Source organism: Amblyraja radiata, chromosome 4 (assembly GCF_010909765.2).
Source record: "Amblyraja radiata isolate CabotCenter1 chromosome 4, sAmbRad1.1.pri, whole genome shotgun sequence".
NCBI lineage: Eukaryota > Metazoa > Chordata > Chondrichthyes > Rajiformes > Rajidae > Amblyraja > Amblyraja radiata.
Window position 1 is genome coordinate 92,752,585 of NC_045959.1, and position 72,089 is coordinate 92,824,673.

Sequence of the window (72,089 nt, forward strand, 5' to 3'; positions counted from 1 at the left end):
ATGGCTTGATTGCAATCATGTTGACTGGATAGCATGTAACATAAAGCTATTCACTGTACCTTGGTGCACATCTTATAGAATTTTTCGAGGATGTAACTAGTAGAGTGGATAAGGGAGAACCAGTGGATGTGTTATATCTGGACTTTCAGAAGGCTTTCGACAAGGTCCCACATAAGAGATTAGTATACAAACTTAAAGCACACGGTATTGGATTTTCAGTATTGATGTGGATAGAGAACTGGCTGGCAGACAGGAAGCAAAGAGTAGGAGTAAACGGGTCCTTTTCACAATGGCAGGCAGTGACTGGTGGGGTACCGCAAGGCTCAGTGCTGGGACCCCAGCTATTTACAATATATATTAATGATTTGGACGAGGGAATTGAATGCAACATCTCCAAGTGTGCAGATGACACGAAGCTGGGGGGCAGTGTTAGCTGTGAGGAGGATGCTAGGAGGCTGCAAGGTGACTTGGATAGGCTGGGTGAGTGGGCAAATGCATGGCAGATGCAGTATAATGTGGATAAATGTGAGGTTATCCACTTTGGTGGCAAAAACAGGAATGTAGACTTTTATCTGAATGGTGGCCGATTAGGAAAAAGGGAGATGCAACGAGACCTGGGTGTCATGGTACACCAGTCATTGAAAGTAGGCATGCAGGTGCAGCAGGCAGTGAAGAAAGCGAATGGTATGATAGCATTCATAGCAAAAGGCTTTGAGTATAGGAGCAGGGAGGTTCTACTGCAGTTGTACAGGGTCTTGGTGAGACCACACCTGGAGTATTGTGTACAGTTTTGGTCCCCTAATCTGAGGAAAGACATTCTTGCCATAGAGGGAGAACAGAGAAGGTTCACCAGACTGATTCCTGGGATGTCAGGACTTTCATATGAAGAAAGACTGGATAGACTCGGCTTGTACTCGCTAGAATTTAGAAGATTGAGGGGGGATCTTTTAGAAACTTACAACATTCTTAAGGGGTTGGACAGGCTAGATGCAGGAAGATTGTTCCCGATGTTGGGGAAGTCCAGAACAAGGGGTCACAGTTTAAGGATAAGGGGGAAATCTTTTAGGACCGAGATGAGAAAAACATTTTTCACGCAGAGAGTGGTGAATCTCTGGAATTCTCTGCCACATAAGGTAGTTGAGGCCAGTTCATTGGCTATATTTAAGAGGGAGTTAGATGTGGCCCTTGTCACTAAAGGGATTAGGGGGTATGGAGAGAAGGCAGGTACAGGATACTGAGTTGGATGATCAGCCATGATCATATTGAATGGCGGTGCAGGCTCGAAGGGCCGAATGGCCTACTCCTGCACCTATTTTCTATGTTTCTATGTTTCTATGTCTATGACAATAATAAACTAAACTAAACAAAACTACATGTTGGAATGAAACACTCTACCACGGTTCAGTTATAATTGCTGGGATTGTGGGATTGTGGGGATGGCTGAGGCTTTGTACCATAAGGTAGAGGGTCAAAGAGTTTGGGATGAAGCTCTTGAAGAAGAGCTGGTAAGAACTGTGTTCCCAACACTGAGGCTTGTTCATGAGATCCCAATTAAATTCCACAAAATGTGAGAAAGCAGTTGGAAAACATGGATGGATGGTAAGTGATCAAAAAGTTGTTCTAGATCTCCCGTATATCTCCCAGCAATGCTCTAATCAAGCATTGCACTAAGAATGTCAATATTACCTCTGCATCTAATGCTAAAAGTAGTTCATCTGCACAGTCATGATTCACCGTGGTAAATCAAATTTCGGAGAGAATTATGAAAACCGCCTATTTGACTGATGAAAATATTGACTTTCGTATATTTTGCACTGATGCAGACCATGGGGTGCACACCCAGATTTTTGGATTACTATTTCCTGGTGGAAAGAAAGAAGCTTTGGAACAGCATTCATTATGTATTTCAAGTGGCACAACTATATTTTCCTCATTGCAATAATGCACATAAATTAAACTTGATAAACAGATGAAATCTTTGGAACAGTATAAAGGCCTTTGAGACAAATGAATATGTCCTTTCATAATCAACTCTATCTAGATGTAATGAAGAAGTGTTCATTTAGACATAGAAGCGCATTATCCCACAGAATTCCTAACATATTCATGTGCAATTGGGATGAGGATATTCCTGAATCATTGGAGATTGAATTGAGTTCCAGTTACACAAGTCCCTACCCAACAGATTTATAGCGGGTCATTTTCTTAGGAATCTGATATAGGCAAAAGTTTCTTTCAAGTCATCAAATGAGATATGGTTTTGGGGGTTGGACACCATGCTCTGAAATGCTCCCTTTAAATCTCTCTCTTTCATTTTCAATCTTTTAGCTCCTTTTCTAAACTCACCTCTTCATTTAACTGTTCATCACAGTGGAAAATGGAGGAATCATGCACCTATCTTCATTGGGAGGGTCAATGATGGAGAGGGTCAACAGCTCTAAGTTCTATCAAATCTCCACAGGTTTGCGGTTGAGAACAGAGCATACTTAATAGGTTGCTTCACAGCCTGGTTCAGAAATCTGAATGCTTAAGAATGAAGAAGGTTGCAGAAATTGGTGGATATTACCCAGTCCATCACGTGTACTCAACTCTCCACTATTGACGGGATCTAAAGAAGGGTTGCCTCAGGAAGGTAACTAATATAATTGAAGACCTACACCACCCTGATCACGTTCTCTGCTCACTGCCACCACCAGGAAAAATATACTGTGGCCTGAAACCTGTTACTGCCGGGTTCAAAAACAGGTACTTCCCATCAGACATCAAGTTCTTGACCCAACTTCACAACACTACCTGAGCACCAAACCACTGCAGACTTTGCACTACTACGGATAGCCTATATATTTTAGATTTGCACTATCAAGATCCAGTTTAGGTAGAATAACTAATATTGATGGTATATGTACTTTTGTTGTTGTTACATTCAATGTGCCTGTAAAAAGGTAACAAGTAAGACTTTCATTGTTCCGGTTCATATCTGGTGCAAGTGAAAAATAAGCACCCTATTGATTTCATTTTAACATTTTATGCTTGCATTGAATTCTATGTAAATACACTTTTAGTAGAGACATGAGACGTTTATCACATTCGAAGATGTCATATAATGCAAGACGTTGTTGTCATGTTGCTATTGACATTCACTTCTTTCTTTCATACAATGAGGCTGAGGTCAGTTTGTAGAGAAGTCACTGAAGCAATTCTGGATTTGTGTTGTGTAATGAACCCGATTTGATAAGGGAACTCAAGGTGAAGGAGCCATTAGGAAGTAGTGACCTTAATATAAGTTTTAATCCACAATTTGAGAGGGATAATCGGAAGTGTCAGTATTACAGTTGAGCAAAGGGAGGACTGAGGGAGGAGCTGGCCAAAGTTGACTGGAAAGAGAACCTAGCAAGGATGATGGTGGAACAACAATGGCAGGTATTTCTGGGAATTATACAGAAGGTGTAGGATCAATTCATTCCAAAGAGGAAGAAAGATTCTAAGCGGAGTACGAGGCGACCGTGGCTGACCAGGGAAGTCAAGGACAGTATAAAAATAAAAGAAAAGTAGTATAACATAGCAAAGATAAGCGGCAAGCCAGAGGATTGGGAAACTTTAAAGAGCAACAGAAGATAAATAAAAAGGCAACATGGGGAGACAAGATGAGATACGAAGGTAAGCTAGCCAAGAATATAAAGGAGGATATTAAAAGCTTCATTAGGTATGTGAGGAGGAAAAAATTAGTTAAGACAAATGTGGGTCTCTTGAAGATAGAAACAGGTGAATTTGTTATGGGGACAAGGAAATGGCAGATGAGGTGAACAGGTACTTTGGATCTGTCTTCACTAAAGAAGACACAAACAATCTCCCAGATGAACTAGTGGCCAGAGGACCTAGGGTGACTAAGGAACTGAAGGAAATTCACGTTAGGCAGGAAATGCTGTTGGGTAGACTGATGGGACTGAAGGTTGATAAATCCCCAGGGTCTGATTGTCTGTATTCCAGAGTACTTAAGGAGGTGGCTCTGGAAATAGTGGATGCATTGGTGATCATTTTCCAATGGTCTATAGATTCAGGATCAGTTCCTGTGGATTGGAGAGTAGCTAATGTTATCCCACTTTTTAAGAAAGGAGGGAGAGAGAAACCAGGGAATTATAGACCAGTTAGCCTTACATCTGTGGTGGGGAAGATGCTGGAGTCATTTAAAAAAAGATGAAATAGCAGCACATTGGATAGCGGTAACCAGATAAACCCGAGTCATCATGTATTTACGAAGGGGAAAACATGCTTGACTAATCTTAGATAGATAGACAATAGTAGGGATCAATGGGTCCCTTTCAGAATGGCATGCAGTGACTAGTGGGGTACCACAAGGCTCGGTGCTGGGACCGCAGCTATTTACAATATACATTAATGGTTTAGATGGAGGGATTAAAAGTAACATTAGCTAATTTGCAGATGACAGAATGCTGGGTGGCAGTGTGAACAGTGAGGATGCTATGAGGTAATTTTTTAGTTGAAGCCGGTTGCCATGCTAGTTGAAGGTGGTTGCCGGAGGTTGCAGGTAGTGGAAGGTAAGACCTGCAACCTCCGGCAACCACCTTCAACTAGCATCCGCCGCACGGAAACCTTGGGTGGGGCGGAAAGTCTCCAGAGGTTTCCGTTCAGGTTTCCTAAGTGGGACAGGGGCATTACTCTCACACATTCTTGACCCCAGTACCTGTTGGTTGCATTAATTATTATCAAAAGTTAAACAAGAAATTACCAACTATTTAGTTTATTGCATAGAACAAAAATGTTATTTTTGATCATCTAAGATGTTTAATAAGAGCAGACTATTTAATGCTAGCCTTCAAAATCCATGTCTCAAGAATGAATATTAAACTTTAATTTATGAGGTGAAGAAAAGCAAAGCACGAAGAACCCAGATTCCTTACATTGAATTGAAATTGAAATAATTGAAATAATTTAATTGCCACACAATCAAGGTCGGTGGTATTTGGGTTGCCAGCAGCGGTACAATAATAAAGAACACAACCACAATAAAAATGTTACACAAACATCCACCACAGCATTCATCACTGTGGTGGAAGGCACAGAGCTTGGCCAGTCCTCCTCCATTTTCCCCCGTGGTCGGGACCACCACCCTCCACAGCCGTTGCTGCGGGCGTCCAGATGGTAAGGGACAAAGTCAAAGTCAAGGTGAGTCCAGGATCGGCTCTTCCCAACCAGAGACCGCGGCTTCAGGCTGGTGTAGGCCGCAGGCCGGCGGTCAAAGTTTTAAAGTACCTGCCGTGCCGCAGCCGGAAGCACCGCAGTCTGCAGGGCCGGCGGTCGAAGCTTCCCTCCAGGGGAGATGATAAGTCCATGCCGCGCCCGCGGTAGAAGATGGCCGCGGGCCGGCAGTGAAAGCTTCTTCCCCCCGGGTCCTCCACGTGAGATCCCGGGCTGTAGACGCCGCACCAGCTGGAGTTCTGCAGATCGCTGCTTCAGGCTGCCGGCTTCCGCGGGCCAGCGTAACGGAGCGCTCCCCTCCAGCGAGGTCTCACCTGCTCCGCGCCGAGAGTCCACGCTGCGCCCGCCGCTGAAGCTCCGGGCGCGTCTCCGGGAAAGTCCGCGCCGATCCTGCTGTTAGGCCACGGGGGAGGCGACCTGAAAAAGTCGCCTCTCCATGGAAGAGGCGGCCGAAACGGTTTCCCCCTTACCCCCCCACACATAACACACAAAGAAACATTAAAAACAGACTTTTAAACATACTAAAAAAATTTAAAAAGTTGAAAAAAAGACGGACACGCTGCCGACAGGCTGCTGTCAGTGCAGCGCCCCCTACCGATTGCTGTGTTATTTTGCCTTCCACTAAAATTTGGTGTCTTTGACAGGAAACAAGAATGATGCATTGCATTGCAGTGCAGGGGGTATTGTGAAGAAACTCAATACTGACACTTTCGTGTTTGTTTTCTAGGTCTGCACAAAAACTTGAGAGTCTTCAAGGTACAACAGAAGTCTTTATTATATTGCTCAATGCAAGACAACTCAAAATGGCTGCACCCACACAGACACACACTACAGACAGGAGAGAACTATGTACACAACATCTCCCTTTGTCCTGTGCAGTGCCACCTGCTGCACGGGAGGAGCAATGGGTCCTCCCACCCCACACAGTCCACCAAACATCACATTCCCCTTTTCCAGTTTGAACGTCTCCATTCAGCTGGACCTCGCTTCATTGAAATATTTGTATATTTGTCTATCTATATTGTGTTTGAAATGTGTATTGAACATGAAAAGAATTTGCATATTTGTCTATCTATTGAACATGAAATGCATTTGTATATTTGTCTATCTATATTGTGTTTGAAATGTATATTGAAAATAAAAAGCATTTGTTATTGTTATAAAGCGTTTGCAAATTTGTTTCTCTTGGGTTTTAAAATTGTTGCACCCGTTTTAAGGTGGCTAAAGCATGATGTCTTTGAAATGTTCATGTAAATTGAAATGCATTTATTGCAACGTTTTCAGGCGAGTAATGCACGAATAAAGCTTTATATTTGGACCAGAACTGTGTTTAAATTTAAAATTGGCGCTCATTTTGTGATTTTGGCGGTTGCAAGATGGCGGCGATGACGTCATTTCCGGTGATCAGTAAGCCGACGGCGATGACATTATTTCCGGTGATCGGTAACCCAGTGGCGATGAAATCATTTCCGGTCGGAGGCAAGATGGCGGCGATGACGTTATTTCCGGTCGGAGGGAAGATGGCGCTTCCCGCAGAGTGCACGAGGTATTGTAAAATTCTACAGAACTGGTAAGTGTTTGTTTGTTGCAGCCACAGCGGCAATTGTGTTTCAGCAAAAGCTGCAATTGTGTATGTGTGTGTGTGTGTGTGCGTGTGTGTGTGTGTATGTGTGTGTCTGTGTGTCTGTGTGTGTGTGAATATGTGTGTGTGTGTGTGTGAATATATGTGTGAGTGTGTGTGTGTGTGTGTGTGTGTGAATATATGTGTGTGTGTGTGAATATGTATGTGTGTGTGTGTGTGTGTGAATATATGTGTGTGTCTGTGTGTGTGTGTGTCTGTGTGTGTGTGTGTGTGAATATATGTGCGTGTGTGTGAATATATGTGTGTGTGTGTGAATATGTGTGTGTGTGTGTGAATATATGTGTGTGTGTGTGTGTGTGAATATATGTGTGTATGTGTGTGTGCGTGAATATATGTGAATGTGTGTGTGTATATGTGTGTGTGAATATGTGCGTGTGTATAGGTGTGTGTGTGTGAATATATGTTTGTGTGTGTGAATATATATGTGCGTGTGAGAAATAATATAGTGTTTTGTAGTTCAGATCTTATTTGTTATGGTTAGTAGCGTGGTGGCTGTCAGGAAGAAGCTGTTCCTCAATGTATATGTTACAGTTTTCAGTTTACATAAATTGGATGTGACTCCAGAAGTCGGGCATCAGCCAGCCCACAAGCCGTGAGAGTCAGTCTAAAGGGCATGAGTTAATCCCAAGGCAGTGAGTGAGTCCACAGGTCATGAGTAAATCGCTCACTGCCCCCTCTCCTCCACTGACATGCCACACTTCCGCCTGGCTATAGGATGCACCCCCTACTGAAGCCGCCCTCATCCCCTGCATGAGCCCCCGCCCCCCATTTCTCATCAGTTCACGAGAACCCCCACCTGAAGCTGTGCCCCTCCCTTGGCTGTGTGTGAATATATGTGTGTGTGTGTGTATCTGTGTCTGTGTGTGTGTGTGAATATATGTGTGTATGTGTGTGTGCGTGAATATATGTGAATGTGTGTGTGTGTGTGTGTGTGTGTGTGTGGGAATATATATGTGTGTGTGTGTGTGCGTGTGAATATATGTGTGTGTGTGTGTGAATATATATGTGTGTGTGTGTGTGTGTGAGAATATATGTGTGTATGTATGTGTGTGTGTGCGTGAATATATGTGAATGTGTGTGTGTGAATGTGTGTGCGTGAATATATGTGAATGTGTGTGTGTGAATATGTGTGCGTGTGTGTGTGTGTGTGAATATATGTGTGTGTGTGTGTGTGTGTGTGTGTGTGTGAATATATGTGTGTGTGAATTTATGTGAATGTGTGTGTGAATATGTGTGTGTGTGAATGTGTGTGTGTGTGTGGCCTATCTGTGTGTGTGTGTGCCTCTCTGTGTGTGTGTGTTCCTATCTGTGTGTATGTGTATCTGTGTGTGGTGTGTGTGGTGCCTACTCTGTGTGTGTATGTATGTGTGTGTGAATGTGTGTGTGTGCGTGAATATATGTGAATGTGTGTGTGTGTGTGTGAATATATATGTGTGTGTGTGTGTGTGAGAATATATGTGTGTGTGTGTGTGTGTGAATATGTGTGTGTGTGTGTGTGTGTGTGAATATGTGTGTGTGTGTATATATGTGTGTGTGAATATGTGTGTGTGTGTGTGTGTGTGAATATATGTGAGTGTGTGAATGTGTGTGTGTGAATATATGTGAGTGTGAATGTGTGTGTGTGAATATGTGCGTGTGTATATGTGTGTGTGTGTGAATATATGTTTGTGTGTGTGAATATATATGTGCGTGTGAGAAATAATATAGTGTTTTGTAGTTCAGAGCTTATTTGTTATGTTTAGTAGCGTGGTGGTTGTCAGGAAGAAGCTGTTCCTCAATGTATATGTTAGTTTTCAGTTTACATAAATTGGATGTGACTCCAGAAGTCGGGCATCAGCCAGCCCACAAGCCGTGAGAGTCAGTCTAAAGGGCATGAGTTAATCCCAAGGCAGTGAGTGAGTCCACAGGTCATGAGTAAATCACTCACTGCCCCCTCTCCTCCACTGACATGCCACACTTCCGCCTGGCTATAGGATGCACCCCCTACTGAAGCCGCCCTCATCCCCTACATGAGCCCCCGCCCCCCCATTCCTCATCAGTTCACGAGAACCCCCACCTGAAGCTGTGCCCCTCCCTTGGCTGCACAATGTTTACCACCCCCACCGCACCCTGACAGCCCCCACCTCAAAAAAATGTTTTGCACAAAATCTTCAGTGTTCATTAACAACTGAAATTGTCTTTAGGCTGCTTTTTCAACATCATGTCAGGAAATGTTAGAGGTCAAGGTGATGTGGCTATTGCTGTAGTATCCTCTAGGATAGCAGCTACATTTCTGCCTGGTGGAAGAACTACACATTCTCGATTCAAGATACCCATCCAAGTGGCCGAGGATACATTGTGCAACATCGAGAAGAACTCTAACATGGCACATTTCACGAGGCAAGTGAAAGTCATTATTTGGGATGAATGTCCAATGATTAGGAGAGAATGCCTTGAAGTTGTGGACAGAACTCTTCCAGATGTCTTCAGCAACACTAAGCATTTTGGTGCCCCCCTGCCAGTACAGGCCTCAGTGACTGAGCTGCCAGCCCTCAGTGACTGAGCTGCCAGCCCAAAAATCCATTCCGCCCACAAACTCCTTACTAGCCCTCTGGAAACCAGTACCTTTGGCCCAACATACTAGCTCAACAGAAATTTGAAGGGAAATGTCAAAGGTTTCCTGAAGGATGGAACATCGCCCAAGAATGTTGTCATTAATAGCGTGCTTCGTTGAATGATGACTTCTGAGATAAATTCTCAGAATTTCCTTCTTATAATTTGACCGCTGACTTTCTCTATATTAAAATTGTCTCTTTTTATCAACAGGAAATAGTCATCAAGAGGCAGCGAGCAGCAGAACACAACAAGACGCAACAAGACACAACAAGTAAAAACTTAATAAATCTCATCTTTAAAATTTAAATTGTTCTTATATTTTAAGAGTCATTCACATTTTAAACTTTAATAAAACCTTTTTGCACTTTTAATGCTGTGTGTTCTTCATCACAATAGAACCTAATAGGCAGGAATGGCTGCTCTGTGGGAGAGCCACTAAGAGTGCATGGGGGGGAGGTTGTTTGGATATGCACTGAATGTGTGGGTGGGAGGGTAATGGCAAGGAGCTGAGTGGGGGGGGGGGGTGAAGGTAGGTGGGGTGACTGAGTGAACTGCCAGCGTACCAGGCGTGAGTGACTGCACTGCCAGCCCACGAGCCGTGAGTTAGTGAACTGCCAGTCCACCAGCTGTAAGTGAATGAACTGCCAGCCCAATAGTCCATTCAGTCCACCCTCTTCCCCCTTCTCTCTTACAGTCTCACCTGTTTTGGGCAGAATTTCTGGCAGTTTCTCAGCCGCCAGCCTGCCAGGTCCGAGTGATTGTACTGCCAGGCCTCAGTGACTGAGCTGCCAGCCCAAAAATCCATTTGGCCCACAAATTCCATACTAGCCCTCTGGAAACCAGTACCTTCGGCCCCCAACACTCATACTAGCGCAACAGAAAGCCCCCCCCCTTCCCCACTGGCCAGCAATATTGGAATTGGTGCAGAGGTGGAATATTGTGTTGGGTGTCCAGCCCTCCCATGTGATGCTGGGACCCAACGGGTCCCACTTAGTCTAGTATATTACTAAAAGTCTGTTCTTGACCGGTTTTGGCGATCTTTGCTGCGATTTCTGAGAGAACGCCGCCACCTACGGCCATCATTTTTGGCCACCTTGCTCAGAGCCTCCCTACGCCGCAAGTGTGCTGAGGATTTTTCCAGTCGATGAAAAATGACAGAGATATTAATGATTTTACAAAATTCCCCATTCTCTCTGCTGCCCCTGCTGGCAGCAGGGGGGATGGACTATAAAACCAGGAAGTGGTGTGCCTCAATTAGTCTGCAAGCTGGAGGAAGGCAGAGGGTCACGTTTCTCAGAGCTCTGAATAACACTGAACACATGTCCACACGACTGTGAGTAAGTACCCTTAATGTGGTTTGAAAATGAAAATATGGTTAAAGTAAAAAAGCACTGCCTGCAAATGGTTCTTTGGGGGGTTTGGGTTGAAATAAAAAGGCACTCTCTCTCTCTCCCCCCCCCCCTCTCCTCCCCCCCCTCTCTCCCCCCCTCTCCTCTCCCCCGTCCTCTCCTCTCCCCCCTCTCCTCTCCTCCCCCCCCTCTCTCTCTCCCCTCTTTTTCTCCCCATCCTCCCCTCCATCCCCTCCCCCACCATCCCTCCCCTAAACCCCCCTCCTCTCCACACACCCCTACCCCCTTCCCTCCACCCCCCTCCCCCTCCCTGCTCCCCACCTCTCCCCCTCCCCTCACCTCACCCCCCTCTCAGCACACCCCCTCACTCCTCCCTCTCCCCTCTCCCCCACCTCTCCTCTCCTCTCCCTCTCCTCTCCCCCCTCTCTCCTCTTCCCCCCTCTCCTCCCCCCCTGTCCTCAACCCCCTCTCCTCCCCCCCTCTCCTCCCCCCCTCTCCTCTCCCCCATCTCCTCTCCCCCCTCTCCTCTCCCCCCTCTCCTCTCCCCCCTCTCTTTCTCCCCTCTTTTTCTCCCACTCCTCCCCTCCATCCCCTCCCCCACCGTCCCTCCCCTAAAGCCCCCTCCCCTCCACACACCCCTACCCCCTTCCCTCCACCCTCCCTGCTCCCCACCTCTCCCCCTCCCCTCACCTCTCCCCCTCCCCTCACCTCTCCCCCCCCCTCTCTCTCCCTCACCCTCTCTCTCTCCTCCCCTCCAACCCCACCTTTCCCCTCTCACCCACCCTCCCTCTTCTCCGCCTCGCCACCCCCTCTCCCTCTTGCCCCTCTCTCTGTGTCTCTGCCCCTTCTCTCTCTGCCCTCACTCTCTACCCCCCCCCCCCCACCCCCTCCCCTCCCCCCCTCTCTAGATGTGACTGCAAGTTGGGGGCTATGCGTCAGTAGATAGGGTGGTTATGGGGTAAAAGGAGCAAATTAATAATATTCATATAATATCAAGGGGGGTAATTAGCGTGAGTGCGGGGGGGGGGGGGATAGTTAGTGTGTGTGACGCTGCATGCCGCCTCCCCCCCCCATAACCGCACGTTGGGGGAACAGACCCAACAGGTCTGCACTTGGTCTAATTTTTTTTTAAATCTGTGAAGCACCTTTGAGATACCAGTCAGACCCCAACAATGTCAAAACAAACATTGATTAATTGGACATTCCTCATTTCCATTTACTGCCTGCCTCAGTCATGATAAAAATATTTGTTACAACATCTTGCCTTAAGCTGAAGAAAGATGCATTCCTTACACGGAGAAGAGAACGTACTGTAAATCATAAATTTTTTTAATTTGAAGGGAAACACAAAATAATTCAATTGCTATTTCAAGATGCACGTTCGTCGAAGAAACCTCAGACTTTTGTATTAAGAAATAATTATGCAGTGTGATTGTTTTTTGCAATTTTGCATTCAGTTTAAGCAGAGGTCAGCACTGTCATCTGTGAATAAGACCAATCTCACGGACTGATGCAACAAGGAGAAGAATAGGGGATTTTTCCATTTGTGCATAATTTGTCTCTTAGAGTCAACGGGTCGGAGCGATAGTGGAGAGGTCAGTGCGGCGGTCGATGGGGGAGCCGACTGATGGACGAGGACGGACCACATGGGAGTGAGGACACCGCTGCCGAGGGAAGGAACAATGGAGGACCCGGTGTTGGGGGACCGCCGTGAGAGGGTCGGGGGGGTGGGAGATGGGGAGAGCAGAGGGGGATCTGGCGTGGATACTGTGTATACTTTGTAACTTTGTCAGCGCCTTTATGTGGGGACTATTTGCATACCATGGTATACAAGCAAAGAATTTCACTGGGACTTGTCACATGTGACAATAAAGTATTCATTCATTAATTAATTAACCTTAAACAGATGCCTTGCCCACTTACTTAACTGTTTGAGTTACTGCTGTGTGCAAATTAATTCAGTATTCATTAAAGTACAGCCACATGGCACCTCAAAAGTATTCCAATGGTGGTGTACCAACTTTTGAGTTTGTCATCCATCCATCCATCCAGTCCTCGTCTGGTTTGCATTGTTTTTATATTTGCGCAAAAACCGTAACGATAGCGCTACGATTTTTTGCCACCTTACTCACTGTTCTCATGTGCTGCAGGTGCACCAAGTTTTGTTCCGATCGGTAGAATATTACAAAAGTTATTAAGGTTTAAATATCGTAAGATCAGCAGATTGGCCTTCTCTCCTGTCAGTCGCCGGGATGCAACGCCCCTTCTGGCACCTGCTGTCAATCACAGGGGCAAGGAGAATAAAGCCCCGGAGGCCGGGCTGAGTATGAGCCCAGAAGCTTTCCAGAAGCCATCCAGAAGCCATCCAGAATCTGTCCTGAAGCTGTCCCAAAACCGTCCCGAAGCCATCCGCGTGAGTCGGTGAGCCCTGAAACCGCCCCGTGTCGGTGAGCCCCGAAGCTGTCCCGAGTCGGTGAGCCTTGAAGCCACCCCAAGTCGGTGAGCCCCTGAGTGCATAACAGCCCGGAGCCTGGCTGATTGCGAGGCCGACTTCTGCAACCTCGTGATCCTGGGGAGGTGAGTGAGGAGTGAGTGTTGGGGGATTGAGGGAGCCGGGCACTGGCGGGGCAGGCGTAGGTGGGGCCGGGTGTTGGGGGGGCCAGGCGCTGGCGGGGCTGGGCACAGGCGGTGCACACCACCCCTGCCCACACACCCACTCCCTCCCAGTGGCAGGCCAAGGCAGCGGCAGGCTTCCTCTCCCCCCCCCTGTCACCCTTCCCCCCAGCAGCCCCTGCCTGAAGCCATCCCCCTTTACCGGCTATAGAACACTCCCGCTGGCCCTCACCTGAAGCCACCCCCTTCCCTGCTGCAGGATTAGCCCAAGAAAAATCAATTTGGCCCACAATGTCCGTACTAGCCCTCTGGAAACCTGTCCCTTCGGCCCACATCATCTTTACTAGCCCTCCAGATAGCCCCCTACTCTGGCCCCCTCCTGAATCCCTCCCCCTCCCACTGCTGCAGGATGCTCACCCCTAACGACCCCTGCCTGAAGCCATCCCCCTCCCCGGCTACAGAACGCTCCCGTCGGCCCCGGTCCAAAGCCATCCACATCCCCATCTGCAGTCCATTTGGCCGACAACACCAGAACTAGCCCGAAAAGGGCATTCGGCCCACAATATCCGTACTAGCCAGCCCCTCCGGCCTACAACCTGTACTAGCACAAGAAATGTCCCTATGGACCATAATATCCATACTAGCCCTCTGGAATCCAGTCCCTTCAGCCCACAATACCCATACCAGCCCTCCAGAAATCCCCCCCCCCCCTTCCACTGGCCACCTCCTGAAACCCTCCCCCGGCTGCAGGATGCTCCCCCCTCCGACTGGCCCCAGACAGCCCCCACCTGAAGCCATCCCACTCCCCCGGCTGCAGGACGCTCTCCTCCCTCCCACCGGGCCCCCGACAGCCCCGCCTGAAGACATCCCCCTCCACCGACGCTTCCCCTGCCTGAATCCGTGCCCCTCCACCAGCTGCAGGATGCTCCCCCCACCCCCATCACCGCCCCCATCACCACCCCCATCCCCACCAGCCCCGACAGCCCCTGACAGCCCCCGTCTGAAGTCGTCCTCTTCCCCCGGCTATAGGACGCTCCCTCCCCACCCGGCCGTGGACAGCCCCCACCTGAAGCCGTCCCCATCACCCGCTGCAGGACACTCCACTCCCCCCCTGCCCCCCCCATATCGGCCCCCGCCACTGCCCTCCTGCAGCCATCCCGCTCCCCTGCTGCAGGACGCTACCCCCCCACAGGCACCCGGTATAAGCCATCGCACCCCGTTGGCTGCAGGACACTCTCCCCCCCAATGGCCCCTGCCAGCCTCCTCCAGAAACTGTCCCCCTCCCCCACTGCAGGACCCTCCCCCCACCGCCCCCCGTGTGAAGCTGTCCCAACCCCAGCTGCGGGATGTTCTCCACTGGTCCCCGCCTGAAGCCAGTGGAGAGCGGCCAAGGCAGCAGTAGGCAGCGACAGCGGTTGGCCAGTTCAGCGGTAAGGGTAGGCAGCGGTAGGCCATGGCAGCATTAGGCCATGGCAGCGATTCCCCCCCCCCCTCCACCCACCGACCCCCAACAGGCCCCACCTGAAGCCATCCCCCTCCCCCAGCTGCAGGACGCTACCCCCTTCCCAATGGCTCCCGACAGCCCCTGCCTGAGGCCTTGCCCCTCCTCTGGCTGCAGGACGATCCCCCCCACTGGCAACCGACAGCCCCTGCCTGAAGCCGTCCCCTTCCCCTGGCTGCAGAACGTAACAAGAGACGCAACAAGAAAGAATGGACTGAATAAATCTCAACTAGCATTTAAATTGTTATATTTTAAGAGTTATTCACATTTTAACCTTTAATAAATCCCTTTCCCACTTGCCGTGCCCGTCAGCTGCACCTGCGCAATAAAAGCTGCATGTTCTACGTCACAATGGGAACCCAATGGACGGGAATGGCTGCGCCGTCGGGGAGCCGCTAAGAGTGGACGGGGGGGGGGGGGTGGCAGATGGGGGGGGTGGGTTCGTGGGTATGGAGTGAGTGTGTGGGGGGTGGGAAGGGCAAGGGGCAGAGTGAGGCGGTTGAGTGGAGATGGGGGGGATCAGGGGCTTCAAACGGGAACCGGGCAGCCGCACCTGCGCAGTTGGGAGCTGTGCGTGAGTGGTGGAATATTGCGTTGGGGGTCAAGGGCTCCTGGGTGACAATGGGACCCAATTGGTCCCAATTAGACTAGTACATTCTGTAACTAAAGCTCTGATCTTGTTATCTTCCGTTAGCGGGTTCATTCTATTTGCGCAAAAACGGTACGCGATTGAGCTATGATTTTTCGCCAGCTAACTCACCGTTCTCCAGATACTGCAATTGCACCAAGTTTTGTTCCGATCGGTGGTCCAATGTAAAAGATAGCGAGGTTTAAAAAATTGTAAAAACCTCCCATGCGCAGATCAATCTCCTCTCCGTTTAATGCGGTGTGGATAGGTCTTCTCTCCTGTCACTCCACGGGTATTGTCCGCCCCTTCCTGTGCCATCGCGTCTTCACTGGAGCTGAGGATGGCTGGCAGAGGTTTCCATCACGTCTTTACTGGAGCTGAGGATGGCCGTCGGAAGTTTCCAACCGGACACAATTCTTGGACAGACCGGAAGCGCCCGACGCGGGTGATGTCGTCAAACGGAAAGCGGAGAATCTGATCCCGGCGGAAGAGAACGTCCAGTGAGCAAAGGAATAGGTCACGTTTCGAATCGACGCCCTTCTTCACAAACTGTCTGAATCTGGACAGCTGGACAACCTCCTCAATTTCTCAACTATGCCACTCATACTGTTGCAATCTTGTGTTGGATGCAGGGATTCAGTTTGCTTTCTGTGTGATTCTGTGCTGTGACTAACTCACGTGAAGGTCAATATTCCAACGAAAGAAGTCATAGTCCAGGAGCTGTTTCATGTCTGGATTGAAATACATTTTGAGCAGTTTTCTGACATCTCCCCTTGAACATTTCCCAATGGCATTTCCCATAAATGTTTATCTGTTTATTTTAAATGGCTTAATTATAGGTTTTTTTAAATTGAGTTAACTGCTGATTGTTAATTGAGGACAAACACCAAAATACCATATTTAGTAGGCCAAAGCTAACACAACATGTACTGCCAAGTAATAGGCCTGTTCCATGGTACAAATTCATTCCAAGAGCTCTCCCAAGTTTAAAAAAATCAAAGTTGGGGTAAGCACGGAGAATGAATGTAGCGGGTATGTCGGAGCTTGGGGACGTCTCTTAGCGGCTCATAACACTAACAGCAGGTACTCGGGAAGACTCGTGAAGATTTTTCAACATGTTCAAGCAGTGTACAGTTCATCATTAATAATAAAACATGTTGGAAAAATGGCCACGAGAGCCCCGAGTACAGACGAGTGGCCATTACCGTCAATCCCCGAGTTCGAATCAGGGCAAACTCGCGAGAGCTCTTGGAATGAACTCGTACCGTGGGACAGGGGTTAAATGTGTGCGGGGTCTGGAGCTCTGTATTAGATTTCAATGCATTAGATTTCAATGCATGTAGCAATTAATTGGTTAGCCCATCGTGTTCCTTGAATCATAATTAGGGTTGTAGGAGGGTCAAGAGGTTAAAAAAGGTCAAGTGCGATTTTCAGTGGGAGTGAATGAATAAGTTTATTGGCCAAGTATATTCACATACAAGGAATTTGCCTTGGTGCTCTGCCCGCAAGTGACAACATGACATTCACTGACAGTTTAGAATGTCACATAAAACATTAAACATTAATAATAAAACATTATCGATTAAACATGTGAATTAAATAAAATACCAGAGCAAAAGGAGGGTAGGTTTTTGGTTATTGAGTAGAGCTAATACTCGTGGTGAGAGGGGTCAGAGATGATCTTACCCGCTAGCTTCCTGGACCTTGCTGTGTACAGTTCATCAATGGAGGGAAGGTTGCAGCCTATATCCTTCTCAGCTGATCGGACGATTCGCTGCAGCTTCCGGATGTCATGCTTGGTGGTTGAGCCAAACCAGTCCATGATGGAGAAGGTGAGGACAGACTCTACGATAGCCATATAGAATTGGACCATCATTGCATGTGGCAGATTGTGCTTCCTCAGCTGCCGCAGGAAGTACATCCTCTGTTGTGCCTTTTTAACTGTGGAGTCGATGGTGGACCCCCATTTAAGGTCCTTGGAGATGACGGTTCACAGGAACTTAAAATAATCCACAGATGTGACTGTGGTCTTGCTGATGGTGAGTGAGGTGAGGGGAGGGGGAGCTCTCCTAAAGTCTACAATCAATTCCACTGTCTTAAGATCATTGAGCTCCAGGTTGTTGCAATGGCACCAGGACACCAGCTGTGCCACTTCCTGTCTGTAGGCAGATTCGTCCCCATCCTGGATCAGTCCAATCAGGATTGTGCTCTCCGCAAACTTGAGAACTTGACAGAGTAGTCAATGGTGGTGGAGTCATTGGTGTAGAGAGAGTAGTAAAAGAGAAAAGTACGCAACTGTGCGGTGCTCATATGCTGAGAGTCTGCGGATCCGAGATGTGCTTTCCCAGCCTCACATACTGCTTCCTGTCTGTCAGGAAGCTGCTGATCCACCGACAGAGGGGTTCAAGCACAGTCAACTTGGAAAGTTTGGAGTGAAGTAGCTCTGGCACAATGGTATTAAATGCATAGCCAAAATCCACAAACAAAATCCTCTCATAGGTCCCCTGGCGATCTAGGTGCTGCAGATGAAGTGCAGGCCCAGGTTGACTGCGTCATCCACAGATCTATTGGCCCGGTATGCAAACTGCAGAGGGCCCTGCAGATGGGTCCAGCAGGGGATTTAGGTGCTGGAGGTGCTATCAATATTGTGATAGACAATAGATAATAGACAATAGACAATAGACAATAGATGCAGGAGTAGGCCATTCTTCCCTTCGAGCCAGCACCGCCATTCAATGCAATTGTGGCTGATGATCCCCAATCAGGGGGAGGGAGCGGGAGAAGCTTCCTCGCAGGCCCGCCTGCACTGGCTCGAACCACAACCCATCACCCTGAGCGCGGCTGGACACAGACACGGACTGGGCCCGGAGCCACGCTCCTCCCTTCCCCTTCAGACCGGAACATTGCGTTGGGGGAACAAGGCCCAATGGGTCCTACTTGGGGTAGGGAGGGGAGAGGGGTTATGGACAATGTTAACAAAGACATGACTCCCAGTCCAATGAGAGATTTGTGACAATGTTGTAAGGAGAGGGAGGGAGTGGGGGAGGGAACGAGGAGAGGATTGTTGTTTAATAGAGGGCGAGGAGTGGGTAGGGAGGGGAGATGGGTTATGGAGGGAGGGAGGGAGTGAATGAGAATACGGGAAAGGAGAGGGAGGGAGAGGTGAGGGAGGGAGTGGAGGAGAGGGGAAAGAAGAGTGAGGGTGAAGAGGTGGAGGGAGTGCTGGGGATGAGGGGAAATGAGCCGCTCCTGCGCAGCTGGGGGAAATGGGTGAGTGGAATTTTGCGTTGGGGGACCAGACCTCCCGTATATATATACATTAGATATATATATAGCGATGTTACAAAACTTAACTTCAGCGGTGCTGCAGTTCTGCCACTGGCTATGTGCGCGACTTTGGCACCTTTGAGGGGGGGGGGGTGGGGTGGGGGGGGGCGGGATTAAAATCAAGTTTTCTACTTCCTGTAGTAGGTGGATTTCCTCAGGATGCTAGCTGCTGCAGAAAAATCGATCCGACTTCTGTTCCCGATTTAAATTTTTCTTTTAATTGCGAGACAATTTAATATTTGGATTAAAATAGAAAGCAACTTCTAATGCCCTCAACTCCTACAACATGACGGATCGCATGAATGGGACAAAAGAAAGGCTAAGTTGTGTAATTTACATATAATCTTGCTTCTTGCGATGGCTTTAATCTAATTTTACATTGCAAAAATGTGATTTGGGCCCCTATACGAAACAGCAGTGTTTTTCCTGCCGATATGGGGTTCAAATTCACTGCAACCGCAACATTCCAATCGATCACATTCCAGAAAAAGCCCTCGCAAGATGATGTAAATGCTCTTTTTTTTGGACAATCATGTCATAAGAGCATCTAACTCGCCTATATTTTGTGTTATTGTCTATCCATTGTCAATATTTTTATACTAAATATCAGTTTTAGTCCCATGTATTGTGCCAAAAAATAATAATTTTAATTATATTGAGTGGATGTTTCTAGATTAATTTATGGGAATTAAACTTTAAATTCCTTCCATCTGGCTTATAAATTCATGACAGTGAGATTTTAAAATCATGTTATATTGTGAATTATTGTGTGCATGGGATTAGTTTGTTATTCGGATACTTAGGCTATTTAAAAAATATATAAATTTCTTAAGAAATGGAATTTACAGGACATTCTTAATGGGAAAGTAGTGGGCAGAAAGGAATGTCATGCGTGGTTTGAAGAGCAAAAACTTGTAGTTTACAATGCCAAAATTGAAAAGTTGAGGAAAAACAAGGTGTACAGACTTGCTTATTGGTTACAATCTGAGGAGTATGATGATGCTACTGATTATGATATGCCAATTTACCAGCTAGCAACTGATCTTCTCCATAAAGACTTGGTCTATTGCTAGAAATTGTAATTTATTTACCTGTCTTACGGACTTACAGCATTAAAAAAAAAAAATAATAATAATAATAATAACAATAATAATAATAATAATAATAATAATAATAATAATAATAATAATAATAATAATAATAATAATAATAATAATAATAATAATACAATAATATTAAAGTTCTGATCTTGAGAATATCACATTTTTGAATTTTCAAGGCAGTCTGGGTGTGTATTACTATTTCCGTCACAACGGTCAATTTTGTAATTAACTACAATTTGGTAATTAACTAATTATATGCTTTCATTTCAGGTCATCCAAGTAAGATGTTTTATATTTGTTTCAGAATGCTATAATCTATAATAACTGAACATTTAATTCAGTTGATTTTTAAGAAAGCTATGGTCTTTTGACTGTCCTCAATCACAGCTTTTGTGTTAAGTCAATGGAAAAGCAATAGGGAACAAGATGCCAATTGCTGAGTATAAAAATGGCCATAACATTTTTAATACTGAAGATATGAAAGTGAATTAGGTGTCAAATTAAACTTCTTTTTATGCTTTATCTGATGGGATAAATTGCTGACTTCATTTTTAAAATCTCAAAATTTTGTAACATTGCTAATATTTGTACATATATACTGTACTGATTTTTGTTGTTGTTTATTATGGTGTTTAAAGAGTACTATGTTAACATATCTGATATGCTGCTGCAAGTAAGAATTTCATTGTTCCGCTTCAGGGCATATAACGATGGAACATTCTTGACTCTTGACTCAATTCAATCTCACAGATTTGCAGTGTCTCAGTGAACATTCATGTGCTGTCCCATTGGGAAGAATCATGTTCAGCAGTCAGCGTTATCTATCAGAAATGGAGTCCAAATGTCAGTGTTTAATTGACCAGCAAATTCTGACACCATGTCTCGGTTTTGCTCTTGCAAAAATGATGCAAAATAGTTGGTAATTCAACAATGGTGTTTCATTGAACAGAAGAAAAGCTTACAGTGAAGGACAACATAGATTAATGACTTAATTCCAAACAGGCAAATGGGTTCTGCAGAATTCTCTAATAAAGAATTTGTGGCAGCACACTGAGACCAGCTCGTCAAATGCTACAAATCCGAAGGATGTACTCACACATTACATACATGAACCATATCTCTTGCACTGCCAAAACTGGTTCCATCACATCAGAGCAGACAAATTATCCCTGCCTTGTCTATTTGTGGCACAATAAACCACTACACTGGCATTGTCGACTTTAGATTTTAGAGATATAGCATGGAAACAGGCCCTTTGGCCCACTGAGTCCATGCTGACTAATGATCACCCTGTACCTAGAACAATCCTACACACAATCATAATCAATCACAATAATATTATATTAGCCAAATATGTTTTGCCATACGATAAATTTCATTTGCCATGCAGTCATACAAATAAAAAGCAACAAAACACACAAAACACATTTAAACATAAACATTCACCATAGAGACTCCACGTTCTTCACTGTGATGGAAGTTGAAAAAAAGTTCAATCTCTTCCCTTAGCTCCCTCCGGTCGGGGGCCTTGAGTCCTCCGTTGACGGTCTTCACTCGGCGGTGTTTTGTGCCCTCCGCATCAGGGCGATCCAGCTCCTGCATTGGGGCGATGACAGCTCCCCCACGCCGGTGAACTAACCCCGCGTCGGGGCCGGTCGAACTTCTGCATTCGTCGGAGCTCCCGACTAGCCTCTCCCGAGATGGTGAACTCTTGATGGTAAGTCCGCATGCCACAGTTGGAGTGATGCCAGGCAAAGGATCGGCTCCAATAATTGGTTCGCACCCCATGGTGGGGCCCAAGGTCAGTCTGAGGAGGCCTCCAGCTCCATCAATGCGGCCACAAAGCGACCGGAGACGCGACCTGGAAACATTGCATCTCTGCCAAGGTAAGAAATGGAAAATAAAGCTTCCACCCCTCCCCCACCTCCCCACACATAAAACAAACCAGAGAACATTTACACAAACTTCTAAAACGCACTAAAACTTAAAGTAAGGACGAAAAAACAAACAGACTGTTAGCGGGGCTGCCAATTGTATGGTTCCCCTGGTGGTCTCTAACAGCACTGGCCAAGTGTATAGGCAACTGTAGATAGAAGGAGGTACACACAATTGCTGGGGAAACTCAGCGGGTGCAGCAGCATCTATGGAGCGAAGGAAATAGGCGACGTTTCGGGCCGAAACCCTTCTTCAAACTGATGGGGGGTGGGGAAAGAAAGAAGGAAAAAGGGAGGAGGAGGAGGAGCCCGAGGGCGGGCGGATGGGAGGGTGGGAGGAGACAGCTAGAGGGTTAAGGAAGGGGAGGAGACAGCACGGGCTAGCCAATTTGGGAGAATTCAATGTTAATGCCATAAGGACGCAAGGACCCCAGACGGAATATGAGGTGCTGTTCCTCCAATTTCCGCTGTTGCTCACTCTGGCAATGGAGGAGACCCAGGACAGAGAGGTCGGATTGGGAATGGGAGGGGGAGTTGAAGTGCTGAGCCACCGGGAGGTCAAGTAGGTTATTGCGGACTGAGCGGAGGTGTTCGGCGAAACGATCGCCCAACCTATAGAAGGAGCCTAGCCCTAGGTCCTGGCACGCATGGATGCCCAGTAGAGTCACAGAGTCCAATTTTAGGATATAGGAAGTCAGATTTCTTGTGGTGTTTTGCAGTACACATTTAAAGCTAGTTCTTCCAAGAGGATGCAGGACCTTCCCCCCATAAGCATGTAAGGTAGAGCCATCTCTAGTCAAGGTCTCATTATATTTTATCTTGTTGTAGACATGCAGAGACATTACATTCACGCGAGCCCCAGTATCCAATATAGCCTTCACGGGCTTGTTGTTAACTAGCATGGACACAGAGGGATCCAAAAGCTTACCAGCTGTGTGTAGGAGTGTATGCACAGTAGGTCCGTCATACGAGCTAATTGGGAAGCTTCGAGCTGGTCCTGTGGGTCAGAAAATGTTTGGTCTTATTGCAGCAGGTGCAAATTAGATGCTGCTGGAAGTTCTGTTCCCACGGGACCTGCAGCAAATGGCAAAATGGTTCATCTTCTTGCAGTAGTTACATGGTTTGCCGTTCGCAGGACAGAACATCCATCCTTTGTTGTGGAAATAGTTACAGTTTGGACACCTTTGCGGCAGTTCATTGATAAATGCCCAATTAGCCGTTTGCGGCGGTTCATTCAAAAATCTTCTGTTAGCTGTCGGTGTGGCTCGTTTGTTGAAGCCCATCAAGTTTATACTCTTTTTATGAGTGTCAAACTGGTCACTTAGTGGGGCCATGATCTCAGATGTGCGGCAAGCATGCACAGCTTGTTCAAGCGTTAAGTCAGCATTCCGTAGTAGCTCAGTCTTTAGCTTTTGATCAGTAATGCCACTGACAAGTTTGTCCCAGATTAACTCATTGGACATACAGGGTTTCGTTGTTGGCCCGTCTAAGGAACCCCGCGCCTACCTTGTCAACGCCGATGGTGTCTTGTACAGATGGAGCTGCCAACACTTGCTGCTTGTAAAAGAACCTCGTCCACCTCCAGCCGATCCATTTGCTAAACCCTCTGCTGCTCCTGGTAACACTAGTCTCAGCATGTGCTCTCCGCCACGGTAGGCAACCCCGTCTAACAACATTACCTCTACCGCATGCTCACCTTACCGGTCGCCTCAAGTGTCACCAGCTACGTTCTCCTTTCCGGGTTCACTGCCTCCGTCCCCCACTAATCTTTCTAGTACGGAGAGAGAGGGGTCGGTCCGTACGTGTTTGGGTCGTATTAGTAGACCGCTTGACAGATACGGCGAGTATGTTTAAATCCATGTGTTTAACCTTTGCCTAACTATCTTTACTCTTTACGGGGAAGGATGTAGATTGGTTATTGCATGTGAACCAATCAGAGTAGTGTCGTATCATTAACCCCACCTTACTGTACACTTTATATTAACACTCACTTCCTACATTAAGTAGTCTTGGAAGCGGTAATGATGAACTAACAAACTGCTGTACCGCTCTGCTATATGTTATAAATAAATATGACAAACTCTAGACCTGTGTTCCTTCAATCATTTACAGCAACAATATATACAGTGCAACCCCGCGCTAACTAGCGCCAATTGACAATTTTACTGAAGCCGATTAACCTACAAACCTGTACCTCTTTAGAGTGTGGGAGGAAACCGGAACACCCGGATAAAACCCACGTGGTCACAGGGAGAATGTACAAATGCCGTACAGACAGCACCCATAGTCAAGGTCGAACCTGGGTCTCTGTTGCTTTAAGGCAGCAGCTCTACCCCTGCACCACTGTGCTTGTTTGCAGTTAAAGGTACTTGATTATGAAGTCTGATTTTCTTCTTGCAGCAATCTATTATTTACAATCCTACTGCTAAATTTGCGTACCCACACATTACTTGTCCTGACCACGAAGTGGGAGACTTATTGTGAATCTTGTAGAGCTGTAGGAAGATGTTCATTTTAATTGTTCAACTCTCTAACTGCACTGGCCAAATGTATAGGCGACAACATATACAGTGCAACCCAACACTACGGAGGGGCTGCATTCCTAGAAAACTATCTGTTTTGCGATTCTCTGCAACACAAACGCTTGACAAAAATTTACATCACGTTGTTTTGTTTGACATTTTGAGCTTATTTATTTATTTTTTACATAAATTCAATAAAAATATTCTTTTATTTTGAAGCTTGAATAATTGCATTGTGATTTGTGTATTCTCTCAGGGTGAATTTACATGTTCTGATTGGCTGGAATATAAGGTGTCACTGCACTGCATTCATAGAAACATAGAAAATAGGTGCAGGAGTAGGCCATTAGAACCTTCGAGCTAGCACAGCCATTCAATATGATCATGGCTAATCATCCAAAATCAGTACCCCGTTCCTGCTTTCTCCCCATATCACTTGATATCCATTAGCTCGAAGAGCTAAATCTAACTCTCTCTTCAATACATGAATACATTTACGTTCACTCTTTGTGGCAGAACCAAGCTTTATTCTTTCAAGTTCTCTCTCTTGCATCCAACACTTGGTGAGGAAGGGAGCAATGAATCTTACCTGGGTAGGGAAATTCAATGTAAATTATCATGTAGGAATACCACAGACTGAGTTATTTTAGAGATACAGCATTGAAACAGGCCCTTCAGTCCACGGAGTCCATGCTGACCATCTATGCTATCCCACTTACTCATCCACTCTCTACACACTAGGAGTAATTTACAGAGGCCAATTAACTTACAAGACCAAATGTTTTGGGGATGTGGGAGGAAACTGGAGCACCCGGAAGAAACCTATGCTGTCAAAGGGAGAATGTACGTCCCTGAAACAGACAACAACCAAGTTCAGATCGAACCCACGTCTCCGCATCTGTTATAGCTGAGTCTCACGTTGCGAGTTGACACAAGAGGTACCCCGAGTTAAAACCCGTGGTAATAACGTACGATTAATGTACGGAACTCATGGACGCAACTTAGAGACTCGTGGCGCTAACGGCAGGTACTCGTGAAACTTGTCAACCCTTGCAAAAAATCAAACATGTTTAAAAATTTCCACGAGTCAATTTTACTCTTGTGGTTAAGAATTGAAACATTTTAACTCGTTGTAAGAACGTAGTGGCCCGTGCGTTTACCTTAGTGTATCGTGAGTCTACCTTGGGAACTCTTTAACTCAGCGGGCAGGCAGCAGCAGATTGTCGCTCCCTTCAGTTTCCCAGCGACAATCACCTGCCATAATGCGAGAGAGATCATGCACTGTTGTAGGTCTCCTTTGCACGTCGGTGTTTCTGTCTTTCTCCACTCATTGTTGGCCCTATCTGTCACCACCCCCACCTACACCCCTCTGCTTCCCGGCCATGTGTGTGACCCCTTCCCTCCCCTCTCCAGCTCCCCGCCCATTGCACCGGCGCGGGGGCTTTGCACTGTCTTCACGTCGGTGATGCCAGCAGGTCAGTGCCAGTCGCCCCGGGGCAGTCGCTTCCTTCAGTTTCCCAGGGGGTCAGGACGGGATCCCCCTCATCTCTGGCTGTGGGCGAACTGCCACTTGTCGCCGTAGTAGCCCATCGGGGAGTGAGTTCCTCTGGAGTTGGAGCGGGGCTGGGCTGGAGTTGCTGTTGGCTGTGGGTCCCTGGGTTCTCCGTGCTTGCAATGGGCCTGGTGGGCCTGGGGGTCGGTGTCCCGTTGGTCCTGATGTCTCCGGCCACCCCTCTGGACAGGAGCTGAGACTGGGAACTGTACCGCCCTTGCCCCCTCCCTCTGCAACTGCAAACAACCTCACTCTCCTGCTCACCTAACCCCCCCACCCCCCCCCCCACCTTTCCCTCCCAACTCCAGTCCCGTCCCGACCCCCTGGGAAACTGAAGGGAGCGACTGCCCCGGTGCGACTGGCACTGACCTGCTGGCATCGCCGACGTGAAGACAGTGCAAAGCCCCCCGCGCCCGGTGCAATGGGCGGGGAGCTGGAGAGGGGAGGGAAGGGGTCACACACATGGCCAGGAAGCAGAGGGGTGTAGGTGGGGGTGGCGACAGACAGGGCCAACATTGAGTAGAGAAAGACAGAAACACTGACGTGCAAAGGAGACCTACAACAGTGCATGATCTCTCTCGCCTTATGGCAGATGATTGTCGCCTGCCCACTGTTCCTGACGTTAAAGCCTTGGGATCGTTGCCCTTCGTGTTGGCGTGGAGGGGGAGGGGGGTATTGTGCTGTTTGGTCGTCCCCTGCCATCCCAGGGACAGGGAGACACAGAGGCTTTTGAGACTGGTGGGCAATCACTTCCAAAGTGTCTGCCCACACAGTCAGTACACCTCTCCTACACTTGTTTCCCGCACTAAGATCATCCCGCAGAGAATGATCCCAGCCTAACCCAAGAGCCATGTCACCCCAGACAGATTGATGATGCCCCCCCCCCCCCCCAACCTCTCTCCACCTCAACTCACGCCTGGGCACCAAAGCAGCTCAGGAGGCGAACCCTGAGCTCCGTCTCACAACAATCTGATGTGCACATCCGTCCACATTCAAAGATTTAATCCCCCGGTCCCCCCGCAGTGTGTAGACATGGCAGTAAATTCAATTAAAACATATCAAACCTGTGTGTTTCAAACAAATCATAAGTATAACTGCTCTGGCACTGGATGGTGCGCATTTTCCCTTTGTAGGTCACATCAATAGATGCGGCCGCGCTGAATTCTATCTTTAAAACAAAGCCACAGGATGGAGAGGTCTTCTTTAGCACTGTTGCTTATTAAAACATAACACTGTTGCTTATTAAAACAAACCTTCAATCGGGATTGGCTCAAGAGTAACTCGGGAGACGAACTTGGAACATCGCAGAAATGACAAGTAAACGGCAAACTTGTCATACCCGTGGGAACTCGGTTAAACTCTTGATCATACACTTGCAATCTCATACACAACCACGAGTCTTTCACTCGGGGTACCTCTTGTGTCAACTCGCAACGTGAGACTCAGCTTTTAGGCAGCAGCTCTAACAGCTGCGCTACTTGCCAATGTTTAATCAAAGAACATTTCTGCTCACCTTTTGCTGGATGTTAGGTAAGAATCCTGACAAAGTTTTGAAGGAGGTAGCTGGCAGACTGGATGGACAATTTATGTAACACCAACTTGAGAGAAAACTTGATCTTGTTGTTGCAAATTCACCGATTAGCAAGAGTAATCACTGCCTGTTCAGTGGTCACGTGAATCATGTGATTAAACAACCAAGGATTGTACAGTTCAGTAATTGGTCCTTTGGCCCATTATGTCCATGCCGATCAAACTGTATGAAAAAAACAAGCTGTGTGCGTGAGGAGAAAAGGGCAAAAACATCTTCTGGTGAAAGTCCAAGGTAAAGGCAAAGGAATCAGACGCGACTGGAGTGCAGTTCAACCATTATCACAGTCTGCTTGGCTGAGTAGTTTTATGGCCTTCACTATATGTTGTATATAATTGCCTCAATTTCATTCTCTATCATTAGAATCATTTGATAAGATTGGCCTTTTTTCATGCTCCATTAAAAAAAAGTGCTATTTATTGAAAGTGCAAATCAACTGTGAGAATAAGCAAAAAAAAATCCAAATGGCATTAACATTCATGAAATGACATTTTAATAAAACCTTGGCGCATTGCTGTTGCATTTTCTTCATGACCTTTCCAACAACTCCCTGTTGCATTCTGAATTCTGCTAATTCTCCATCTTTGTTGTCTCCTATGCTTTAAAACTGAAACTGTTGCACCTGCATCATTAAAACAGTAATCTAGACTTTATGTCTAGATTACTGTTTTAATGATGCAGGTGCAACAGAGTAAAAGAACGTACAATAAATTTGTGAACGGTGGAGGCAGGATGATGAGGGGTAAAATGGCAGTGTGTTAGATTGGTGGGTGGAAGCAAATAATGAAATCCTGCTGATCAGACTGTGAAGGTCTTACTGCTGCTGATGATATTAGTTAAGAGTTATTACTCTTGACGTTTTCCGATGCAAAAAAAAAAAATATATTTTCAGTTCTGTTCAACCTCTAACTGCTCGGTTAGTTAATGGCACAATAGCTCAACAATTCTACTACATGACCTGATATTTATGTATGCTGCATGATTAGTAATAGAAATTGGGGGATGATCTGGTGGGTAAAGATGTTTGTGATTTTCTATTTAGGGAGGATAGACTCAAAATGCTGGAGTAACTCAACGGGACAGGCAGCATCTCTGGATAGAAGGAATTTGTGACGTTTCAGGTCGAGGCCCTTCTTCAGATGTTGTGTCTATCTTTGGTGTAAACCAGCATCTGCTGTTCCTTCCTACACATTTTCTTTTTGCATCCTTATCGTGGAGGTTTTGCCATAAGGACAAGTGCTGTGATATAGAAATAGTCGCAAGTCTTTTATCTGGATTTCTTTCCTGTAATTTTCATCCACATGCAAATGCAGGTTTCATGAAACCTTCCCCCTCCTTTGCCCACACCTGGATCCATCTGCCGAAAAATATTTTTTCCCAATTTATTTCCATCTATCTTCCTCCAGCCTCTAAACACCCTCCTCCCTCTTCCCCTGGCTCCTCTGTCCATTATCTCTCCCGTATCTGGTTCCATCTTCCAGAACTCCATCTCTCAACCTCCCCCTACCGCTCTCCCACCTGGCTCCAATTGCCCATTGTCCTCCACTCCACATGGTTTCACCTGTCACCTACCAACTCCTGCCTCACTCCTCCCTCTCACCTGTCATACTGGTCATCTTCCCTCAACACTATCAGTCCTGATGCAGACACTCGACCCAAAATGTTGACAATAGACAATAAGTGCAGGTGAGGACAAGGCGGACTCTGCCCTTGTTACGAGTGGGGGGATTGGGAGTGAGAGCAGAGTTCCGGGGTATAGAAGAGACCCTGGTGAGAGCCTCATCTATAGTAGCAGAGGGGAACCCCCGTTCCCTAAAGAACGAGGGCATGGCCTGGTTTGGGTGCAGATGCGGCGTAGACAGAGGAATTGGGAGAAGGGGATGGAGTCCTTGTAGAAAGCAGGGTGGGAAGTAGTCCAGATAGCCATGGGAGTCAGTGGGTTTGTAGTAGATGTCAGTCAGTAGTCTGTCACCTGCGATGGAGATAGTGAGGTGTAGAAACGGTAGGAAGATGTCGGAATTGGTCCAGTGTATTTGAGTGCCGAATGGAAGTTAGTGGTGAAATGGATGAAGTCAGTCAGTTCTGTATGGGTGCAAGAGGTAGCATTAATGCAGTTGTCAATGTAGCAGAGGTACAGTGCGAGGATAGGGCCATGGTATGCCTCGAACAAGGATTGTTCGACATGCCCTACAAAGAGGCAGGCATAGCTTGGGCCCATACGCGTGCCCATAGCTACGTACGCCTTAGATTTGGAGGAAATGGGAGGAGTTAAACGAAAAATTGTTAAGGGTAAGGACCAGCTCCGCTAGGCGGAGGAGAGTATCAATAGATACTCCTGGTGGGGGATGGAGGTGTAGTGACTGGACATCCATGGTGAAGATGAGGGAATGGGGGCCTAGAAAACGGAAGTCATGGAGGAGACGAGGAGCATGTGAGGTGTCTTGAACATAGGTTGGGAGGGATTTAACCAGGGGGGATAGGATGGAGTCAAGGTATGAGGAAATAAGTTCAGTAGGGCACAAACAGGCAGAGACAATGGGTCTACCAGGACAGTCAGGTTTGTGGATTTTGGGGAGACGGTAAAATAGGGCCGTGCGGGGCTGGGGAACAATAAGGCTGGAGGCTTGGGAGGACAGGGAGCCAGAAGTGATGAAGTCAGTGATAGTGTTAGAGATAGTGGCCTGGTGCTCGTCTGTGGGGTCATGGTCCAAGGGTAAATAGGAGGAGGTGTCTGAGAGTTGACGAGTGGCCTCAGCCTTGTAGAGATCAGCGTGCCAGACTACCACGGCACCTCCCTGGTCGGCAGGTTTGATCACCCAGTCTGGGTTGTTGCAGGGTGAGTATGTTCAGGGGGGGAGAGGTTACCATATAACCATATAACAATTACAGCACGGAAACAGGCCATCTCGACCCTTCTAGTCCGTGCCGAACACATAATCTCCCCTAGTCCCATATACCTGCGCTCAGACCATAACCCTCCATTCCTTTCCCATCCATATAACTATCCAATTTATTTTTAAATGATAAAAACGAACCTGCCTCCACCACCTTCACTGGAAGCTCATTCCACACAGCTACCACTCTCTGAGTAAAGAAGTTCCCCCTCATGTTACCCCTAAACTTCAGTCCCTTGATTCTCAAGTCATGTCCCCTTGTTTGAATCTTCCCTACTCTCAGTGGGAAAAGCTTTTCCACGTCAACTCTGTCTATCCCTCTCATCATTTTAAAAACCTCTATCAAGTCCCCCCTTAACCTTCTGCGCTCCAAAGAATAAAGCCCTAACTTGTTCAACCTTTCTCTATAGGTTAGAGTGAGAAAGGTGAGTGGAGAAGTTGAGGCGGTTGATGTCCTGCCGGCAGTTTAAAATAAAAAAGTCTAAAGCTGGTAGATAGTCATGAGGGGGAGTTCAAGAGGAGGTGATCTGTTGGAGATGGGAGAAGGGGTCATCATTGGGGAGCGAGAACTCCTTCCCATGCAAAAACGCTTTAATGAAGAGGCGACGGAAGAAGAGCTCCACATCGTGGCGGACACGGATCTCATTAAGGTGGGGACGGAGGGGAACAAAGGTGAGGCCTCTGCTGAGGACAGGCCATTTGCTATCCGAGAGGGGAGGTCAGAGGGGATGGTGAACACACGGCAAGGATGGGGGTTTGGGCCAGAGGAAGGCAGGTGAGTGGACTGAGGCAGAGGCGATGTCTGTTAAGGAGGTGGTGGGTGGTCATTGAGGAGGGGGTTATGAGGACTATAGTGTTGGTAGGGAAGAGCTGGGGTCACATGGTTTGCGGGGGAGGGGGGAGAACCTGTGGAACAACTACTGAGGTTCCCTGTGTTGGGGGGGGGGGGTGCACTAGGATACAGCACAATTAGACCCCGTGATGTCAGAGTCTGCAGCGTGGAGACTTCAGGTCCAGTGCTGAGCCAAGGGCTCAGGTCGGGCGACGGCTGCGGCCTGCTGGTGAGTGGAGGAGTGGCGACGGTTGGTAAATTTGATGGTGGAGGCCCGTGGGGACTGGAGTCCGGGTCAGTGGGCGAAGCCTAGTAGGTATGTTACAATACTTACCTTCAGCGGCGCTGCAATTCTGCCACTGGCCGTGTGCGTGATTTTGGCGCCTTTGAGGGGGGGGGGGGGGCGGGGTTAAAACGCATTATTTTACTACCTTGTCCTGGATTATATTTGGTTGGAGTGCAAGCTTTTGCTGAAGAATCATTCCGACGGGCGTTCTGTGTATTTTTTTTTTTAATCGCCCGACAATTTCAGCGCTGGAGTCATTTTAAAATCAGCTTTAAAGCCGTCAACGCCGACAACGGGGACGGATTTCAGGTACGGGACAGGTAAACAAAAGCCGTTTATGTTATGTATAAAAGTGGTCCTTTAGTTCACATTTTAAGTTGCGAAATGGTGATTTAGTCCCCATCCGAACAGGCAGTATTTTTCCTGCCGATATGGGTCTAAATTCACTGCAAACCGCAACGTTCCAATTGATCGCGTTCCAGAAAAACCCACTCGCAAGATGTAGATGACATGTGCATGTGCCTTTAACATAGTGACCTCACCACTACAAACCACTCCCTATATCAGAAGTATAAATGTAACCTCCCCACCCATTGATCTCTCTCTAGCTCCTGTGACAGACCACGTACAGCTAGTGCAGTATTGTTTGTGTATTACCAATAAATGTAGTAAAGACAACAGTGCGTTATTGAATCTTTACATGGTGTCAGAAGTGGGATAGGTAACGGGGTCAAAAGTAAATAAAACCCGGAAAACAGGAGGCGTAGAGCCGTTGTCAGATTGGAGGGTCGCCGAGGAGCTGAAGGTTGCGAAGTGGTGGTGCAGCTTCCCGATGACGGCCGAAGAGGAGAGGGAGTGCAGCTGGTCGACTTCGAACCAGCTGGAATAAGAGTCAACGAGGACCAGGAAGTGCTTGCCACGCCACTCGAAAATGTCGGTGGCGAGGGCCATCCAGGGCAGTTCAGGGGCAGGCTGTTGCAGAAGTGGCTGGCGTTGCGGACGGGGAGCGAGGCTGTTGCAGGCAGCGCAGGCGGAGACTCTGTCCCGGATGTCTTGGGCCATGCCGGGCCAGCAGAATTGACTCTGGGCGTGTGACAGAGTGGCTTCGGCCCCAGGATGACCGCGGTGGGCGGACTGGAAATAGTGGTCGTGCAGCGTAGCGGGCACAACCACCTTGTGTCCCTTCACAACCACGCCGTCGTGCAGGACAAGCTCGTCACGGACCAGGAAGTAGGGTTCGGCACCGGCTGGCAAGGATGAACGACGGTCTGGCCAGCCCTGCCGGATGACGTCGACAAGCTGCTGCAGGGCAGGATCCAGGGCAGTGTGCTGGACCAGGGACTGCATCTGCTGTGAAGGCACAATGTTAACGTTAAGCACCATCAGGTCGGACGACTCGTACGGGTGTTGGGCAGTGGACAGCAGCGGTGCGCGGGACAGCGTGTCGGCCACATACATGTCCTTGCCCTTGCGGTACACAATTTGAAAGGTGAAACGTTGGAGCTGCAGCATCATACGCTGCAGGCGGGATGAGGCGGCGTGTATCGGCTTATTCAGGATGGTGACCAGCGGCTGGTGGTCGGTCTCAATAACGAAGTTGTTACCTAGGATGTAATCCTTGAACTTCGAGCAGGCAAACACCACGGCAAGGAGCTCCTTCTTGATCTCAGCGTAACGCTGCTCAGCAGGGGTCATGGTGCGGGAAGCGTAGGAGACAGGTAGCTGCAGCTTGTCGTAGAGCTGCAGGCAGGCGGCACCGAGGCGGAAATTCGAGGCATCGCATGTGAGGACGATGGGGCGCTTCAGGTCGAAAAATTTGAGAGTGGGGGCGCGGACCAACTGGGACTTCAGGGCTTCGAAAGCCGACTGATGGTGCGGGAACCAAACCCAGGCGGCGTCCTTCTTGGTCAGTTCCCTCAAAGGCGCACTCAGCTCGCTGAGGTCGGGGATGAACTTCCCCAGGTAGTTGACCATGCCCAGGAAACGCTGCAGGCTGGGCACGTCGGTGGGCGAGGACATCCCGGAGACAGCAGCCGTTTTTTGCGGGTCAGGCTTCAGACCCGAGGCAGTGAAGACGTGACCCACGTACGTGACCTCCGGGACGCGGAAACGGCACTTCTTGGGGTTGAGCTTGAGGTTTATATCACGGGCCCGGTTCAGGACTTGACGGAAGTGGAGGACATGCTCTGCTACATCCTTCCCGTAGACCAGGATGTCATCCACGATGATGGCACATGGCAGACCGGCAAACAGCTGCTCCATGGTCCGCTGGAAAACCTCGCTGGCGGAGTTGATCCCGAATGGCATGCGGAGGATACGGAACCGCCCGAAAGGCGTGCTGAAGGTGGTCAGGTAGGAGGATCGCTCGTCCAGCGGTATCTGCCAGAACGAGCATTTGGCATCGAGGACCGAAAAGACAGTGGCCGGACCGACCTGTGCAGCGACGTCCTCCACAGTTCGCATTGGGTAGTGCGGGCGTTTGATCGCCAGGTTCAGGTCCTTGGGGTTGATGCAAATGCGAATTTCACTTTTGTCCTTTTTCGCGGCAACGACCATGGTGGAGACCCACCGGGTGGGATCGCTCACCTCTTTGAGGATGCCCAAGGTGACCATGTCACGCAGCGTCGATTCCACCTTGTCCTTCATGGCGAAGGAGACGCGGTGCGGCGGGCGGATCACGGGATCGACATCGGGGTCGACAGCAATTTTGTAACAGCTGGGCAGCTTGCCCAGCTTATCGTCGAAACGGTCGGGGTATTCGCGCAGGGGGTCCATGAGGGTCCGCACCTGGTGGATATCATGGTGGAAGGAGACCAGGCCGAGGTCTTGACACGCCTGGGCACCCAGCAAGGTAACGTTGTCAGAGTCTAGCAGGTAGAAAGTGAGGGGCCGAGAGGCCTGCAGGATCTTGCAGTGCAGGGTTGCCTTTCCCTCGGGAACGAGCACTCCTCCCCCGTAGGCATGTAGGCGGGAGTTGTCAACAGTCACTTTTTCATCGGTTCTAATCTTTTTGAAAAGGCTTATTGACATTACATTTGTTACTGCCCCCGTGTCTAGTTTCGCGGAGAAGGTCGAACCATTAACAGTAACTCTAACCGAAGGGTCCGCTATCAGGGCATGTGCATCTAGGAGTGCAAAAATACTGGCCTCCCCCTGTGAGGAACTGGTATCAGACAAAGGGAGTTCGTCAGGCTGGTGCTGGGAACCAAACTCGCTATCAGCTTGAGCAATGTTGCTTAACATTCTCCGTGGAGCGGGTACTGGCTTTCCCTTGGAGCGGCAAGCTGCAGAGAAGTGGTTTAACTTCCTGCAAAAATTACATGTTTTTCCCAAAACTGGGCACACATTGAACTGGTGGGAAGAAAAGTTGCAGTTGGGGCAACGCCGTGGGCTGCCGATACCGGGGGCAGGGGAAACCTGTTGCCGTGGCGGACCAGCGTTCCGCCGGCGGCCAGCAGCACTGGCAAAGTTAATGTCATGACCGGCAGGCGACGTTGCCGAGGCGACAGCCTCAGCCATGCGGGCGGCGTGCAGAGCATCGTCCAAAGACAGGTCGGGCTTCCGCAGAAGTTCAGCCCTTAGCTTGTAATCTAGAAGGCCATATACTAGGATGTCCCGGGTCACCTGGTCGGGTGTGAGAGCGTCCAGGCGACCACGTCTGGCCATGTGTCGCAACGAGGCGATGTAGTTGTCAATGGACTCGTCAATGATCTGACACCGATTGAACAATTTGTAGCGCTCTAAAATACAGTTAGTGGGGATGTCGCACATCGCGGTGAACTTAGCCATAAGACATACCGGGTCTCGTGCATCTTCACCTGCACCATATACAAACGACTCAGATCGTTCCAGGGCAACGGGGCCGGCTAGGTTGAGGAGCAGGGAAGCCCGCATCTCAGCGGTGGCTGCAGGATGGGCAATCGTCACGTAGTGCTGAAAGTCGCGTCTAAAGACATCCCACCGGTGGGCAATGTCCGAGTCGAAGACAAGCGCATCGGGTTTGCGGCACGAGGTAGCCATGGCACGAGAGATAGAAAAGGGATAGGGTCTCCGCCTGCACTGCCTGCAACAGCCTCGCTCCCCGTCCACAACGCCAGCCACTTCTGCAACAGCCTGCCCCTGAACTGCCCTGGATGGCCCTCGCCACCGACATTTTCGAGTGGCGTGGCAAGCACTTCCTGGTCCTCGTTGACTCTTATTCCAGCTGGTTCGAAGTCGACCAGCTGCACTCCCTCTCCTCTTCGGCCATCATCGGGAAGCTGCGCCGCCATTTCGCAACCTTCGGCTCCCCGACGACCCTCCAATCTGACAACGGCAGCCAGTTCACCAGTGCCGAGTTCCGGGGCTTCGCTGCCTGCTGGAACTTCCGTCATTACACCAGCAGTCCAGAGTACCCGCAGAGTAACGGCCTGGCAGAGCGCGCTGTCCGCAGTGCCAAGGACTTGCTGGAACATTGCAGACTGTCCGAATCCGATTTTTACTTAGCCCTCCTCAATCTCCGTAACATCTCCCGCGACACTGCACTGGGCTCGCCAGCTCAGCGGCTGATGTCTCGCACTACGAGACCTCCACTCCCTGTGACCCAGCGGTCCCTCGTGCCCTCTCCCCTCCAGCCTGCTGCTGTCCAGGAGCGCATTGCACACAAGCACGAAGTGCAGAAGCGCTCCCACGACCAGTCCTGCCGCCTCCTTCCGCGTCTGTTCCCCGGCCAAGTCGTCCGGATGCAGTCCCCCTCCGGTCCCTCAAAGCTTGCCACCGTTGTCGGTGAAGCTGGCTCGCCACGTTCCTACCTGGTCGACCACGACGGCACCATTTACCGGCGGACCCGCCAACATCTGTGGCTTGTCAACGAGCCCCCGCCGCCGCCTGCCGTCCCTTTCTCCCCTCCCCTGTCCGCCACGCTGCCTGCCGCCCCGCGCGTGCCTCGGTCCCTGCCTTCTCAGCTCTTTCAGCCTCACTCGCCACCTGCCATCCCTGGCTCGCCTGCCCGTCCACCCGAGGCTGCCCCTACGCCCCCTCCTCTGCCTCCGCCAGCTCTTTCTCCTCCGGGTTCCCCGGTTCCGTGCACCGCTCCGGCTCCTGCTCTTCCTGCAGAGGGAGGAGATGGCGAGCTGCGTACCTGGTCCGGCCGACTGGTTAAGCCGCCTGTCCGTTATGGTGAATTTGCTTAGCTGTATGCTCCTCTGTTTGTTTAACTGTTTGCCTATCTGCTCGTAGCGCATGAGACGTGGTCGCCCCGTCACTACTGTATTGCTTGTTTCCAAGGGGAAGGATGTAGATGACATGTGCATGTGCCTTTAACATAGTGACCTCACCACTACTAACCACTCCCTATATCAGAAGTATAAATGTAACCTCCCCACCCATTGATCTCTCTCTAGCTCCTGTGACAGACCACGTACAGCTAGTGCAGTATTGTTTGTGTATTACTAATAAATGTAGTAAAGACAACAGTGCGTTATTGAAGCTCTTTACACAAGATGATTTAAATGGCCATTAATTTACAGGTATTAAACATTAAATTCCTTCCATTTGGCCTATAAATCCATGACAATGAGATTTAAAAATTATGTTATATTGTGAATTCTTGTGTGAATGTTATTTGGACACTTAGGCTATTTAAAAATGTTAATCTATTCTTAAGAAATTGATAGATGTTTAGATCTAGTAATTGAATTTTGTAATTAGCTACAATTAGGTAACTAGCTAATTATATGCTTTAATTTCAAGTAATCTAAGTAAGATTGTTTCATATTTGTTTCAGAATGCTTCAATCTATAATTGAAAATTTATTTCAGTTCTCTTCATTTTTAAGAAAGTATGGCCATTTGACTGTCCTCGATCGCAGCTTTTGTGTTAAGTCAATGGAAAAGCAATAGGGAACAAGATGCTGATTTCTGAGTATGAAAATGGCCATAACGTTTTTAATACTGAAGATATGAAAGTGAATTAGGTGTCAAATTAAACTTCTTTTTATGCTTTATCTGATGGGATAAATTACAGACTTGATTTTTAAAATCTCAAACTTTTGTAACATTGCTAAGCCTAGGAGGTCCCTGTCAGCAGATGGCCTGTGAGGCGGCGAGTTTTGCCGGGCCCGGCGAAACGGCGAGGTTCGGCGATCCCGGTGAGGCAGAGAGGTTCAACAGTCCCGGTGAGGCGGAGAGGTGAGGCGGTCCTGGTGAGGCGGCGAAGTGAGGAGGTCCCAGTGAGGCTGAGAGCTTCGGCGGTCCCATTTTTGTGGTGATAGGCGGAGGAATCGGGGGAGTAGCGAGGGTCAGCATTATCGGTGAGGGGGCGATAGTTAGAGTTACCGGTGAGGCAGTGAGATTCGGCATAATTGGTGGGTAGGTGAAGGTCGGAGGGAGCGGCCACCTGGAGGTCGGCGATGGTGGCGTCTTCGGTGGTCTGGGCCTGAGGTCGGTCGGGGAGGCGGTGAGTGCTGGTGCTGATCCTCGAGGCAAAGATGGCGTCGCGGGGCTAGGACTGGTGGTCTTCGGGCAGGCGGCATGGGCCAGTGTCAGGCCGAGTCCCGCGACGCCTTCTTTGCCACGAGGAGCAGCACCAGCACTCACCGCCTCCCGAAATGCTACACTTGTTGCTTTACCTCCCACTTGCCTCCATCCAAGGACCCAAGCCGTCTTTCCAGGTGCGGCAGAGGTTCACCTGCACCTCCTCCAACCTCATCTATTGCATCCACTGCTCTACATCGGTGAGACCAAGCGTATGCTTGGCGATCGCTTCGCCCAACACCTCCGCTCAGTTCGCAATAACCAACCTGATATCCCGGTGGCTCAGCACTTCATCTCCCCTTCCCATTCCGAATCTGACCTTTCTGTCCTGGGCCTCCTCCATGGCCAGAGTGAGGCCCACCGTGAATTGGAGGGGCAGCACCTCATCTTTCGCTTGGGCAGTTTACACCCCAGCGGTATGAACATTGACTTATCCAATTTTAGGTAGTCCCTGCTTTCTCCTTCTTTCCCCTCCGCTTCCCAGCTCTCCCACAGCCCACTTCCCAGCTCTCCGCCTCTTCCTTTCTTCTTCCCGCCCTCCCCACCCCCGCATCAGTCTGAAGCAGTTGTCTCGACCTGAAACATCGCCTATTTCCTTCGCTCCATAGATGTGCCTCACCCGCTGAGATCCTCCAGCATTTTTGTCTACCTTTGATTTTCCAGCATCTGCAGTTCCTTCTTAAAGAACCCACATCAATGTAGTTTGGAACTTATTTGGATGTTTAATAATTCAGAATATCAATAATGTACCTTGGGCCAGATCTATGTTAAGATGTTAGGAGGGCAAAAATAAGAAAACTTAACTTGACTTGGGAGCGTTCTGCAAAGCAAGTCATCAATCAGTGATAGCTGGCTTCACAATGCATTTATTATCGATGAACTTACTTTGAAGCTAGCTCAGAGAATTTCTGTGAAATTGATAAAGCCAAAAAAAATCAGGAAAGTTGTGACATGAATTTTATCACAGTACTCACTACACCAGAGAAAAGTCATGGCTATTTATTGAAGCATATTTCTGCACATGAAGCTGATAGATGGCACACCATGAGAGGGACCATTTTGGTTGTTTTAACGTAAGCCATCACTTCAGACGCCATTGATTGAACAGGAAACTTAGAAAACAAGTACTATCTTGTCCACATTGTCTTTAGGCAACAACAAAGTTGCTCTCATAGAGAAACTTTAGAACTGTATAGAAGATACTGACTAAAATAGTCAACGCGGCCTCAGTGGTCAGGCCTACTCTTGGGTATCCAGTTTGACATGTGATACGAAATCAAGCCGCTGCAATGAATTTTCCTCGACTCATGGGATCTCAGTGGAGCTCTGAAAACCATAATGAAAACAATAGATGATTTTTAGCCAAACCTCACAGTAATAAAAATGCTTAATGTTACAGATGCAAATAATCCATTTGGGCTAATTTCAGTGTAGAACTGGGCAGAAAGAGTCTGCATGTGTGGAGGTAAGGCACGGTCAGTTTTTTTTTCACTTAATTTAAGTGGGGTATTGTTGTCACTTATTGGCTTTAATATAATCCCATCAGAATGATCACCCCTTTCTTATTTCTAACATGTTTAATTTTATGTTTGTGTTGTGTCTGCATGCACAATGGTTAAAGAGTGGAATAAAAAGATGTGCATATTTATTTGCAACGTTCTGTGTCTATTGTCTCAATATTCCTTGCACTGCCTACTAACAGAACAACTACTGTGCGCAGAGACTTAATACATAAACAGACCAAATAATATCAATAAACAGGCTATTTGTATCCAACATAGATCTATCATCATTGTGCGATGATATGCACTCATTTTTAATGCTTTATTTATCTCTTATCCTAATTTTCAGTCTGCCTCTGCTTCCTCTAGTCTCTTTCCAGCCCCATCCAGTGTACAAGGAAGATTTTTCAGTCATTTCTCTTTCATAGACAAATACATGTACTCACAAGACAGCTGTTTGTGCATTATTTTAATGTAGGCCATAACCTGCTTATATTTTATGCTTGAGTGCCTCCATTAAAAAAATGGCAGTGGGACAGTTAAACATTCACAGTTACTGCCGACAACATTTTCTAGAATTATATCATGTAGCATCCCTCTTGATATGAAACCCACATTATCAAATCTCCAATAGTATTTATTAGGAGCAGGCATTATAAGGGTTCAGATGCAATGGGAATCAAACAACATCACTGCTTAAACCTTTCTGAAGTGTGCCCACATGCTTCTGCTTACCTTCTTAAATAATCAGAAGTTCATTCATATTCAATTCACAATGCACAATTAGGAATCCATAATTCAAAGACAATGAAAATGCAAATGATAAAACAAATTTCACTTGCTGCAAATATTGCATGTTCTGTTATGAAGTGTGGCCATTAAAACCCACAGATTCAAATGTCGTCTTTATAACTAATAGGATGGCTCCCTGGAGTGCAAGAAATTGAATAAGCTGAGATAACTGGCAGCATGGACGAGAGGGTCACTGAGCAACAGTTTCCAGGCAACATATCTTCCCGAACTCCCAGGAATGGGAATCATGACAACATTGTTAGCCTTTCATACCACAGATCTATTGGGTGGAATATTCGTCATCACTTTCTTACATGGGTGCCTTTTCTCACCTTCCTCACCATCCTCTTAGGTGGGTAAGATGGCCTAGAAGCCAAGTGTGATATTGCTGTTAGTGAAATAAATATAAAATATTAAAACAGGGAACTAACGGTCAAACTACATAGTTGAGGACACAACTACTGAAGGAAGTTGACAGCATCAGAAAGTATTAGCTATGGGGAAAGGCTGGTTGGACCTGAGGTTGTTTCCTTTTGAATAGTGCACATGGAGGGAGATTTAATTGAGGTGTGCAAAAATGTTTATGAAAGAACTATTTGTTTTAGTGGAGGAATAGGTAACAATGGAGCATTTAGTTTAGTTTTGTTTGGAGATGCAACGTGAAAACAGGCCCTTCAGCCCACTGAGTCCGCTCCGACTAATGATCACCCATACACTAATGCTATCTTACACATTAGGAGCAATTTACAGAAGCCAGTTAAGCCACAAACCTACAAACCTACAAACTTGCACGTCATTGGAATATGGGAGGAAACTGGACCAACCTGGAGAGAACCCATGCAATCACAGGGAGAAGGTGCAAACTCCATACAGATTGCACCCATAGTCAGGATCAAATCCAGATCTCTAACTCTGTTAGGCAGCAATTCTACTGCTGCGCATTGTGTCACCCAAATTTAAGGTATTCAGAGTAATAATTGGTAAAATTGGAGTGATAAAGACATTTCTATCCATTACTAAACTAAGAGGAACCGTTGGGTCCCAGATTCACATGGAGGGATGGTCCCCCAATGCAATATTCCACCTCTCCACCAATTCCAATACACACACACACTTACACACACACACTCACATACACACACTCACACACACTCACAAACACTCACACACACACACTTACACACACTCACACACACACCCACTCTCCACCTCACACATACACTCACACACATAAACTCACTCTCACTCACTCACTCATGGGTGCCTTTCACTCTCACTCACACACTCACACACTCACTCACACACACACTCACATACAGACTCTCACACACACATACACACACACTCACACATACACTCACACGCACTCACACAAACTCACACACACATACTCACACATACACTCACACACACATACTCACACATACACTCACACACACACACACTCACACACACATATACTCACACACACTCTCACACACTCACGCACACACACATACACTCACACACGCACACACAGACTCACGCACGCACAACACACACACACTTACACACACATACACTCACACACACACACATACGCTCAAACACACACACACACATACTCACACACACACACATACACTCACACATACACACATGAACTCACACACACACACACACACACACATATACTCACACACACACACATAAACATAGAAACATAGAAATTAGGTGCAGGAGTAGGCCATTCGGCCCTTCGAGCCTGCACCGCCATTCAATATGATCATGGCTGATCATCCAACTCAGTATACCGTACCTGCCTTCTCTCCATACCCTCTGATCCCCTTAGCCACAAGGGCCACATCTAACTCCCTCTTAAATATAGCCAATGAACTGGCCTCGACTACCCTCTGTGGCAGGGAGTTCCAGAGATTCACCACTCTCTGTGTGAAAAAAGTTCTTCTCATCTCGGTTTTAAAGGATTTCCCCCTTATCCTTAAGCTGTGACCCCTTGTCCTGGACTTCCCCAACATCGGGAGCAATCTTCCTGCATCTAGCCTGTCCAACCCCTTAAGAATTTTGTAAGTTTCTATAAGATCCCCTCTCAATCTCCTAAATTCTAGAGAGTATAAACCAAGTCTATCCAGTCTTTCTTCATAAGACAGTCCTGACATCCCAGGAATCAGTCTGGTGAACCTTCTCTGCACTCCCTCTATGGCAATAATGTCCTTCCTCAGATTTGGAGACCAAAACTGTACGCAATACTCCAGGTGTGGTCTCACCAAGACCCTGTACAACTGCAGTAGAACCTCCCTGCTCCTATACTCAAATCCTTTTGCTATGAAAGCTAACATACCATTCGCTTTCTTCACTGCCTGCTGCACCTGCATGCCCACTTTCAATGACTGGTGTACCATGACACCCAGGTCTCGCTGCATCTCCCCTTTTCCTAGTCGGCCACCATTTAGATAATAGTCTGCTTTCCTGTTTTTGCCACCAAAATGGATAACCTCACATTTATCCACATTATACTGCATCTGCCAAACATTTGCCCACTCACCCAGCCTATCCAAGTCACCTTGCAGTCTCCTAGCATCCTCCTCACAGCTAACACTGCCCCCCAGCTTCGTGTCATCCGCAAACTTGGAGATATTGCCTTCAATTCCCTCATCCAGATCATTAATATATATTGTAAATAGCTGGGGTCCCAGCACTGAGCCTTGCGGTACCCCACTAGTCACTGCCTGCCATTGTGAAAAGGATCCGTTTACTCCTACCCTTTGCTTCCTGTTTGCCAGCCAGTTCTCTATCCACATCAATACTGAACCCCCAATGCCGTGTGCTTTAAGTTTGTATACTAATCTCTTATGTGGGACCTTGTCGAAAGCCTTCTGGAAGTCCAGATACACCACATCCACTGGTTCTCCCCTATCCACGCTACTAGTTACATCCTCGAAAAATTCTATAAGATTCGTCAGACATGATTTACCTTTTGTAAATCCATGCTGACTTTGTCCAATGATTTCACAACTCACACACACGCATACACTCTCATGCACAAATACACTCGCACACACACTCACACTTACACACACATACACTCACACACACACACATACACTCAAACACACACACACATACTCACACACACACACATACACTCACACATACACACATGAACTCACACACACACACACACACTCACACACACACATATACTCACACACACACATAAACTCACACACGCATACATTCTCATGCACAAATACACTCGCACACACACTCACACACACACACACACACACACATACACTCACACACACAAATACACTCACACATACACACATAAACTCACACACACACAAACTCACACACACACATACACTCACATGCACACACATATACTCACACACGCACACATGCACTCACACACACTCACACACTCACACACACACACACACACACTCACACACACTCACACACACACACTCACATACATACACACTCACACACACACACACCTACACACACCCTCCTCGTTACACACACACATACACTCACTCACACACACACACACACACACACACACACACACACACACACACACACACACACACACACACACACACACACACACACACACACACACACTGAGTCACAAACCATATATATGCCAGTAAACTTTCAGGAATCTGCTCACACGGCTGAGTGCGGCCTCTCCATTGTGGGGCTTCCGCAGTCAGTGGCACTTCCGCAATCAGCGTGACCTCTGCACTTACCGGAAATTACGCATTCAGCGCCATCTCTGCACTCACCAGAAATTACGCAATCAGTGAGACCTGTCCACTAAGCGGAAGTCACAAAATGAGCGGGATTTTTGGACTAAACACAGTTGGACCTAATAAAGCATTTTTTCCTTCCATACACAGTTGGACGTAATAAAGCATTTATTCCTTCCAAACACAGTCGGACCTAATAAAGCATTTATTCCTTCCAAACACAGTCGGACCTATAAAACATTGCACTTTCAAGCACAGGCAGGGCAGCAAGCCAAACAACTCATGGCATTGTCATTTCATTTCCAATTGAGCTTTGCAATTTAAAGCACAGGCAGGGCAGCAGGCCAAACAACTCATGGCATTGTCATTAAGTGCTACCACATCATTTATTGCAAGAACATTGCAGACTCACAGTTCAGTTGATTCACTGCTTAGAATGACAGTCGTGGCCTCTCCCTTGCGATCTTGCAGAGTGACTGACTCACGTTCAGGCTTCTGGGGTTTCATAGTCCTGCCCCCCCCCCCGTTACCTTAATTGTGGTGATTGACAGGCGAGAGGATCTCAAGGTTTTGTAAACACTCATAACTTTTATATTTTTCATTGATGGTAAAATCCTCAGGGCCTGCTCAGCGGAGGTGGACGGTGAGTAAGATGACCAAAAATCACAGTGATACAGGATAGCGTTTTTTCTAAAATCAATATACAGCGCAGACACAAAGTGGTCAACATGAGTCTTTTAATTATATAGATGTGATGATGGAATAAAACTAATTGGCTCTGGACGCAATCATGGAAGAACCTCATCAGTATATTTAAATACAGCTGGATGAACAATGGAATAACTAGAATCTATAAAGAAGGGCAGCATGGTGGAGCAGCTGGTAGAGTGGCAGCCTCACAAGGTCAGGGATGCAGCTCAATCCTAACCTTGGTGCTGTCTTGGGGAAGTTTGCATGTTCTCCCTGTGACAGCATGATTTCCTCCTGATGCTCCAGTTTCCTCTTGCATCTAAAAAACATGCAGATTTGTTGATGAATTGGACTGTAAATTGCTCCTAATAGGTAGGAGATGGATGCGAAAGTGGGAAAACTTAGAACTACTGTGAACAGGTGGTCGATGGTTGACATGGGCTTGGTGGGCCAAAGGCCCTGTTGTCATGCTGTATCTTTCAATCGATCGATCAATCAATCAATTTAGACTGTGAGGTGAGAAATGAGAAAGGTCTGAAAATTTGGTTTTTGGTTGCATGGTCATGGAATGGCCTGTGAGCAGGGGATTTCTATAATTGTCTCTTTTTTTTGGTATATCTGTAATGATAATGATCTTGGCTTCACTGTGTTTCCTATTTCTACCCCTCCTTTGCCTTCAGCCCCTATTCTGTTCAATATCTCAATCACTATTTCGCAGAATAAGCTGTCAGCTAATGTTTACCATCGTGGATGAACTCTGTTTCAGTTTTCCAACTTCTCTTGGCTCCTTTGCATCTGCTCTGAAGATGCTGACATCCACATCAGCACTTTGTATGTTTTCTTTTGTTTTCATCTTAGCTGAGGATTTGTCTCAACCATGCCTGACAATGACGATATCCAACAAAATAGAATCTAGCTATCACTCCCTGATATTTAATGGGATTGCCATCACTGAATCCCACCATTAACAATTCCTGGGGGCTAACATTGACCAGAAATTGAACTGGAGTTGTCATGTACACAACATGGCTACAACAGCAGGTCAGCTGCAGGAATCTTATAGTGAGAAACTCGCCTCCTAACTCAGCAGTAGAGCTGCTGCCTTACAGTGCCAAAGGCCCTGTGGATGGATGGATCCTAACTATGGGTGCTGTCTGAAGGAGTTTGTACATTCTCCCTGTGACCACATGGGTTTTTCCTGTGTGCTCCGGTTTCCTCCCACATTCCAAAGACAAAGTTTATAGGTTAATTGGCTTCTGTAAATTGCCCTTACGTTAAAAGAAGAATATCAAATTAACAAAAATAAATTTTATGATCTTTCATTCATTTAAAATAACATTCAATAAGATTTATTAATACAAACCTTGTTTGCATTTATTTCACAACCAGTATCTCCAAAACCAAAATAACTAACTTCTTACTTTTAGGATGGACACAAAATGCTGGAGTCGGCAGGCAGCATCTCTGGAGAAAAGGAATGGGTGACGTTTTGGATCGAGACCCTTCGTCAGACACTTCTTCGGGTCTCTACAGAGATACTGCCTGTCCCGCTGAGTTACTCCAGCATTTTGCGTCTACCTTTGGTTTAAACCAGCATCTGCAGTTTCTTCCTTCCCTTTTAAGATAGGCTGATGGAAGTGCACTCTGACACATTTTTTCTGAGTCCAGCTTGAACCTGTCCAGGGGGATTCAGGGCACCCCAGAACTCATCCAGTTAACTCAGGAAGGATATACTTGTGATGAACGGAGTGGAACTGTTTTTCACCAGTTTGATGGTAATTAGTAATTTGTGAAAGAATTTGTGTTTTTGTGCTCTTTGACTTCTCCAATACTCCCGATGTCAAGAAATACTCCTTTGATGGTTGACCTGCCTCCAGTATACCGAGGCAGCATATCTCCCCACAGCATCGGTTGTCTCATCTATTGAGATCCATATTTTGTTGCGTGCAACTTCATCTCTAATTTTCTGCACAACAATGTTGAAGTTTCTGTCAACATAATTTTTCCGTAATGATGACTCGCTCGGTATATGTTCCTCTGTGTATTTATCTAAACAACCTCTGAGAGATTTGTTTTCCAATTTCCATAGTGGAATTCCAGCATCAATGAATGCTTTGCCCAGATCACTCGAAAACTCAGATTTGCGAATGGAGCCAGCAGTAAATGTTGTGAGGAGACAAGCTTGCTTATTTCCTACCTTCAGTTTCTCTGCCACCGACTTGTGTTTAGCTGTCTGTACATGCTGGGAGACGAAATATTTCTTCTCATGATTCACTGCTTTCTCACATGCTTTGCAAAACAGCACACAGTTGTCTGTAGAGAATATATCACTCCCGTACACTCTCACCAAATTTTTACAAGGCGTTGACTAGACTTTAGGCATTTTGATGCTTGCAGGCGTAGATCCTACAGGAGTGTGGATACAGACCTCTTCAGGCAGGCCAAGTATAAGCTGAGAAAAGGAATCTGAGCTGCCAAGGAAAGGTACTCTGAGAAGTTGAGGAGCAAGTTCTCAGCACATGACTCTTCTTCAGTGTGGAAGGGCTTGCAAGAAATCACAAGCTACATGAGGAAAAACCCGCGCTCCTTGGACAATCGTCAGCTGACCAACGACCTGAACGAGTTCTACTGCAGGTTCGATAAATAGAAAATTAACCCTGATATCCCCCACACCCCATCCCCAACCAACACTTCACACCTACTCACAGCTTGACTCCAGTTTGAAAAGACAAGATCCTGCCCCACCTACTCCTCCCCAATCACCACTTCACACCTACTTAAAGCATGACCCCCAGTTTGCAAAGACTGGACCCTTTCCCACACACCCCTCTCTAATCACCACTTCACACCCACTTACAGCCAGGTTTCGCCTCGGTAATGTAATTTTGTTTGTAAGTTATGTTAAAATGGCAAAAAAAGGCTGATTTAGGCACTCAATCATGGAAAAGGCGTTATCTTCCTGAAATCATCAAAAAAGGCATGAAAAGGCACTTATGGCATTGATGGCAAAACCTGGCTCTAGTAATTACTCTATGTCTTAGGAACAGACATTAAACTGACTACATGTGCATCCCCTTGAGTTTAGAAGAACGAGGGGCATTCTCTTCAAGGTAAATTCTTAAGGGGTTTAGTAAAGTAGATGCAGATTTGATATATCCACTGGCTAGAGTATCTAGAACTAGGAATCATAGTCTCAAATTAAAGGACATTCAGGCAGGGATGAGAAGAAATTGATTTACCGAAAGGCTGTGGAATGTTTGCATTTTTCTATGCAAGAGGCTGTGGAGGATCATTTGCTGAACATATTTAAGACAAAGATCAATAGATTTTTAGATATTGAGAGAATCGAGTTATATTAGGCTAGAGCAGGTAAATTTGATTTGATTTGATTTGATTCAACTTCATTGTCATTGCACAAATACGAGTACAGGTAGAACGAAATGCAGTTTAGCATCTGGTCAGAGTGCAAGATAGTAGAAATAAAAATACTGGTTAAACAATATGTGCAATGTGGATGAATTAAACTGGTACATAGGCAAATAAATGTATACAGATGGGAGAGTATAAAAGATAGCTAGCGTCGGGACTGTGAGTTCAGCAGTGTAATGGTGTTATTGAAAAAGCTGTTGCTCAGCCTGCTTGTGCGAGACCTGAGGCTCCTGTACCGCCTCCCTCATGGGAGGAGGGCAAATAGTCCATGGTTAGGGTGAGAGGGGTCCTTGATGATCTTCCCGGCCCGTCTCAGACACCGTTTGCGGTGGAGGGCATCCATGGCAGGGAGCGGGGCACCGATGATGTGCTGAGCGGTTTTCACCACCCATTGCATTCCTGTCAGCTGTGGTGCAGCTGCTGTACCATACCGTGAAGTAGGTGGTCAGGATGCTTTTGATGGCACAGCGGTAGAAGTTGGGCAGGATCTGGGGGGACAGGTGAGCTTTCTTAAGCCTCCTCAGAAAGTAGAGGCGCTGCTGCGCCTTTTTGATCAGTTTGGTGGTATTGAGGGACCAGGACAGATCCTCTGAGATATGTACCCCGAGCAATTTGTAGTTGGAGACGCGCTCCACCTCAGTCCCATTTATGTGGATGGGGGTATGACTGCCTCCTCTGGTCTTCCTGAAGTCAACGATGATTTCCTTTGTCTTCTTTGAGTTGAGGACGAGGTTATTATTGGCACACCAGGCTGCCAGGTTCTGGACCTCCTCCCTATAGGCTGATTCGTTATTGTCCCTGATCAGTCCTACCACCGTGGTTTCATCGGCAAATTTTATGATGGCGTTGGAGCCATACATAGGGACGCAGTCATGGTTGAAGAGGGAGTAGAGGAGAGGGCTGAGCACACAGCCCTAACAGACTGGGGTCTGTTGGTGAGGAAATCCAGTGTCCAATTGCAGAGGGAGGTGGTGATGCCAAGTCCGCTGAGTTTGGTGATCAAGCTGGCGGGGATGACGGTATTAAATGCGGAGCTGAAGTCGATGAACAACAACCTGATGTAGGAGTTGTTGTTGTCCAGGTGGGTCAGGGCAGAGTGTAGGGCCGCAGATATGGCGTTCTCTGTAGACCTATTGGGCCAGTAGGCATACTGATGAGGGTCCAGTGTGGGAGGGAGGCTGGCTTTAAGGTGAGCCAAGATCAGCCGCTCAAAGCACTTCGCGATGACGGCGGTGAGTGCCACTGGGCGAAAGTCATTGAGACTCCCTGAAGCTGACTGTTTGGGCACTGGCACAATGGTTGAGGTCTTGAGGCAAGTAGGGACGACACCCTGGGCCAGTGACAGATTGAAAATGTCAGTGAAGACCAGGGATAGTTGTCCAGCACATGCCCTGAGCACACGCCCAGGGATGCCATCGGGGCCGGCAGCTTTGTGCTCATTCAGTTTGCTCAGTGCACCTTGTACAGCAGAGGTGGAGAGACTGAGGGGTTGTTCATTTGGGGGTGGGGCAGCTTTGATGGCTGGTGTTTTGTTGTCCCGATCAAAGCAATCATAGAAGTAGTTTAGCTCGTCAGGAAGGAAAGCGTTGTATGGGGAGGGGGGGGGGGTGTTAACTTTATTGTAGTCGGCAATGGGCTTGATGCCTTGCCACATGCGTCTGGGGTCGGAGTCTCCCCGCTTCCCGCGTCTATGTTTGCGGTCTCTGCGCCGCCTCCGGGCACTTCCTGTGGCACTCTAGACCGCGGTGTCCTGGTGATCTCCGGCGGTAGTTGAAAGTCGCCTAGTGTACTGGTTGTACAGAGAAGACCGAGATCCAGTAGTTCTTGACGGCCATACGAAGTGTTCGCTCGACTGTTCCGAGTGAAAACTATTGTAACTATTAACCAGAAAATTACGAACTTGCAAAAACTGTGGAGATGCAGAGCCTCGCGTTGTGCACGCGACGCCATCTTGGAGCCACACCATGTAAAACTATGCCAATAAATTAGACAAATGGAGGGAATGGATTCAATCTGCAGCTACCTAGATCCCCTTCATACAGCATTTTTAAAGCTGTACCTTACTTTTTTGTCATTCCCTTTCTCTCCACTTTTAATTAATTATTTGGTTTCTGTTTAGTTTAGTTTAGAGATAAAGCTCGGAAACAGGCCCTTTGGCCCACTGAGTCCGCACCAACATTGAAGAGTTCTCTCCCATACACTGTCCCTAGTTCTCTCCCATACACTAGGGACAGTCTACAGAAGCCTACTAACCTACTAACCCGCATGTCTTTGTATGTGGGAGGAAACAGGAATGCCCGGAGTAAACCCATGCGATCACAGGGAGAACATACAAACTCCGTAAATGGCATGAGGTAAACAATCAGCTTTGATCTTGTACAATGGTGGAACAGGCGTGAGTGGATGGATAACTTATACCTGTACCTACTTCTCCTCCTCATTTCTTGTGATCGATGTTATGACCACTATGCATGATTAGATGGAACGAGTTTTGAATTATCAGGGTTTGGAAAAGCTGATGAATGGCTTGCACTTTGAGTATTAATATATTTTGCATTTTAAGTATTAATATATCTAAAGTTTCTGGGATCAAGACATGGTCAAAGCAATGTTGGGATTTAAGTCGTGAGGAGAGCATATTGAGAAGTAACATCATGGCCTGGTTCGGCAACTCGGATGCCCAGGAATGAAGAAGATTGCAAAAAAGTGGTTAACAGTGGTCATAAAAGTGGTCCATCACGGGTACAGACATCCCCACCAATGAAGGGATCTACAGGAGTTGCCTCCAAAAGGCAGCCAGCATCATCAGAGAACCACAGTGTGCAGGCCATGCTCTCATTTCACTCCTGCCATCAGGAAGAAGGCGTAAGAGCCTGTAAACTGTCAAATCCAGGTTCAAGAGCAGCTGCTTCCCAACAACAATCAGGCTATTAAACACTACAACCTCCAAATAAGCTCCAAACCACGTAGATACGTCTATACACTATTACAGTTTGTTTGTTTTCTATATACTGTTAAAAAAAATATATATACTGAACACACATACTCATGTGTGTGTGTGTGTGTGTGTGTGTGTGTGTGTGTGTGTGTGTGTGTGTGTGTGTGTGTGTGTGTGTGTGTGTGTGTGTGTGTGTGTGTGTGTGTGTGTGTGTGTGTGTGTTTACATATATCACATACATTAATATGCATTCTTACTTGCTGCTACATTGTTCCATTCAGGACATATGACTATAAAACTTTTGACTTCATAATTCATGAAATAGATTGTGAAATATTTTTCAAGAGCCCAAAATCATATACTTTTATTTTAGAATACTCTGTTTCCATTCGATAAAACGACAATGGTTAGAAATGAATAAAGAACGTTTTTGTGAGAATTAACGTTTAAAACACAGATTGCAGTGATTTATTATAGCAATTAAAATCACTTCACTCTAATGATCTTTTTTTTAAAATCTCTGCTTTGTTACTCATTTGGTAGTCTGAGTGATGTACTTTACTGAGCCAAACTGTTTAGCAGTTAGTTGCGCTTGCAGTGAAGTGGGTTGTACGCAGTAAGTAGCATTTACAGCTCACTTCAATCACAATAATCTGTCCCTTGAAATTTTCTTGGAATTCCTCTGCGTCGTTTGAAGATTAGGGCTTTCAGCATTTGAAGTGCCCTTATCAGTCAGTCGCAGTGATGGCTTGTGGGATGGCTGGCTGCACAGCAAAAACCATTGCATTGATGATTTAAAGTAAAAGCCTCTGTTCACAAATGCTGTGCTTTTCTTATCAACCAGCCTACTTTCTGCAGCGCGATTTGATTTGAAAAAAAAGTTTTAAACATGCCTGACTGGAAGAAAAATGTCTCAATTGATCATGAATTTCGCTCTCAGGAACAGATTGCTTTGTTCTCCACACAGCTTCTTGTGCCTTGCTTAGTCACCCACACCATGTAAAAACTATGCCAATAAATTAGACAAATGGAGGGAATGGATTCAATCTGCAGCTACCTAGATCCCCTTCATACACCATTTTTAAAGCTGCACCTTACTTTTTTGTCATTCCCTTTCTCTCCACTTTTAATTCATTATTTGGTTTCTGTTTAGTTTAGTTTAGAGATAAAGCTCGGAAACAGGCCCTTTGGCCCACTGAGTCCGCGCCGACCAGTGATCACGCATGCACTAGTTCTCTCCCATACACTAGGGACAGTCTACAGAAGCCAACTAACCTACTAACCCGCATGTCTTTGTATGTGGGAGGAAACAGGAATGCCCGGAGTAAACCCATGCGATCACAGGGAGAACATACAAAGTCCGTACATGCAACACCCATTGTCACGATCGACACAAATCTCTGGCGCTGTAAAGCGGCCTTTTCACGGGGCGAGTTGACGCAAGATGTCACCAGAGTGAAGAGGTCGTGGTCCAGCACGAGTCTCGCACGATATAACGGCAGTAGATAAAGAGTTCCCACGGTACTCGGCATTTCTGCTATTTGTGCGAGTGACTTGTCCGTTTCCCGAGCATTCCCGTTAAATCTTGAATGAACATCGTGAACTACACGTGACACAAATGATGTAACTTTTTTTTTCACACACTATATATATCCTCCCTTGGTTGAATTGGCTCATTTGGAGACATATTTTACTGTGTATGTGGGAGACACAGATGGACTGAGCACAGTACCTCGGTCTTACTGTGTGTGGGAGAGGGGGAGAAAGAGACGTACACTCACAGAGGCAGAGTCTCTCAGCCTGTGTAAGAGGGAGGGAGAGAGAGAGAGAGGCACACACAAGGTGGATGTGAAATCTCACCTGCCTGTTTCAGTGACAGACACCCGCCGTCAGTAAATGAAGACACCCCCATCTGTCTCCCCCTCCTCTCCCTCGACTCCCCCACCTTTCTCTCCCAACTCCAGTCCCGTCTCGACCCCCTGGGAAACTGAATAGAGCAACAGTCAACTGCTGCCTGTGCGCTGATATGACAATAAAGGCTAATTTACTTTACTGAGTTAAAGAGTTCCCACGGTAGACTGTAAAACTGGGACCCTGGTTCTGGACTCCCCCAACACCGGAACCCTTCTTCAGACAGCCTAATCGGAATTGAGTCTGAAGATGTGTCTCGTCCCGAAACATCAGCTTTTTTTCTCCAGAGATGCTGCTTGACTCGCTGAGTTACTCCAGCTTTTTGTGTCTGTCTTCGGTTTAAACCAGCATGTGCAGTTCACTCCTTACACGGGTCTCTGTACAACATTAATTGGTAGCGTTCCGGACCCCTGGACCCGAGGACTCCGACCTGTATCTCTCAAAGAAGTACATGTGAAAAATTTCTCACGGACCATAAAAATGCGTAACCTTTCAGTAAAGTCCCTTTTAAAGTCCCTTTTAAAGATTATAGTTATTTTCTTGAATCTCATTAACATAACTCATGAATACGTTGATGGCCATATGCGGATGCAAATCTTTATTTTTATTTATTTTTTAAATTCAATCCCACATAAGATAATTTTTACTCACCTTCTGTCCCCTCTGTCCAGCTTCCGGGTTCACCGTTCGCAGGAGTTCCTACGGTACCCGCAAGAGTTATTACGGATATCGCACTGGCCACTACGTTCATATAATGTTGCAATACTCAACCACAAGTGTACAAGTCAATCTTGGAGAAATTCAAACTTTCTTGAATTTTCTCCCGAGTGACCAAGTTACACGATGACCTGCCGTTAGCGCTACGGTGGTCCACGGTGGTCCACGAATGCCGCACTGTTATCGCACGAGGTTCCCACGATGTTAAACTCCGGTTAACTCTTGCGTCAAGTCGCCCCGTGAAAAGGCCGCTTAAGTCAACAACTCCTCCGCTATGCCACTGTGCCACCCTTCTGCTTATTTAAGTTTCTCTGCTTTCTTTTTCAGTTTAGCAATGTTATAAATGCATATATTGTTGAACATTCTCAAGCGAAGATCAGACTGATTTCCACATGGGGCTGGATCATTAGATGCTGTGAACGGTTACATCTGCAAGTACTCTGGAAATTGTATGCGTCACACAGTTGAACAGCTCAATCACAGGTGCGGAAAGGTGAAGATTCATCTCTCACAGATGACATCTGGTTTACAGTGATTGTTGCTAATCCAATAAACGTTCCCCCATGTATTCATGTTAGGCAGATTTGTGCTTCTATTCTGTTGCTATAAAGATTTTTATAAAGAAGAAAGGGCAGGAATTGTCAATCATTCAGTGGCCTCGCGTTTGCTGTTCATGCTACAGACCTGCAGACTGTAATGTCAGATCAATGTGCCATGCCGTACTACACCATCATGGAAAGGTCAGCTGGATATCAAAATGAATGTGAGGGTAGATTTTCCAAGGATATTTGAGTTCTAAGTTTTCTCACTTCTGATGAAAGGTTGACACTGTTGCTTCTCTCTCCACAGTTGCTGCCAAACATTCTGACTATTTCCAACACACTCTTGGTTTTTATTTCATAATTCCATTATCTAGAATTTTTAATTTTAATTTTTTAATCTTCCAAAACCTTATTTAGCAGATTGGTCCACCCTTTGTGCGTGGATGGATGGGAAATTCTGGGTATTGCAGCCATGATCATAAGATTTCTGGTTTTCTGTGAGTTGAGATGTGTGGCGTTGATGGGGAATGTCTATTTACCATACTTTTTTTACATTTTATTTATTTATTTAAAAAAAAAATTATTAGATGCAATTGTACAAGAATAAAACATTCGGCATGTAAAATATTTTACAGCTTCAATTTTAACCTTTTAACCTGAAAATGAGAGAAAAGAAGAGAGAAAGAACAAGAGAGGGAAAAAGTGAAAAGTGAAAAGATAAGACCCCTAGACTACCAAAATAGTGGGGCCAAAAAGTGAATAAAGATATAAGAGGGAAGAAAAGAAAAAAAAAAGAGAAAAGGAAAAAGGTGGAGATATACGCACCAATAAATCCAAATTTGTGTTGCGCCATACTATCCTTGTAAGAATTCGGTAAAGGGTGTCCATGTCTTGAAAAATTGATCTGGTTTTCCTGCCAAGACAAACCTAATATTTTCCAAATGTAGTGTCTTGGACATGTTTGTAATCCACATCTTCACAGTAGGAACTGATGTGTGTATCCAAAATTTAAGTATTAGTTTTTTCGCCGTTATCAGGCCACAGTTAAGGAAACGTTTTTGAAATAATGTTAGCGCAGAACAGGCTTCTGACAGACGTACCTAGAGTAATCAATTCTGTGTCGGGGTCCAATTTTATTGTAAGTATTTTAGAAAAAAATTCAAAAATTCCCCTCCAGAAATTATGTAACTTTATACAGGAAGCAAAAGAGTGGGTTATGGTTTATTCCTGAAGGAGACATTTATCACAAATAGGGGAAACATTTGGGAAGATCTTATTCAGTTTAGACTTTGAATAATAAAGTCTTTGCAGTATTTTAAATTGTATTGACGAGTGCCTAACGTTAAGAGAACAGTTGTGTATATATTGAAGGCTTTCCTCCCATCTATCTTTTAAAATTGTTAGGCCCAATTCATCTTCACAAGCTCGCCTAATTATTTCCGACAATGGGGTTTGTATATATAAAAGGGTATTATAAAGGTACGATATTAACTTATTTGAATCCGAGTTTCTATTCATGCATTTGTCTAGTATGTCTGGAACCATATATTGACAGTCTTGGGTATGTGATTTCGTATTTGAAGATATCTAAAGTATTGGCTACCTTTCAGATGATATTTCGACTGTAATTCTTGAAATGCGAGGAGAGTCCCCATCTCATAAAGATCTCCCAGTTTTTTAATTCCTAAGCTTTCCCGTTGTATGAACGCCTTGTCTAAAGTAGACGGCTTAAACGAGCGATTGTTGGCGATTGGTGAGAGAAGAGATAAATTTCTCAATTTATTGGTTGACTTCACTTGTTTCTAGATTCGTAAGGTGCTATGGATTATCGGATTTTTCTCATATACTGATTTCTTCAGATTTATTGGAGAGAGAAGGATCGCGCCTATATTAAAAGGCAAACAATCTTCTCTCTCCATTATTAGCCAGTTTACCTGTTGGCAAGTATCGTCTATCCAATAGATTAAATTTTTAATATTCATTGCCCAGTAATAGTAAAACAAAATTAGGGCGAGCCAGTCCGCCAATTTCTTTGGGTTTACATAAATGTCGTTTATGGATTCTGTGAGTTTTATAATCCCAAATAAAGTTTGTGATCACAGAATCGAGTTTAAAAAAAAATTTTAGGGAGAAAAATCAGTATTGATTGAAATAGGTACAGAATTTGTGGAAGGAAGATCATCTTTATGGCATTTATTCCACATATGAGAGAAATCGTAAGCGTTTCCCAAAATTGAGGGCATTTAGTTTGGTAATTAATGGTGGAAAATTTGCTTGAAATAAAGAAGGGTATTTTCTAGTTACGTAAGCTCCAAGATATTTAAATTTTTTCGTAGCAATTCTAAAAGGAAATTTTAGAAGGTGTGTCGGATCTCGAGGTTTTATTGACATAATTTCACTTTTGTTCTATTTTATTCTAGTTTATTCTATATCATGAGAAGGAACCAAATTCCTCTATAAGATTAAGTATGTTTGGAATACTAACTTGGGAATTTGTAATATTGTAGTACGTCATCTGCATACAACTATATTTTATTATTAGAATATTTAGTATTATAGCCATGAATATTCGGATGTGCTCTTATGTTTTCAGCTAAAGGTTCAATCGCAAGGGCAAATAACAGAGGTGATAATGCACACCCCAGTCTATTGCCCCTGGATAATTGAAATTTAGGTGAGAGTGTTTGGTTAGTCAGTATTCTGGCAGTCGGCTTGTTATATAACAACTTTATCCATTAAATAAAATTTTCTCCTAATTGAAATTTTTGCAATACTGTAAAAAGGTATTTCCATTCTACTTGGTCAAATGCTTTTTCTGCGTCTAATGAAATAATTGATGTCTTCTTTTATCGTTCTATGTGAGCGCATTATATTAAACAGGCATCTCAAGTTGTTGAACGAGTGTCTCTTTGGTATAAACCTAGTTTGATCAGAGTGTATTAATTTAGTAACTTATTTGCTTATGCCGCTGTCCCACTTAGGAAACCTGAACGAAAACCTCTGGAGACTTTGCGCCCCACCCAAGGTTTCCGTGCGGTTCCCAGAGGTTGCAGGTGTTTGCAGGTAGTGGAAGCAGGTAGGAAGACTGACAAAAACCTCCGGGAACCACACGGAAACCTTGGGTGGGGCGCAAAGTCTCCAGAGGTTTCCGTTCAGGTTTCCTAAGTGGGACAGGGGCATTAGTCTTCTTTCCAGGGTTTTAGCTAATATTTTCTGGTCTGTATTTAGCAGAGCTATTGCTCTATATGATCCCGGCTCCTCGAGATCTTTATCTTTTTTGGGTATCAGTGGTAATAGTTGATTCGGCCAAAGTTTGTGGTAGCGTCTGTTCTTTAAATGCGTGTATATAAGGGGCTTGTAAACGCGGGGATATTAAATCATAAATTTTTAAGTAAAATTGATTACTAAACCCATCTGGGCCTGGCGTTTTACCGTTATTCAGTGATTTAATAGTCTCTTCAATTTATTTTATTGTGATCTGCGCTCCTAATTTTTCACGTTCCACCACGTTAAGTGACGAAAGATTGCAATTGTCGAGGAAGTTTTTAATTTTTATCATTTCTAGTGAAGTTTTGGATGTGCATAAATTTTGATAGAATTGTAAAAATCTTTCGTTAATATCTTTACGGAGTGTAAACAGCTTACCTTTTTCTGATCTAATTTTTGGAATAGTATGATCTTTTTCCATTTTTTCTCAACCGGCGTGTAAGAAGTTTATGCGGTTTGTCGCCGAATTCAAAGTTTTTCTGTTTAGTAATTTGAAATAGCCTGATAACTCTTGCAGAGAGAATTTGGTTTAACTTGAATTTTAATACTGCTGTCTTATTGTGTTTATCAATAGAAGGATCTGTAGCATTTTCTGAATTCAGCTGTCTGATCTGTTCTTCTAATTCCAGTTGTTCCATCCTATTCTATTTATTTTGATATGCTTGATATGAGATAATAGAACCTCTAATAAAGGCCTTAAAAGATTCCCATAATAACGAGGCCAAAATAACTGGTGGGTCATTTGTCTCATAAAACAATTCCATCTGTTGCTTCAGATATTCACAGCAAGCTGGGTCAGTTAATATTTGAGGATTAAATCTCCAGAACGTTTTTTTAATTGTACATTCCTTCTAGTTTTAGGGAGAAAGTTAGAGGAGAATGATGCTTTCTTGGTTGAGGTGTCATTATGGATGGACCAGGACAAATTGCTTGTGATATTTCCATCTGGGAACTTGGGGCTCTCGACTATCTCCACATGATACTGACAGGGGCTTGTACCCCACATCACCTGCAAAAGTAGATGACCAGTTCCTTCATTTTGCTCACATTGAGAGAAAGATTGTTGTCTTGACAACATGCTACTATGCCCTCCATTTCCTTCCTCTACTCCATCTCATCATTGTTCGAGATCCGGCCCACTATAGTGGTGGCAAATCTGTAACCTTGTAAATTAAGTTAGAGCAGAATTTGGCAGCACTGTTGTGAATGTAGAGGGAGGGCAGTTAGGGGCTGAATACACAGCCTCGTGGGGCACCATTGAGAATCACCAAAGATCCCGATCGGCCACATGGCAGAAGGCCTTTATGGGCCACATGATGCAGGCCGCGACCATCTCCCAGCAGCAGGCCTAGCTCACCCGCTGTGGAACCAGGAACCTGCCTGGAGAGGAAAGCTGCCAAGCCCGGCTCCTGCTCGTCCCCAAGGAACAGAGATCCAGCTTAGTGGAATAAGGTGCTTTGCAAGTTCTCAGTAAGCCTCATTTGGACCTTGTAGGTTGAGTCCATTTTTTTCTCAACGAGGTCACAAGATCATTGTTCCAGTTGGTGGAAGATCGCCAGATGTGAAAATAGAACTTGGAGAACATTGTTTGGTAACTCTGGCAGCTTTAGAATTGAGATTATATATACCACAAAGACAAACCTAGTATTGTGATGGAACATAGAAACATAGAAAATAGGTGCAGGAGGCCATTCGGCCCTTCGAGCCAGCACCGCCATTCATTGTGATCATGGCTCACCATCCCCAATCAATAACCCGTGCCTGCCTTCTCCTCATATACCTTGATTCCACTAGCTCCTAGAGCTCTATCTAACTCTCTTAAATCCATCCAGTGATTTTTCCTCCACTGCCCACTGGCAGGGAATTCCACAAATTCACAACTCTCTGGGTGAAAAAGTGTTTTCTCACCTCAGTCTTAAATGGCCCTCCCTTTATTCTAAGACTGTGACCCCTGGATCTGGACTCGCCCAACATTGGCAACATTTTTCCTGCATCTAGCTTGTCCAATCCTTTTAGAATTTTATATGTTTCTATAAGGTCACCCTCATCCATCTAAACTCAAGTGACTACAAGCCTAGTCTTTTCAATCTTTCCTCATATGACAGTCCCGCCATCGCAGGGATTAATCTCGTGAACCTACGCTGCACTGCCTCAATCACAAGGATATCCTTCCTCAAATTAGGAGACCATAACTGTACGCAATACTCCAGATGTGGTCCTACCAGAGCCCTATACAACTGCAGAAGAACTTCTCTACTCCAATACTGAAATCCTCTTGTTATGAAGGCCAACATTCCATTAGCTTTCTTCACAGCCTGCTGTACCTGCACACCAACTTTCAGTGACAAGGACACCCAGGTCACGCTGTACCTCCCCCTTACCTAACCTAACCCCATTGAGATAATATGGAGGTTTTAATGGGTAATAATGAGTAATGGCACATGGATCTTTTAATGAGTAATAGTTATCTGGCAGAGTTGGCAGATAGAATAGGATCCGCCCTCCAATATGCAATGGAATTTGTTTATTAAATTGAGTGGGGATTGTGGTGAGCATGGTGTTGAGTGTTGATTGTGGGGACTGTGGTGACATTATTAAATATATCTCAAAGTCAAGGAGACTGATTCTTATCTCAATCAGTGTCCATTCACAACTCCTTTTCTTGCATTGTTCCTCCAATATTATTTGGAGCCACAATCCTGGATGATTCGTGCTACCTGGCTTCAGGACTCCAAGAGCCTTATTCGGAGTCGGGTCAGAAGAGGTCAAAAACACCTCCCTGAAACTGCCACTATGCCTGTGGCTTCCAACATGTGGATTTGTGCAGAGTTAACGGTGAGCTAAATATACAAAAAGGTTACGAATAAATGTATATTTAACTGGTCCTTTTTAAGCATTGTCAGCATTGTATGGGTTGTAATTGTTTTCTATTGTAGATTTAAATAGTTTTGTTGAACTATTCTGAACCAATTCTGTTTTAGTTATGGCCTTTTCTCATGTCTGTGGAAACTGAGTGTTCAAGGACTTCAGATGGAGACTCTCACATTTGAATAATATGGGACAACTAAAAATGTCAAATTGTGATTGAGGCCACATCAGATTTAAATAGTGGTTTGTTGATATTAAAAAAATCTGTCAAATAGACACATATCTGAACAAAGATTCCACAAGATATTTGCATTTTAATTGAAAGGTTTCTTCCACCTCCACTTTTCTCCACAGCTCATTCTGTTGTAAATTCAGTCTATGATTGTAACATTTCCATCAGTATTGACAAAACATAACTTTGACAAATTGATTGCTTAATCCTTATTTGCTGTCACAAAATGAAAGATGTCCATACAATGTCAATAAGGACAAAATTGCGTCCCCTCTGATAGCGGTTCTCCAAAAACTTGTATCAAGACAGCACAGCATGGTGGCCCAGTGGTAGAGTTTCTGCCTTACAGCTCTTACAGTGCTAGAGACCCTGGTTCGATCCTGGCTATGGGTACTTGTCAAAAACAGAGTTTTTTACGTTCTCCCCGACCTGCGTAGGTTTTCTCTGAGAACTTCGGTTTCTTCCCACACTCCAAAGGTTTGGCTTGGTATAATGTAAAACTTGTCCCTAGTGTGTGTAGGATGGTGTTATTGTGCGGGGAATGCTGGTTGCTGCGGATCCGGTTTGCCGCATGGCCTGTTTCCTTGCTGTATATCTAAACTAAACTAAAGAAATCTATGTTGTTTCACATTTAACAAAGCAAATGAAGCGAAATGTTTTATGTTGGGTCTGTTATGTTGCCTTTAGCAAGCCTGAGAGTCTTTTTAAACAAAATTGGTTCCTAGAATATGGGTGCAATGAACAAGGTGTTATATACGGATGGCACAGTGGTGCATTGAGTAGAGTTACTGCCTCACAGCTCAAGGAGAACCATACAAAGTAATTTGCTGTGGATTGTGACTAATGATCAATACCTCAGGAATGCATGACCAACTCTTATCTGGCTGCACACAATCCACATCACTTCATTCCCTGCTCACCTATGTACCTATCCAAAAGCCTCTTCAATGCCACTATCATATCTATCACACTATCACACAGAGAGTGGTGAATCTCTGGAACTCTCTGCCACAGAAGGTAGTTGAGGCCAGTTCATTGGCTATATTTAAGAGGAAGTTAGATGTGGCCATTATGGCTAAAGGTGATCAGGGTGTATGGAGAGAAGGCAGGTACAGGATATTGAGTTGGATGATCAGCCATGATCATATTGAATGGTGGTGCAGGCTCAAAGGGCCGAATGGCCTACTCCTGCACCTATTTTCTATGTTTTTATGTTTCTATCTGCCTTCACCACCACTCCAGCAGTGCATTTCAGGCACTCACTACCCTCTGTGTAAAAAGCTTATCCTGCGCATCTCCGTTAAACATTGCCCCTCTCACCTCAAACCTCTTAAAACTATGCCTTTAATATATAAAATTTCCAACCTGGAAGAAAGGTTCTGACTACTCTAGCTATGCCTCTCGTAATTTTATATACTTCTATCAGGTCTTCCCTTAACCTCCTGAATACCAGAGAAACCAATATAAGTCTATCCAACCTCTCCCTGCAGCTAATATCCTCTAATCAATGCATCATTTTGATAAACCTCCTCGGCGTCCTTTCCAAAGCCTCCACATCCTTCTTGTAATTGGGGGACCAGAACTGCATGCAATACTCCAAATGCAGCCTGACCATAGACTTATAAACCTGCATCATGATTTCCTGACTATTATACTGAATGGCCTGACTAATGAAGGCAAGCATGTCATATGCCGTATTTACCACTCTACAGTTGTTGCCATGTACAGGGAGTTATGGTCTTTGACCCCAAGATCCCTCTGTACATCAATGCTGTTGAGCATCATTCCATTAATTGTCTAATTTCCCCTTACATTTTGCCTCCCAAACAGAAACACCTCACAATTGCTTGGATTAAACTCCATCTCTCATTTCTACACCCATTCCTGTAGCTGATCTATATCCCGCTGTATACTTTGACAGTCTTCCTGTATACTTTGACAGTTTTCCATCGCGACCCCAGCAATCTTGGTGTCATCTGCAAACTTACAAATCAACCCATCTATGTTTACGATCAAACCATTTATGTATATCCCAAACAACAGAGGTCGCAGCAACTCCACTGGTCACAAACCTGTGAGGAACCCCACTGGTCACAAAACTGAAAACTGTCCTTTCACCGTAACTCTCTGACTTCTGTTAAGGGCCTGTCCCACTTACGCGACCTTTACAGGCAACTGCCGGCACCCATCATAGGTCGCCAACATTTTCAGCGTTGAAATTTCAGCGGCGACCAGAAAGACGCTATGATTCTTTGAAGACCTCTCACGACCTTAGGAGACCTCTCACGACCATACAGGTGACCCCTGGAGGTGATCTCTCATGACCATAGGAGACCTCTCACGACCATACAGCCTATGGACTTCATACTGGACTTCATCTGAGGCTAGAAGATATGCAAAGTTATTTTATCAAGGCTCCTGTAGTCATCATCTCTTGCCTCTCTCAATAACCTGGGATAAATTACATCAGGCTTTGGGGATTTATCCACCTTAATGCTCTTCAAGAGCCCTTACACGTCCTCCCTCTTAATCTCAAGCTGCCTTTGCATATTAACATTGTCCACACTGATCCCACTGTCCTCCATGTCCTTCTCTTTGATGAAAGCAGATGCAAGGTATTTGTTCAGTGCCTCACTTACAATCACGGACAACAAGCACAAATTCCTTCCTTTATCCTCGAGCGGTCCTACTTTCTCCTTGGTTGCCCTCTTGTTTGTAATTTTGGATTTAAATCTGACTCCCCGAAGCTATTTTGTGGCTCCTTTTATTCTCCCATTTGAGTTCTTTCCTCCTTGTAATGTACGTAATCAGTTGTTAAGATTATTGGTCTGTATCCAGCTGAGAATGAACTGGGAAAAGAAGTATAATAACAGATATTTCCCTTTATTCGTAACTGTCACTGTATGTCATGTTGTTACTTGTGGGCGGAGCACCAAGGCATATCCTGGAATGTGAATACTTGGCCAATAAACTTACTTACTTACTTACTTTATTCTACGGAGATGTTGCCTAAGATTTTCAGCAGCTTTATCCCCATTGGTGATAAAAAATAAATAAAGCTTTGATGCTTGTAAGCAACGGGTCTGGAGTGATGCTTGATTCATTCAATTCCCCCAACACCGTGTTTCTTTCCATGCCCTTTGAATCACTTGCTTTGTGTGCTCTATCATCTCATAGAAACATAGAAATTAGGTGCAGGAGTAGGCCATTCGGCCCTTCGAGCCTGCACCGCCATTCAATATGATCATGGCTGATCATCCAACTCAGTATCCTGTACCTGCCTTCTCTCCATACCCTCTGATCCCCTTAGCCACAAGGGACACATCTAACTCCCTCTTAAATATAGCCAATGAACTGGCCTCGACTACCCTCTGTGGCAGAGAGTTCCAGAGATTCACCACTCTCTGTGTGAAAAAAGTTCTTCTCATCTCGGTTTTAAAGGATTTCCCCCTTATCCTTAAGCTGTGACCCCTTGTCCTGGACTTCCCCAACATCGGGAGCAATCTTCCTGCATCTAGCCTGTCCAACCCCTTAAGAATTTTATAAGTTTCTATAAGATCCCCTCTCAATCTCCTAAATTCTAGAGCGTATAAACCAAGTCTATCCAGTCTTTCTTCATAAGACAGTCCTGACATCCCAGGAATCAGTCTGGTGAACCTTCTCTGCACTCCCTCTAGGGCAATAATGTCCTTCCTCAAAACTGTACGCAATACTCCAGGTGTGGTCTCACCAAGACCCTGTACAACTGCAGTAGAACCTCCCTGTTCCTATACTCAAATCCTTTTGCTATGAAAGCTAACATACCATTTGCTTTCTTCACTGCCTGCTGCACCTGCATGCCTACTTTCAATGACTGGTGTACCATGACACCCAGGTCTCGCTGCATCTCCCCTTTTCCTAGTCGGCCACCATTTAGATAATAGTCTGCTTTCCTGTTTTTGCCACCAAAATGGATAACCTCACATTTATCCACATTATACTGCATCTGCCAAACATTTGCCCACTCACCCAGCCTATCCAAGTCACCTTGCAGTCTCCTAGCATCCTCCTCACAGCTAACACTGCCCCCCAGCTTAGTGTCATCCGCAAACTTGGAGATATTGCCTTCAATTCCCTCATCCAGATCATTAATATATATTGTAAATAGCTGGGGTCCCAGCACTGAGCCTTGCGGTACCCCACTAGTCACTGCCCGCCATTGTGAAAAGGACCCGTTTACTCCTACTCTTTGCTTCCTGTTTGCCAGCCAGTTCTCTATCCACATCAATACTGAACCCCCAATGCCATGTGCTTTAAGTTTGTATACTAATCTCTTATGTGGGACCTTGTCGAAAGCCTTCTGGAAGTCCAGATACACCACATCCACTGGTTCTCCCCTATCCACGCTACTAGTTACATCGTCGAAAAAATCTATAAGATTCGTCAGACATGATTTACCTTTTGTAAATCCATGCTGACTTTGTCCAATGATTTCACCACTTTCCAAATGTGCTGCTATCCCATCTTTAATAACTGACTCTAGTAGTTTCCCCACTACCGATGTTAGACTAACTGGTCTGTAATTCCCCGTTTTCTCTCTCACTCCCTTCTTAAAAAGTGGGGTTACGTTTGCTACCCACCAATCCTCAGGAACTACTCCAGAATCTAAAGAGTTTTGAAAGATTATTACTAATGCATCCACTATTTCTGGAGCTACTTCCTTAAGTACTCTGGGATGCAGCCTATCTGGCCCTGGGGATTTATCGGCCTTTAATCCATTCAATTTACCCAACACCACTTCCCGGCTAACCTGGATTTCACTCAATTCCTCCAACTCCTTTGACCCCCGGTCTCCTGCTATTTCCGATATCTCCTGTTGCTTGATAGAATCCCCAATCTCCTGCATCAATGAGTGAGAAATTGGAACACTTCTCACCATGTTGATTGCCGCAAGTTCAAACTTCTTTATAACTCTTATGTCCTTGAGATACAGTCAACTAAGTTTGTCTGTTACACGGAAGTCTTTACCCAGGCAGTACATGCCTGCAACCTTACGAACATCTCTTGCTCGTGAGCATGCAGACTCTGATGGGCTTAAAAGGAACTGTCTGTACGGGGTTTGCATGTCCACTCTGTGACTGCAGGGTTTGCTCCCAATGCTCCAGTTTACTCACAAATCACAAAGGTTTTCTGGGTGAATGGGAGGATATTTATCCACTGTCAATTATTCCAAGTGTGAGGCAGTAGGAGAATAGGGGAGGGATGGAGGGATGGGTCGGTGTGGATCAGAGCGATCGGTGGGAAGGTGAGAAGGAATGGGTTGTGGAGAAATAGGTTGGGAAGTAGGATTGACAGGGTTCATCTGAGAGCTGACATAAACCTGATGGGCCGGATGGCCTCCTCCTAAGCCTGAATGAAGAATGGCCAGATATGTCGATTGCAAAAGGAGGCCGGGGGCCAATTCAAAAAAGTAAACCCCTCAACTTTCCTTTAAATTCCAAGGATTAATTCCGAATTAATGCCTCCTCAACCCCAAATGTCTCCTGTTTGTGAGAGGTGTAGTGCTAAATGTTTCACGTGAGGCTCTGGAAAGGAGACATCAGCCTGCTTCCCATGACACCCCGACAAGCCACTCAGTTAAGATGGAAAAAATAAACAAGCTGTTAGAGGAACTCACCAGGTCAGGCAGCATCTGGGGAGGGAAATGGACATATAATGTTGCAGATCAGGACTACATCAATATATATCTGCTGCTCTGTAACCACTGCTCCCAGCATTTGCCTCTCTTAGACCCTGTCTCTGTGAGCTTCTTGTAAACAAGTGATTTCATTGCACCCTGGTCTATCTGACAGTAAACTGACCTAAATTTGAATCTGAACCTCCTCGTGCCTTGCTCTATTTCGGAGCATTTGTTACTCACTACAGCTTCTTCATTCTGTAGATACAAGGAACCACAGATGCTGGCTAATACACGAAAGGACACACAGGAGTAAATCAGCAGGTCAGGCAGTGTCTCTGGAGAACATGGACAGTTGATGTTTTGGGTCAAGACGCTTCTTTAGACTGATTGTGGGAGGCGGGGAGAGGGGGAGAAAGCTGGAAGAGGGCAGAGGGAGGACACAGCATGGCAGATAATAGGTGGACACAGACAGGGTGTTTTTGGAAAGCAGATGGCTCGAACAACGGCAACAGATAAAGCAGAAGATGTGAGATATGATTGAAGAGTTGCAAATTGTGTGGCCAGAGGGAGGAAAGTAATGGGGTGGCGGTGCAGGGGGAAATAGGTGGGAGTCTAGGTGGGGCACAGGGGAGGGGAAGTGTTGGGGTAAAACGTGGGGGGGGGGTGGGGGGTAAGGTAGAAGTGCAGGGGGAAATAGATGGGTCCAGGTGGGGCACAGGGGAGGGGAAGTGTTGGGGTAAAAAGTGGAGGGGGGGGGTAAGGTAGAAGTTCAGGGGGAAATAGATGGGTCCAGGTGGGGCACAGGGGAGGGGAAGTGTTGGGGTAGAAACTGAAGAAGGAGGTAAGGTAGAGGTTCCCAAAAATTGAAAAATTTTCAATATTCATACCATTAGGTTGGAATACCTCTTTCATCAGCATTTTTATAATTCACTTCTCTGCCTCTTTGCCTTCATTCTGTCTCTTTACATGTCTTTTAATGGTAACTGCTCTATCCATGACCATGAGAAATTGCGAGAGAGTTGTGAAATAGTTCAGTCCATCACACAAATCAGCATCCAGACACCCCCCCCACCCCACCCACCCCCCCCCTCCCCCCACCCCCCCCCCTCCCCCCACCCCCCCCCCCCTCCTCCCCCCTCCACCTCCTTACACATCACACTGCCTCGTGAAGGCAGCCAGCATTATCAAGGACCATATACAGCCCGGTCATTCTCTATTCTCTATTTTCCCATCAGGCAGAAGAACAAAAGCTTCAAAGCACATGCCACCAGATTCAAGAACAGCTACTTCCCCACTGTTATAGGACTCCTGAATGGACCACCCACATGCTAAGGATGTATTCCCAATCTTCCAATCTCCCTCAATGCAGCACTTGCACTTTTTTAACTGGTCTTTCTCTATAGCTTAAACACTATATTCTGCATTCTGTTTCCTTTACTCTCTTGCATTACTTTGATGTATTTATTGATGGTATGATTTCCCAGAATAAGCTTTTCAGTGTACTTCAGTAATCCTGATAACAATCAATAAATAAATGTGCAATTAATATATATGTAAATATAGAATCCTTGTAGGTGATAACAAAACTGTATCGTCACTCTTTTTTAACCTGGATCAGGTAATATTTAAGAAGATCAGACTTATGGACAAATGCAGCAATTGTGGGAGAATAGGTTACAAGGAAAATTGGTAGGGAAATGAGACTCTTCTGCGAGTGAGTATAGATTTAGATTCTAGAAATTACCCCCTTTTATGTCATATTAATGCATATAATTCACAATCCTATTATTGGGCATTGTGAATTTAACAAATCTTTCAGAATTTCACAGTCACTCAGTGCCACAGTAAGTACTACACTTTCACAGCAACTCAGCTGCCTGACCCACTGAGTCACTCCAGCACTTTGTGTCTTTATTTGTAAACTAGCATCTGCAGTTCTTTGTTTCTACTTCTTACACAATTTCTTCCTTGATTGGCAGGAGGCCAATTCTTGCACACCAAAGCCTGTCCATTTTAGCAATCAAGTTTCAAATTCAGAGATCTTATCAAGTTAACATCAGCTAGCTGTCTGGCACCATTGATTTAAGTGGATCCATTAATATGATTGCTGCAATAAAGTTTAAATGTCATTTGAAAGAATGGCAAGAGGTGGAGATGCTTCAAGCAACCTTATTTGTCCATGCCAATTACTGACTTTCCAGTTATTTGGCCTTCCTGCAACTTAATTTGCTGAAGCAATGCCAAAATATGTAGAAATTTAAAAATACTAAATGTAAAAGTGTCAAAAATACTACAAAAGACACAAAGATCTGGAGTAACTCACCAGGAAAGCCAGCATCACTAGAGAACATAGATAGCTGACATTTCAGGACCCCTCTTCAAATTGATTATTGGGGTGGGACAGAAAGCTGGAAGAGAGAAGGGGCAGGATAAAACCTGGCAGGTCATAGGTTGACATTATTGCAGTTCCTTGGTTCGACATTTTCAATGACTATCCCTTAAAGCTTATGCAGTCTTGCAGCAAAATATCTTAATATAGGATATCTTTTGATGTATCACCAGGAAACCAGTGCTGGAAGAGGAGGTCTAGAACAACAGAACCAAATCCTTTACAAACCCGAAAAGATACAAATATATTTATCTTTCAATCAGACTGACAACTTGCTTTTACTGAATGGAAGGAAGTGAGTGAACCAGGGCCTGGGAAGATTGAAGTGTAGTGGAGTACAGCAACAAAGGCTCTGGTAAATTGAAGAGAAAATGTTAATCAGCACCAGTAGGCCAGTTGGGATTTCTGAATAGTTGGATAGTGGAATATCACTGTTTCACTCTGTTGATATTGTCAGCACACAATGTAAAACACAATCTATTTGATATCAAATAAGTTTCTAGACTTTCCAGGGCCGAACGCAGGCAGGTGGGACTAGTGTAGATGAAACATGTTGGTTGGTGTGGGCAAGTTGAGCCGAAGGGCCTGTTTCCATGCTGCATGACTCTATAACTCTAAGATACACCAGAAAGCACAGGAGAGTACATTCCGGAAGTGGTGGCGCTGTGAAACGGCTGCGGCTCGCCTGCAGTCTGTCTGTTTTTACTTTTTTTGTGTTGTTTTTTTTGTCTAGTTCAGTTAAACTTTTGGTTATTGAGTGGTGTTATGTGTGTGGGGGGGGGCTGAAACAGGGCTTTCTGTCTCTCCCTTCGGATGAATGCGACTTTTTTGTCGTAGCCCCCTTCTCTTCCCCCGCCTGAGCTGAGGCCTAATGGCGGAGCTGGCGGCCTCCAACCTGCGACCGACCTCGAGGCTCCGGAGGTAGAGCCAGCCAGTACTTACCAACGCGAGGCTGGCCGTCTTCGAGCTGCGGCAACGTTCGGGCAGCGGCACAACTCGGCGCTCCGGTGAGGGCGGACGGCGCGGGGCTGAGACACTCCTGTGTGGGCGGCCCGGCTACCGGCTGGAAGACGCTCCCGTGTGGGCGGCCTGAGTCCCGGCTGGAAGGTGCTCCCGTGTGGGCGGCGCGGTGCGGGGCTGAGACGCTCCCGTGTGAGCGGCCCGGCTCTCAGCTGGAATGCGCTCCCGTGTGGGCGGCGCGGTGCGGGGCTGAGATGCTCCCGTGTGGGCGGCCCGGTGCGGGGCTGAGACAATCCCGTGTGGGCGGCCCGGTGCGGGGCTGAGACGCTCCCGTGTGGGCGGCCCGGTGCGGGGCGGAGACGGTGCTCCGGTGGCTGAGGCGGCGTTCTGGTGGCAGCGACCTGAATCCGGGGCTCGGCCGCGGGCCAGTGGACGACATCGTCGGGAGCTCGCAGGTCACAGGCTGGTTCCTGTTTTCCGGAGCTCCCATGGCAACAGCTGCGTCCGCTGGACTGGAGGGTGGCAGCTTCGACCACCCCCGGGCCGCGGAGCTTGAACCGCGGGACTGACTACCATCGCCCGGTGGGGTATCGCCTCGGCGCAGAGGGAGAAGAGGAGGGAAGAGACAGTAACTCGAAGACTTTTGCCTCCATCACAGTGAGGAGGTGCTTGGTGAACTCACTGTGGTGGATGTTAATTTGTTTTTATTGTGTGTTGTTATTATTACATGTATGGCTGCAGGCAACAACATTTCGTTCAGACCGAAAGGTCTGAATGACAAATAAAGGATTCAATTCAATTCAATTCAATGAAGATGTTGCCAGAACTTGAGGGCCTGAGCTATAGGGAGAGGTTGAGCAGGCTCGGAATTTATTCCTTGGAGGCAGGAGGATGAGGGGTGATTTTATAGAGGTGTATGAAATAATTAGGGGAATATATAGGGTAAATACACAGAGTATTTTACCCAGAGGAAGGGAATCAAGAACCAGAGGACATAGGTTTAAGGTGAAGATGGAGGGAGATTTAAAGGTAACCTGAGGGGCAACGTTTTCATTCATGAGTGGTGGTTATAGAGAACGAGCTGCCAGAGGTGGTAGTTGACGCAGGTACTATCATAACTTCTAAAAGAGATTTGGGCAGCTACATGGATAGGGTAAGTTTAGAACGATATGGTCCAAGCGCAGGCACATGGGGCTAGTGTATATGGAGCATATTCGTCAGCGTGGGCGTTGGACCAAGAGGCCTGTTTCCATGCTTTATCACTCTATGACTCTACACTGATCTGTGGAATGTGAGTTGGTGGACAATGAGGGCGGCACGGTGGCGCAGCAGTAGAGTTGCTGCCTTACAGCGAATGCAGCACTGGAGACCCGTGTTCGATCCCGACTATGGGTGCTGTCTGTATGGAGCTTGTATGTTCTCCCCGTGACCTGCGTGGGTTTCCCCGAGACCTTCGGTTTCCTCCCACACTCCAAAGACGTACAGGTTTGTAGGTTAATTGGCTTGGTAAATGTGAAAAATTGTCCCTAGTGTGTGGAGGATAGTGTTAGCATACGGGGATCACGGCACGGACCCGGTGAGCCGAAGGGCCTATTTCCTCGCTGTATCCCTCTAAACTAAAACTAAACTAAACTAAACTAAAACTCAGTATATTCATGGCAGAAACTTTCAGTATACATGTTTTCTACTAAATAACAAAGTTGTTTTCGGCATAGAAAGATAAGTCACCTTTGGTTACCTAAAGGGAGATTGCAGTTAAATACTCAGAAAATGCACAACTCTCCTTATAAACATAATCCTGACCTTCAACAATAATTTAGTGATTAGAACATTATTATGAAGCTCATTTGAATCAGGAATTCACTAATAACAGAAAGGATTTGTGGCAAAGTCTTACCGTTAACTAAAATGAAATGCAATTATGTATTATGTATCATTCTGACTTGGTCTCTAATATGTTCGGAATATGCCATTCAGAATAGTTCCAGTTATAATGGCTTCTGCAGTAACAATCTATTCTGGCTCAATAGTCATTACATTATTACGTTTCACAATTTCATTTAATATTCTTTAATATATTACTGAACTACCTTCAAAAATTAAACTCATTATCGTACCACTAATTACACCTTTCTCCTGTTGATGAAAACCCATTTTTTTTCTCTTGGTTCAATTAGATGGTGTATTTGCCACTTAAAGACTTAAGTCCTTAACGTTGTGCTATGGCAGGGCTTCCAACACTCACGCTTTGAGCGTGAGACTCACGCCTTCAAGCAAACTCTCACGCCCTCACGCTCATCAGACATTTCTCACGTCCAGTTCAACAAAAATGTCAAA